Below are 72,089 nucleotides of genomic sequence, written 5' to 3'. Positions count from 1 at the left end.
CAAGTGCTGAGGACAGGACTTCTCTTTTTTTGCTAATATGACAGCTTATTTTTGTAGCATTGCCTAGATTATGCTATTTCTCATAACATTAAGGTGTTTCGTATGTAAAGCAACTGCTTTATGCAACTATTACACAAATGTAGGGCATGTTTGTTGTCCTACACTCTTGGGACATATATATTGTTTTAGCTGTTTTCACAGGATACACCTGGCCAAACATGGACTGCAATCTGCACAGTGGGATTGGTTGTGGCCCTAACACATTCACACTGCTGCAAGGGGATATATGGACATGGACACACACACACACACACACACACACACACACACACACACACACACACACACACACACACACACACACTCATGCACTGCCTTTTTTGAAAGTAGAACTCCCACCTGTCTAGTTGTACATACTATAGCACTACATACATGCATACTGCATGCGCCATAGAGCTTATATATTTTTGCACTGTCTGCCATTACTATTCAGGTGGATGACATCTGCAGGTGCTGTAAAGGTTGCCACTGAGGGGGTTAACAGCTTTGCACAGACCCTTAAAATGGTATAACTATTACACACACACACACACACACACACACACACACACACACACACACACACACACACACACACACACACACACACACACACACACACACTTGCCAGTTTTGAGATTAAAACCCCTACTTATCTAGTTATCTAAATTACAGTACTATTAACTGAAAACAGTTCAAAACTAAGAAATAAATCCACAGAGCTGAGTAGAAACCACTGAACTGTTTATTAATTGAGCACTTTTGTCAGGCATTCGCCTCAAGATTTATTTCACACCATAGTACTATGTATTTATCACATGAGCTATGGATTTATTATTTTTAAAGGATGTCAAACTGTGCTTGTAAGATTCATGACATCAGTTGACCCTGAATAAGTTGCCAATTTGGGGTTAACATGTTTGCACAGTCCCTTAAAATGGTATAACCATCGCGCATGTGCACACACACACACACACACACACACACACACACACACACACACACACACACACACACACACACACACACACAGACATACACACACACACACACACACACACACACACACACACACACACACACACACACACACAAACACACACACACATACATACTCTCACTGAGTTGACAGTTTTGAGACTGGAACCCCTACCTATCTAGTTGCATATACTATAGTGCTACAAACTTATTGCATGGTCCATGGAGCTTATGTGTTTAGAGAATGTCTAACTGTGCTTCTAACATGGATGACATCAGCAGGCCCTGTAAAGTTAGCCATTGGGGGGGGTTAATGGGTAGGCACAGGCCTTAAAATGCATTGGCATTGTATACACATAGGCAAGACATTCACACTGCTGCAAGGGGGCATACTTTTGAAGAGTGTCTGCCACTGCTGATGGAGTGGATGACATTAGCAGTTGTTGACAGAGAGGCCACTTTTGTGGAGAACACTAGTCATAGGACGATAAAATGAGTGACCATTGCACAATAAACTGCTGTACATGGAGTCTCTACACAAACACAAGGTGGCTGATGTGAGATTAGAACCCCTACCTATTTACTATTACACACTGCAGCTCACCATACTTATGGCTTGCACCACTGATTACAATTGGTATACAAGTAGATGCAGCAATACACGCTATGTCTTTCTGTCTCTCTCTCTCTCTTTCTCTCTCCTCCCCCTCTCTCTGTCTCTGTATATATATATATATATATATATATATATATATATATATGAGATTACGATATATATAATGTATGTTGGTTTACTATTAACATGTCATCATACAGATGAATGCATATCACAATATCTAATAACAGTTGTCTGAGCTATTAAAATCCTGAGTGGTTATAATGTCGAACAGTAAAATATTGAACTGAAGGTGCTTTCACACAAGTAAATTATGCATAAACGCATTTGATGTGAGTTAATACGAAGATACATCTATACACACTTTCAAATGATGCACAAACACAATCATAATTTAAATGCATATAAAACGTGCGTAATGACTTAAGAGCTGAGGAATAGGGGTCTATATTACGAGATCAAAAACCCTTTTCAGCGAATCGGAATTGAGTGACACCTATAGCACGAACTACAGTAACGGTGAACATCCAAAACAGTGAAATGCGAAATGTCAAACTGTCATGGTTGGCCCATTTGCGGTATAGCTCCGTAAGGTAAGTGTGCGATAGTTATGGTTAGGGTGCGGGTTAAGGTAAGTGCATAGATAGGTAATGAATGTAAGGTTTAGTGCAGGGTTAGAAGTAGGGTTTGTTAAGTGTATGTGTGTGGATTATTTGTTTTGTTTGGGTATATGTCTGTACTGTAAGTGTGCGATAGTTACGGACTTTAGGGTTAGGTTGCGGGTTAAGGTAAGTGCATAGATAGTAATGTATGTAAGGTTTAGTGTAGGGTTAGAAGAAGGGTTTGGTTAGAGTATGTATGTGTTTTATTTATTATGTTTGGGTACGTAGTATGTAGCACGTGGTGGTGTTGGCCAACTATGATGATTCGAGATTTTAAATTTTGCGGTTTAGGGGGTTTGGAGTATTTCCACTTTGGGCTGTCTGTGTCGGTGTTGTGATATTTGCTGAAACGGGTCTTCGATTTCATAATATAGACCCGAGGAATAGATGTGAATTAACTGCTACATTGGAATAACTGAGTGGATTGTTGACATAGTATGTGGAATACTTGAATATTGGATTCGTTCGCAGTTATAAAATAAGTGTGTTAGAATGCAATGGCAATAATCAGATGTTTTAATGATGCCATATGTGTGTTTTGAAATTAAACACTGTTGATATTAAGACCACAATGTTGAGTTATATTTGTGCTGAAGCCATGATTGAGACATAAGTATGCAACATTAAACTTTGCAGATACATAAGACAACATAGATATTAGTTGAAATATGCCCACATAAAGTGACAGAATGACTTGTAAGACTGGAACTATTTGACAACTTGATATTGTGTGAAAAAGTATGACTGTCAAAGTTTATGTGGCTATATATTGTAGTAATTCTTACAGTTCATTTAATTATGGATTCTGTTAAGTAGCATATATTGTGAAGATGCTGATAATGTTGTATACATTCTATTCAGGAATGTATGAATAAAGCTGCAGTAATTAAGTAATCTTTCAGTATTTATATCAAGTAATTATTGTTGTATTATACCAGAAAATGTGATCTGCTAGACATAGTAAAATATTATGTAATTTGACTAATGCTAGTAGAATATAAGTTTCCCTAATATATATGGTTTAATTGTTGGTTAATGTAATATTATGGCAGAGCAACATACAGGCACTTATCCTGGAGTGGTCGGAAATACTTATTCAACTATCATGCCATAAAAAGAATGTTCTATACTGTGTATTGATGGCTACCAGTATTATTTGGAGAGAAGAACATTAGATAGAAAATAGTGGTGTTGTACTATGAAAAGTAAAATTTACATGTACTATGCAAATCTGAACTTATGTTGGTTAACGGTACTTTTCCTATTAGTACTCGAGAATGTAAGCAAGTGTATTCAGTGCATTGCAGTTTGGAACGTAGTGGACACAGTAAAGTTGTACCTGTTGTTTATGGTATTCTCCCTTCAAAGTGTGAAGAGTGTTATGATCACTTTCGGAGTACATTACAGTCTCTTTGTGAAGAGTTTGAATTGGAGTTAAATCCTAAAATGGTCCTCAGTGATTTTGAAAGAGGAGCCATAAACAGTATAATGAAGCGTCTTCCTAATAGTACGTCTAAGGGTTGCTGGTTCAATTTTTGCCAGATTTTGTGGAGACAAATTCAGAAGCTTAATCTTACAACAGTGTATGGTAATGACACTCAGTTTGCTTTGCTATGTAAGCAGATCCCTGCATTGGCATTCATACGTACAGAGCATGTTATGGAAACTTTAAGTTCTATACAGGAGGCTTTGGATGAAAGAGGTACACTGTTATGTGAATTTTTTTAAGAATAACTACAGTTTAGGTCATCCTCATCACTACGGCATGTGTGGTAATACTTCTGAGAGGCAACCACCACTTTTTGGCATGTGTTTTTGAAATCAGGCAGATACTTGCACTTTGTGGTACACTAGGAGTCAGAATGCAATTGAGGGCTGGCATCGCCTTTTAAGGAGTTTACTCAGTAAAAGCAATTGTACATTACGGACGTACTGCATGCTATCTGTTTCAAACAGAATCACCTGGAAGACCTTAAAAATAAACTGTAATGCTGTGTCCCATCCTCTCCTAAAAAGCGTAGACTCACTAATAAAGAACATATGGTACAGCATTTACTAGCTAAAAGGGATGAATTCACACCATTAGGATTTGTTCAATTAATGGCACAGCATTACATCATTGCTCCTTTTAATACAGTCACATGGACTTCCAATTGTTCAAAATGTTTAATTCTAGATTTAGCATGTCTGTGTGTATATTATGTAGATATTTAAATACAGGATTTCAGGGACGTCATCATTTCACATTTTATTGGATTTCTATAATTTCTCAACATATATTACTTAATTTATGGGTTTGAAACATTAATAGGTGTTAACATTTATGGTGGGCAGCATCACTCTTAACATTGTGAATGTCATGGAAATAAAATTCACTATGGACATCACGCAATGGATAGCATTTATGAAAGTTGCCGTAAAATATCGAATTCAACATTTTCGACAAAAACAAGCAGTTTTCGACATTATACACAACTAGTAATACTGCTTTTCAACTATATCCTTTGACTTTTTATTACAAAATTATTTTTATTTTCGAAATTATAATAGTAAACCATATAAGTTACCTATGTATATATGTATGTATATAAAACTCTACAGATCCATATATATCTTATATGTGCCACATACTGATAGATAAGGGCCATCATGTCGGATGGAGATAGGGAGAGACGTTAGATATACATGGCCGTCTGTATGCACAGTGATATATGGTCATCTCAGTTCTATAGTCAGATGTGGCTTCAGACATGGGCTGACATTAGCTAAGTGTAGGAGCATGCCCAGTGTGACCATCGGTACTTACAAGGAGACTCCAGGTCAGACCTAGCTGTACTTCAGTCTGGGAATTTGTTGGCTACAGCCAATAGGCTGCTGCACCTGAATACACAGTCTAGCACCACCCTGATATGATGCCCAAGGGATTTCCTGGCTGTGTGCTGTCCGTAATATCTGACTCATATCTAGGGTGTGTACTGAGTGTATTAGACTGAACAAGGTTTTGCATCATATGTCTGGTACATTTTACATAGCAATGTGATTTCCTAGTACATCAGTGGCAGATCATTATAGAGTGACGTGAGGAACCACTGACAGACATTTGGGTTACTGACTCCATACACTGCTGGGTGCCCATGCTACTGTACAAACTGTTCTATTCTGCACTTTCTACGTTTGTCTGGCCAGTAGTTCCTCCTCCTCCTTATACGTGGGCCTTTGTCCTGCCTGCTCCAGTTCCTGGCTTTGTCTACAGTTGCTGCTCTATGTAGTTATAGGTATGCTGTGGCTGGGTATGTGATGTAACATCACACACATGGTTACAGACTTCACACCTCTGACTTTCCCTGTTTTGCAGGATGTCCAGCCTTGAGCCCCATATGTCTGCTCTGGTTCTCAAAGGGTTTGTGTTATACTGTTATTATAAGGCTACATGGTGCCCATACCTCTCGACCTCTTATAGCCAGAAATATGGACAAAGCTAAATAGAAACGTGAGACACAGACACCCGCACATAGTGACAAGTTTTTAATATTGCACTTACAACCTTAGACAGTTGGCAGAATAACAGGTTTTGTATTAGCATGAATGTTCTGATGGGTGCGAAGTCTGCATCCCAACTGTCTGTCATTATTTTCTCATGTCAGCCTTTATTGATTTGCCACTAGTTTGCCAGAAACTTGCAATGTTATGAAAAATGGACAGTAAATAAGTGGCAAAAATGTGGACATTCTGCAACACTCTGTACATTTGAATGGTATGATGGTCCCCACTGCATTGTTGTAAGTATTGACACTCTGTACATTTGAGAGGTATGATGGTGCCCACTGACTTGTAAGTACTGACACAGATATGTGATGGCCTTGACATCCTGCTGCTACTCTGACTTGTTACAACAGGCTGTTCTACTAGCTACCATGTAGTTCACTCAGAGATATCTGTGGCCCCCTGTCCCTCCATTATTTTTAGCTTTGATCAGCTTTCTTGTAGTAACAAATAGTGACATATGAACAGTCTGTAGAACTCCTACCATAGGTGTAGCTCAGATGCAAAAATAGTAGGTGCAGCCAGTATCAAACCATGAGCACCATCAGCCATGGTAATGGACTTAGCCCACTAAGCCATGCCAGCCACCAGGCAGTGCAGTTTAATTCCTGACACTATCAGCCAAACACATACATAATACATCGACCCCTGCATATTGTGGAAATGGAACATGTAACCAGGTTGATTGGAACAGCCCTGGGATTGTGTGGTCTGCTGCTATTACCCTGCAAACATAATTTACTGCAGTTGTATGGGAACATGGGTGTGTTGGGGGAAGGTGACTCTAGCATTGACAGTCAAGCATCTGTCTTATGACCCCAGTATTTGCAATCCCCTCACGTATTACAGTGGGGTTTGCTGGCTTGGGGCCTACTGCATATTATGGGACAGCCAGTATGGGGCAGAGAGTTGCTGTTGTCCCACATAGCTGTCAGTTGTCTGCAGCTATTCTGGTAGCCCACTCTATTCCCTTGCATACATGCAGCAGGTCCATACTTATGCTACCATAGTGTAGTACCCCATACATTTGTTGTAGTGAGCAGTGACTTACCTTGTGCCTGCAGCATTTAATTTAATAGTGATTCAGGGCTGACTCTTGATGCATGCAGTACACAGCCAATGCATGTTAAGGTACAGGTTGTGTGCTGTGGCTGATATCCATTTTAGTATGTATGTGAGTCAGAGTGAGGTGTCAGTCCCTAGGTCTGTAGGGTGTCAGTGCATGTGGATTGCTTCTTTGCCAAGGTCAGGGCATAATGGGCATGCCTACATCTGTCTACCAGGATAGACTCAGGGGCTTCCTCCTCTGAGTCCCAGTGTGACTGTGGGGACCTTGGCACTGTTGGGGGCTGTGTGACCCTTCTCTGTGATGTTCCTGCTACAGCTGTTTCAGCAGGATTATATTGTGTACCATGGCATATACTGTGAACATGTGTGCACATGTGGCTGAAGAGTACTGCAGGGCTCCACCAGATATACCATTACAGTAGAACCGTGACTTAAGCAGCCCAAGCACATGCTCTATGATGTTCCTAGTTTGTATGTGTACCTCATTTTGGTGTTCTTCAGTAGGTGTGCATGCATTTCTAATGGGTGTCATCATCTACGGTTCCAGTGCGTAATCAGGATCCCCCAGTAGAAGCCCGTATGGGATTCCCCCCTGGCAAATGTCTGGTACAGATGTGATGAGCACCAGATGTGGGAGACGTGATAACTGTCATGGATGCCAGCACACACATTCATGATAATGCCCTGGGCATTTCGCACGACCTGGCAATTGATGGAGTGATACCCCTTGCGGTTGACATAAACTCTACCCTCTTCACCAGGTGGTGCTTTGATGTGCACATGAGTGCAGTCTATGGCACCCAGTAGCTCAGGGTAATGTGCTACATTGTGGAAGAGATGCATATTGCTGTCCCTCTCTTCAAGGGTGCGAGGTAAATAAATGTGCTCACTGGCATGTGCTTACATGGCATCTAGGAAATGGTGGAGTACCCTGGCTGCAGATCCCTGGAGACCCACAATATGTCCGCAGTTTGTTTTTGAAAAGTGCCTGTAGCTAATATTCTAAGTGCTACACATACCTTTATTTCCACTAGGATGAGTCCCCCCCTGTTGGCTCTAGGTCTGAGTTGAGAGCGACAGAGCTTGGTGAGGTCTTGTAGTATGTTGCAATCCACCTTGTAGTGCTCTACAATCTCCAGCTAATGTAGCACCTGGATGATTACCCTGGACCTGAGCACTCTTCTCCTTCTCAGTCATGGCCTATTGTTAGCATCAGCACCTGCATTGACCTCGGCCTCTAGCACATACAGATGTAACAGAGCAGCAGCAGCCCCTATCATTTTGTCAGTTAAAATTCCTAAGTGTGTACTCCAATGGTGCAGAGTGTGTGGGAAAAGTCAGATTGAAGGGTTTATGCATACCTTTATACGGGTGTGCTACAGATACAGTCTATGTGATTGGCTTACTATGATGCATTCCACCTGAAGCTTATATCATTGGGGGGGGGGGGGTTGAATGGGCCAGTATCTGTTGAGCAGGGCTTATCAGTCATTTCTACTTTATTGGCTTCCCTTAGCTATTTCCTTTTTTTAATTCATTTATTTTTTCTAATTCTTTCACTGCTAAGTACTGCGGCATGGTGCACAAACCCATGACACTAGTACAAACAATTTTCAGCAGTTTGGACACTCCCCCTATACAGGGGCATGCTTTTCTTAAAGCAGCTAAAACACATGCTGCGGGATCAAACACAGCTCAGCAGCATCGGACGCACCCCCCTGCTTAGCTCTCCTTAGCTGTGTACAAACAGGCTCTGCTGAGCTTCAATCCACTTAAACATAGAGTTACACACCCCCTTTTGATGTCAGCTACCTATTCTAATACTACCTATATGGTTCTAGCCCTGGCATGGGTTGTATCTGCAGACACAGTGGCTCTTTTTCCTATTCAGCAACCCCAACTCATTTGCATAAACCTATTTGAATATACCCTGGATGCTTCACTACTCCAGGGCCTGCCACATTAGCAACCACGGCAACCTACAATTGTACCCTCTGCATACAGGGCACCATAGTGCATTATTTTTGAAAATGTCTTATTTTTGTTTTTTCAACTATTTATTATTATTTTATTTATTTATTTATTTTTTGCATAATGGCATGTTTGCTCATTGCTGCACACCATGCAAGCATAATATATGTATTAAAAATGTAATATTTTTTATTTATGTGCATTGCTTTTTGAACTCACTGGCCATAGTTTTGGACATTTGCATGCCACAGTGCAGGATCCAACCTTCTTTTTGGGCTTTTACAGCCCATATATAAAATTTACATTTTGGTACACAATTTCTTTCTGTGTACATTTCTGGCAAAAACACGGCACCTACATGGGTGCCTTTCTACTTACTGGATTGCAAATCACCCTCATTTGCATGGGTTTTGCTAGCATATGAGGTGATTTGCATTCCACAGACACTTCCGTGTCCACATGCTTGTGCATGCCCCTCTACTCTCTGTATTGGATCGCTCACCAGCTGGTTTACATGTTGGGGCAATGCTACTATACTTACATGGGAAATCACTGCATGTAGGCTTTATTGAATTACCTCCACAATTTTTAGAAACATTTAAACCAGCAGCTTGCTTAGTTGCATAATCTGCTAACAGATTACTTTTTACAATAACAGTATATCCTCTTGTGTGAGCTTGTACTTTAATGATTTCTAAAGCCTTTGGTAATGACAAAGCATTTTATATGTCCTTTACAAACTTTTCATTTTTTATTTTAGTACCTGCTGATGTTAAAATTTGTCTTTGTCTCCACAATTTTCCAAAGTCATGAGCTACCCTGAAGCTATAACGGCCATTAGTATAGATATTTGCAACCTTATTCTTAGGTCTTTTACATGCTTTTGTACACACAATCAATTTAGCACCTTGTGCAGAAGTAACCCCTTGTATCTTTTCTGACAAAGAATTTAAGTCTCTGTACAAAGAGCTATGCCTGCTGTAAGGTTTTCATTTCTGTCTCTTTTGCATCCACAGTTTCATTTTTGTTTTCTGTATTGAAGTATATTTTAAATCAAGTCAAGGAGAAAGCACATAGTTAGTCACAATTATACAATCATGAGGTTCCTCATCTCCTGTTATGGGTAAGAGAGATGCTGGGTTCAATACCTGAGAATGCTCAATGGTGATCAAAGGAATTTAAATCAGCAGCAGCTCATACTTTGTCAGCCTAGCAGCTAAGAGATGATGCATTTTAGATTTCAGTAAAAGTGCAGATACCACATGGGAAGTACAAGCTTGTGTCCTGGGACTAATGCTGCAGAATGTTCTACTACCAGTGCAGATCTACTTTTGTGTACTGGGACTAATGCTACAGATTGTTCTACTACCAGTGCATCTATATGTTTGTGTCCTGGGACTAATGCTACAGATTGTTCTACCATCAGTGCAGCTGTGCGTTTGTGTCATAGGACTAATGCTACAGATTGTTATACCAGTGCAGCTGTACGTTTGTGTCATAGGACTAATGCTACAGATTGTTCTACTACCAGTGCATCTGTATGTTTGTGCCCTGGGACTAATGCTACAGATTGTTCTACCATCAGTGCAGCTGTACGTTTGTGTCATAGGACTAATGCTACAGATTGTTATACCAGAGCAGCTGTACATTTGTGTCATAGGACTAACGCTACAGATTGTTCTACTACTAGTGCATCTGTATGTTTGTGTCCTGGGACTAATGCTACAAATTGTTCTACCATCAGTGCAGCTGTATGTTTGTGTCATAGGACTAATGCTACAGATTGTTATACCAGTGCAGCTGTATGTTTGTGTCATATGACCAATGCTACAGATTGTTCTACTACCAGTGCATCTGTATGTTTGTGTCCTGGGACTGATGCTACATATTGTTCTACCATCAGTGCAGCTGTACGTTTGTGGCATAGGACTAATGCTACAGATTGTTATACCAGTGCAGCTGTACATTTGTGTCATAGGACTAATGCTACAGATTGTTCTACGATCAGTGCAGCTGTACGTTTGTGTCATAGGACTAATGCTACAGACTGTTATACCAGTGCAGCTGTATGTTTGTGTCATAGGACTAATGCTACAGATTGTTCTACCATCAGTGCAGCTGTACGTTTGTGTCATAGGACTAATGCTACAGATTGTTATACCAGTGCAGCCGTACGTTTGTGTCATAGGACTAATGCTACAGATTGTTCTACCATCAGTGCAGCTGTACTTTTGTGTCATAGGACTAATGCTGCAGATTGTTATACCTGTGCAGCTGTACATTTGTGTCATAGGACTAATGCTACAGATTGTTCTACTACCAGTGCATCTGTATGTTTGTGCCCTGGGACTAATGCTACAGATTGTTCTACCATCAGTGCAGCTGTACGTTTGTGTCACAGGACTAATGCTACAGATTGTTATACCAGTGCAGCTGTACGTTTGTGTCATAGGACTAATGCTACAGATTGTTCTACTACCAGTGCATCTGTATGTTTGTGCCCTGGGACTAATGCTACAGATTGTTCTACCATCAGTGCAGCTGTACGTTTGTGTCATAGGACTAATGCTACAGATTGTTATACCAGTGCAGCTGTACGTTTGTGTCATAGGACTAATGCTACAGATTGTTCTACCATCAGTGCATCTGTATGTTTGTGTCCTGGGCCTAATGCTACAGATTGTTCTACCATCAGTGCAGCTGTACGTTTGTGTCATAGGACTAATGATACAGATTGTTCTACCATCAGTGCATCTGTATGTTTGTGTCCTGGGACTAATGCTAGAGATTGTTCTACCATCAGTGCAGCTGTACGTTTGTGTCATAGGACTAAGTCTACAGATTGTTCTACCATCAGTGCAGCTGTACGTTTGTGTCATAGGACTAATGCTACAGATTGTTATACCAGTGCAGCTGTACATTTGTGTCATAGGACTAATGCTACAGATTGTTCTACTACCAGTGCATCTGTATGTTTGTGCCCTGGGACTAATGCTACAGATTGTTCTACCATCAGTGCAGCTGTACGTTTGTGTCATAGGACTAATGCTACAGATTGTTACACCAGTGCAGCTGTACGTTTGTGTCATAGGACTAATGCTACAGATTGTTCTACCATCAGTGCATCTGTATGTTTGTGTCCTGGGACTAATGCTACAAATTGTTCTACCATCAGTGCAGCTGTATGTTTGTGTCATAGGACTAATGCTACAGATTGTTATACCAGTGCAGCTGTACGTTTGTGTCATAGGACTAATGCTATAGATTGTTCTACCATCAGTGCATCTGTATGTTTGTGTCCTGGGACTAATGCTACAGATTGTTCTACCATCATTGCAGCTGTACGTTTGTGTCATAGGACAAATGCTACAGATTGTTCTACCATCAGTGCAGCTGTACGTTTGTGTCATAGGACTAATGCTACAGATTGTTATACCAGTCTAGCTGTGCTTTTGTGTCAAAGGACTAATGCTACAGATTGTTCTACTACTAGTGCATCTGTATGTTTGTGCCCTGGGACTAATGCTACAGATTGTTCTGATCGGTGCAGCTGTACGTTTGTGTCATAGGACTAATGCTACAGATTGTTCTACTACCAGTGCATCTGTATGTTTGTGTCCTCGGACTAATGCTACAGATTGTTCTACCATCAGTGCAGCTGTACGTTTGTGTCATAGGACTAATGCTACAGATTGTTCTACTACCAGTGCATCTGTAAATTTGTGTCCTGGGAATAATGCTACAGATTGTTCTACCATCGGTGCAGCTGTACGTTTGTGTCATAGGACTAATGCTACAGATTGTTCTACTACCAGTGCATCTGTATGTTTGTGTCATAGGACTAATGCTACAGATTGATCTACTACCAGTGCATCTGTATATTTGTGTCCTGGGACTAATGCTACAGATTGTTCTAGCATCGGTGCAGCTGTACATTTGTGTCATAGGACTAGTGCTACAGATTGTTATAACAGTGCCGCTGTATGTTTGTGTCATAGGACTAATGCTAGAGATTGTTCTACTACCAGTGCATCTGTATATTTGTGTCCTGGGACTAATGCTACAGATTGTTTTACCATCAGTGCAGCTGTATGTTTGTGTCATAGGACTAATGCTATAGATTGTTCTACTACCAGTGTATCTGTATATTTGTTTCCTGGGACTAATGCTACAGATTGTTCTACCATCAGTGCAGCTGTACGTTTGTGTCATAGGACTAATGCTACAGATTGTTATACCAGTGCAGCTGTACATTTGTGTCATAGGACTAATGCTACAGATTGTTCTACCATCGGTGCAGCTGTACATTTGTGTCATAGGACTAATGCTACAGATTGTTATACCAGTGCAGCTGTACGTTTGTGTCATAGGACTAATGCTACAGATTGTTCTACTACCAGTGCATCTGTATATTTGTGTCCTGGGACTAATCCTACAGATTGTTCTACCATCAGTGCAGCTGTACGTTTGTGTCATAGGACTAATGCTACAGATTGTTATACCAGTGCAGCTGTACATTTGTGTCATAGGACTAATACTACAGATTGTTCTACTACCAGTGCATCTGTATGTTTGTGTCCTGGGACTGATGCTACATATTGTTCTACCATCAGTGCAGCTGTACGTTTGTGTCATAGGACTAATGCTACAGATTGTTATACCAGTGCTGCTGTACGTTTGTGTCATAGGACTAATGCTACAGATTGTTCTACCATCAGTGCAGCTGTACGTTTGTGTCATAGGACTAATGCTACAGATTGTTATACCAGTGCAGCTGTATGTTTGTGTCATAGGACTAATGCTACAGATTGTTCTACCATCAGTGCAGCTGTACGTTTGTGTCATAGGACTAATGCTACAGATTGTTATACCAGTGCAGCTGTATGTTTGTGTCATAGGACTAATGCTACAGATTGTTCTACCATCAGTGCATCTGTATGTTTGTGTCCTGGGACTAATGCTACAGATTGTTCTACCATCAGTGCAGCTGTACGTTTGTGTCATAGGACTAATGCTACAGATTGTTATACCAGTCTAGCTGTGCGTTTGTGTCAAAGGACTAATGCTACAGATTGTTCTACTACTAGTGCATCTGTATGTTTGTGCCCTGGGACTAATGCTACAGATTGTTCTACGATCGGTGCAGCTGTACGTTTGTGTCATAGGACTAATGCTACAGATTGTTCTACTACCAGTGCATCTGTATGTTTGTGTCCTCGGACTAATGCTACAGATTGTTCTACCATCAGTGCAGCTGTACGTTTGTGTCATAGGACTAATGCTACAGATTGTTCTACTACCAGTGCATCTGTAAATTTGTGTCCTGGGAATAATGCTACAGATTGTTCTACCATCAGTGCAGCTGTACGTTTGTGTCATAGGACTAATGCTACAGATTGTTACACCAGTGCAGCTGTACGTTTGTGTCATAGGACTAATGCTACAGATTGTTCTACCATCAGTGCATTTGTATGTTTGTGTCCTGGGACTAATGCTACAAATTGTTCTACCATCAGTGCAGCTGTATGTTTGTGTCATAGGACTAATGCTACAGATTGTTATACCAGTGCAGCTGTACGTTTGTGTCATAGGACTAATGCTATAGATTGTTCTACCATCAGTGCATCTGTATGTTTGTGTCCTGGGACTAATGCTACAGATTGTTCTACCATCATTGCAGCTGTACGTTTGTGTCATAGGACAAATGCTACAGATTGTTCTACCATCAGTGCAGCTGTACGTTTGTGTCATAGGACTAATGCTACAGATTGTTATACCAGTCTAGCTGTGCTTTTGTGTCAAAGGACTAATGCTACAGATTGTTCTACTACTAGTGCATCTGTATGTTTGTGCCCTGGGACTAATGCTACAGATTGTTCTACGATCGGTGCAGCTGTACGTTTGTGTCATAGGACTAATGCTACAGATTGTTCTACTACCAGTGCATCTGTATGTTTGTGTCCTCGGACTAATGCTACAGATTGTTCTACCATCAGTGCAGCTGTACGTTTGTGTCATAGGACTAATGCTACAGATTGTTCTACTACCAGTGCATCTGTAAATTTGTGTCCTGGGAATAATGCTACAGATTGTTCTACCATCGGTGCAGCTGTACGTTTGTGTCATAGGACTAATGCTACAGATTGTTCTACTACCAGTGCATCTGTATGTTTGTGTCATAGGACTAATGCTACAGATTGATCTACTACCAGTGCATCTGTATATTTGTGTCCTGGGACTAATGCTACAGATTGTTCTAGCATCGGTGCAGCTGTACATTTGTGTCATAGGACTAGTGCTACAGATTGTTATAACAGTGCCGCTGTATGTTTGTGTCATAGGACTAATGCTAGAGATTGTTCTACTACCAGTGCATCTGTATATTTGTGTCCTGGGACTAATGCTACAGATTGTTTTACCATCAGTGCAGCTGTATGTTTGTGTCATAGGACTAATGCTATAGATTGTTCTACTACCAGTGTATCTGTATATTTGTTTCCTGGGACTAATGCTACAGATTGTTCTACCATCAGTGCAGCTGTACGTTTGTGTCATAGGACTAATGCTACAGATTGTTATACCAGTGCAGCTGTACATTTGTGTCATAGGACTAATGCTACAGATTGTTCTACCATCGGTGCAGCTGTACATTTGTGTCATAGGACTAATGCTACAGATTGTTATACCAGTGCAGCTGTACGTTTGTGTCATAGGACTAATGCTACAGATTGTTCTACTACCAGTGCATCTGTATATTTGTGTCCTGGGACTAATCCTACAGATTGTTCTACCATCAGTGCAGCTGTACATTTGTGTCATAGGACTAATGCTACAGATTGTTATACCAGTGCAGCTGTACATTTGTGTCATAGGACTAATACTACAGATTGTTCTACTACCAGTGCATCTGTATGTTTGTGTCCTGGGACTGATGCTACATATTGTTCTACCATCAGTGCAGCTGTACGTTTGTGTCATAGGACTAATGCTACAGATTGTTATACCAGTGCTGCTGTACGTTTGTGTCATAGGACTAATGCTACAGATTGTTCTACCATCAGTGCAGCTGTACGTTTGTGTCATAGGACTAATGCTACAGATTGTTATACCAGTGCAGCTGTATGTTTGTGTCATAGGACTAATGCTACAGATTGTTCTACCATCAGTGCAGCTGTACGTTTGTGTCATAGGACTAATGCTACAGATTGTTATACCAGTGCAGCTGTATGTTTGTGTCATAGGACTAATACTACAGATTGCTCTACCATCAGTGCATCTGTATGTTTGTGTCCTGGGACTAATGCTACAGATTGTTCTACCATCAGTGCAGCTGTACTTTTGTGTCATAGGACTAATGCTACAGATTGTTATACCAGTGCAGCTGTACGTTTGTGTCATAGGACTAATGCAACAGATTGTTATACTACCAGTGCATCTGTATGTTTGTGCCCTGGGACTAATGCTACAGATTGTTCTACCATCAGTGCAGCTGTACGTTTGTGTCATAGGACTAATGCTACAGATTGTTATACCAGTGCAGCTGTACATTTGTGTCATAGGACTAATGCTACAGATTGTTATACCAGTGCAGCTGTACGTTTGTGTCATAGGACTAATGCTACAGATTGTTCTACCATCAGTGCATCTGTATGTTTGTGTCCTGGGACTAATGCTACAGATTGTTCTACCATCATTGCAGCTGTACGTTTGTGTCATAGGACTAATGCTACAGATTGTTCTACCATCAGTGCAGCTGTACGTTTGTGTCATAGGACTAATGCTACAGATTGTTATACCAGTCTAGCTGTGCGTTTGTGTCATAGGACTAATGCTACAGATTGTTCTACTACCAGTGCATCTGTATGTTTGTGCCCTGGGACTAATGCTACAGATTGTTCTACGATCGGTGCAGCTGTACGTTTGTGTCATAGGACTAATGCTACAGATTGTTCTACTACCAGTGCATCTGTATGTTTGTGTCCTGGGACTAATGCTACAGATTGTTCTACCATCAGTGCAGCTGTACGTTTGTGTCATAGGACTAATGCTACAGATTGTTCTACTACCAGTGCATCTGTAAATTTGTGTCCTGGGAATAATGCTACAGATTGTTCTACCATCAGTGCAGCTGTATGTTTGTGTCATAGGACTAATGCTACAGATTGTTCTACTACCAGTGCATCTGTATGTTTGTGTCATAGGACTAATGCTACAGATTGATCTACTACCAGTGCATCTGTATATTTGTGTCCTGGGACTAATGCTACAGATTGTTCTAGCATCGGTGCAGCTGTACATTTGTGTCATAGGACTAGTGCTACAGATTGTTATAACAGTGCCGCTGTACGTTTGTGTCATAGGACTAATGCTAGAGATTGTTCTACTACCAGTGCATCTGTATATTTGTGTCCTGGGACTAATGCTACAGATTGTTTTACCATCAGTGCAGCTGTATGTTTTTGTCATAGGACTAATGCTATAGATTGTTCTACTACCAGTGTATCTGTATATTTGTTTCCTGGGACTAATGCTACAGATTGTTCTACCATCAGTGCAGCTGTACGTTTGTGTCATAGGACTAATGCTACAGATTGTTATACCAGTGCAGCTGTACATTTGTGTCATAGGACTAATGCTACAGATTGATCTACCATCGGTGCAGCTGTACATTTGTGTCATAGGACTAATGCTACAGATTGTTATACCAGTGCAGCTGTACGTTTGTGTCATAGGACTAATGCTACAGATTGTTCTACTACCAGTGCATCTGTATATTTGTGTCCTGGGACTAATCCTACAGATTGTTCTACCATCAGTGCAGCTGTACGTTTGTGTCATAGGACTAATGCTACAGATTGTTATACCAGTGCAGCTGTACATTTGTGTCATAGGACTAATACTACAGATTGTTCTACTACCAGTGCATCTGTATGTTTGTGTCCTGGGACTGATGCTACATATTGTTCTACCATCAGTGCAGCTGTACGTTTGTGTCATAGGACTAATGCTACAGATTGTTATACCAGTGCTGCTGTACATTTGTGTCATAGGACTAATGCTACAGATTGTTCTACCATCAGTGCAGCTGTACGTTTGTGTCATAGGACTAATGCTACAGATTGTTATACCAGTGCAGCTGTATGTTTGTGTCATAGGACTAATGCTACAGATTGTTCTACCATCAGTGCAGCTGTACGTTTGTGTCATAGGACTAATGCTACAGATTATTATACCAGTGCAGCTGTATGTTTGTGTCATAGGACTAATACTACAGATTGCTCTACCATCAGTGCATCTGTATGTTTGTGTCCTGGGACTAATGCTACAGATTGTTCTACCATCAGTGCAGCTGTACTTTTGTGTCATAGGACTAATGCTACAGATTGTTATACCAGTGCAGCTGTACGTTTGTGTCATAGGACTAATGCAACAGATTGTTATACTACCAGTGCATCTGTATGTTTGTGCCCTGGGGCTAATGCTACAGATTGTTCTACCATCAGTGCAGCTGTACGTTTGTGTCATAGGACTAATGCTACAGATTGTTATACCAGTGCAGCTGTACGTTTGTGTCATAGGACTAATGCTACATATTGTTCTACTACCAGTGCATCTGTATGTTTGTGCCCTGGGACTAATGCTACAGATTGTTCTACCATCAGTGCAGCTGTACATTTGTGTCATAGGACTAATGCTACAGATTGTAATACCAGTGCAGCTGTACGTTTGTGTCATAGGACTAATGCTACAGATTGTTCTACCATCAGTGCATCTGTATGTTTGTGTCCTGGGACTAATGCTACAGATTGTTCTACCATCATTGCAGCTGTACGTTTGTGTCATAGGACTAATGCTACAGATTGTTCTACCATCAGTGCAGCTGTACGTTTGTGTCATAGGACTAATGCTACAGATTGTTATACCAGTCTAGCTGTGCGTTTGTGTCATAGGACTAATGCTACAGATTGTTCTACTACCAGTGCATCTGTATGTTTGTGCCCTGGGACTAATGCTACAGATTGTTCTATGATCGGTGCAGCTGTACGTTTGTGTCATAGGACTAACGCTACAGATTGTTCTACTACCAGTGCATCTGTATGTTTGTGTCCTGGGACTAATGCTACAGATTGTTCTACCATCAGTGCAGCTGTACGTTTGTGTCATAGTACTAATGCTATAGATTGTTCTACTACCAGTGTATCTGTATATTTGTTTCCTGGGACTAATGCTACAGATTGTTCTACCATCAGTGCAGCTGTACGTTTGTGTCATAGGACTAATGCTACAGATTGTTATACCAGTGCAGCTGTACATTTGTGTCATAGGACTAATGCTACAGATTGTTCTACCATCGGTGCAGCTGTACATTTGTGTCATAGGACTAATGCTACAGATTGTTATACCAGTGCAGCTGTACATTTGTGTCATAGGACTAATGCTACAGATTGTTCTACTACCAGTGCATCTGTATATTTGTGTCCTGGGACTAATGCTACAGATTGTTCTACCATCAGTGCAGCTGTACGTTTGTGTCATAGGACTAATGCTACAGATTGTTATACCAGTGCAGCTGTACATTTGTGTCATAGGACTAATACTACAGATTGTTCTACTACCAGTGCATCTGTATGTTTGTGTCCTGGGACTGATGCTACATATTGTTCTACCATCAGTGCAGCTGTACGTTTGTGTCATAGGACTAATGCTGCAGATTGTTATACCAGTGCAGCTGTATGTTTGTGTCATAGGACTAATGCTACAGATTGTTCTACCATCAGTGCAGCTGTACGTTTGTGTCATAGGACTAATGCTACAGATTGTTATACCAGTGCAGCTGTATGTTTGTGTCATAGGACTAATGCTACAGATTGTTATACCAGTGCTGCTGTACGTTTGTGTCATAGGACTAATGCTACAGATTGTTCTACCATCAGTGCAGCTGTACGTTTGTGTCATAGGACTAATGCTACAGATTGTTATACCAGTGCAGCTGTATGTTTGTGTCATAGGACTAATGCTACAGATTGTTCTACCATCAGTGCAGCTGTACGCTTGTGTCATAGGACTAATGCTACAGATTGTTATACCAGTGCAGCTGTACGTTTGTGTCATAGGACTAATGCTACAGATTGTTCTACTACCAGTGCATCTGTATGTTTGTAGCCTGGGACTAATGCTTCAGATTGTTCTACCATCAGTGCAGCTGTACGTTTGTGTCATAGGACTAATGCTACATATTGTTATACCAGTGCAGCTGTACGTTTCTGTCATAGGACTAATGCTACAGATTGTTATACCAGTGCAGCTGTACGTTTGTGTCATAGGACTAATGCTACAGATTGTTCTACCATCAGTGCATCTGTATGTTTGTGTCCTGGGACTAATGCTACAGATTGTTCTACCATCAGTGCAGCTATGCTTGTGTCATAGGACTAATGCTACAGATTGTTATACCAGTGCAGCTGTACGTTTGTGTCATAGGACTAATGCTACAGATTGTTCTGCCATCAGTGCATCTGTATGTTTGTGTCCTGGGACTAATGCTACAGATTGTTCTACCATCATTGCAGCTGTACGTTTGTGTCATAGGACTAATGCTACAGATTGTTCTACCATCAGTGCAGCTGTGCTTGTGTCATAGGACTAATGCTACAGATTGTTATACCAGTCTAGCTGTGCGTTTGTGTCATAGGACTAATGCTACAGATTGTTCTACTACCAGTGCATCTGTATGTTTGTGCCCTGGGACTAATGCTACAGATTGTTCTACGATCGGTGCAGCTGTACGTTTGTGTCATAGGACTAGTGCTACAGATTGTTTTACTACCAGTGCATCTGTATGTTTGTGTCCTGGGACTAATGCTACAGATTGTTCTACCATCAGTGCAGCTGTACGTTTGTGTCATAGGACTAATGCTACAGATTGTTCTACTACCAGTGCATCTGTATATTTGTGTCCTGGGAATAATGCTACAGATTGTTCTACCATCGGTGCAGCTGTACGTTTGTGTCATAGGACTAATGCTACAGATTGTTCTACTACCAGTGCATCTGTATGTTTGTGTCATAGGACTAATGCTACAGATTGATCTACTACCAGTGCATCTGTATATTTGTGTCCTGGGACTAATGCTACAGATTGTTCTACCATCGGTGCAGCTGTACGTTTGTGTCATAGGACTAATGCTACAGATTGTTATACCAGTGCAGCTGTATGTTTGTGTCATAGGACTAATGCTACAGATTGTTCTACTACCAGTGCATCTGTATATTTGTGTCCTGGGACTAATGCTACAGATTGTTCTACCATCGGTGCAGCTGTATGTTTGTGTCATAGGACTAATGCTATAGATTGTTCTACTACCAGTGTATCTGTATATTTGTTTCCTGGGACTAATGCTACAGATTGTTCTACCATCAGTGCAGCTGTACGTTTGTGTCATAGGACTAATGCTACAGATTGTTATACCAGTGCAGCTGTACATTTGTGTCATAGGATTAATGCTACAGATTGTTCTACCATCAGTGCAGCTGTACGTTTGTGTCATAGGACTAATGCTACAGATTGTTATACCAGTGCAGCTGTACATTTGTGTCATATGACTAATGCTACAGATTGTTCTACTACCAGTGCATCTGTATGTTTGTGTCCTGGGACTAATGCTACAGATTGTTTTACCATCAGTGCAGCTGTACGTTTGTGTCATAGGACTAATGCTACAGATTATTACACCAGTGCAGCTGTACGTTTGTGTCATAGGACTAATGCTACAGATTGTTATACCAGTGCAGCTGTACGTTTGTGTCATAGGACTAATGCTACAGATTGTTTTACCATCAGTGCATCTGTATGTTTGTGTCCTGGGACTAATGCTACAGATTGTTCTACCATCATTGCAGCTGTACGTTTGTGTCATAGGACTAATGCTACAGATTGTTCTACCATCAGTGCAGCTGTACGTTTGTGTCATAGGACTAATGCTACAGATTGTTATACCAGTCTAGCTGTGCGTTTGTGTCATAGGACTAATGCTACAGATTGTTCTACTACCAGTGCATCTGTATGTTTGTGCCCTGGGACTAATGCTACAGATTGTTCTACGATCGGTGCAGCTGTACGTTTCTGTCATAGGACTAATGCTACAGATTGTTCTACTACCAGTGCATCTGTATGTTTGTGTCCTGGGACTAATGCTACAGATTGTTCTACCATCAGTGCAGCTGTACATTTGTGTCATAGGACTAATGCTACAGATTGTTCTACTACTAGTGCATCTGTATATTTGTGTCCTGGGAATAATGCTACAGATTGTTCTACCATCGGTGCAGCTGTACGTTTGTGTCATAGGACTAATGCTACAGATTGTTCTACTACCAGTGCATCTGTATGTTTGTGTCATAGGACTAATGCTACAGATTGATCTACTACCAGTGCATCTGTATATTTGTGTCCTGGGACTAATGCTACAGATTGTTCTACTATCGGTGCAGCTGTACGTTTGTGTCATAGGACTAATGCTACAGATTGTTATACCAGTGCAGCTGTATGTTTGTGTCATAGGACTAATGCTACAGATTGTTCTACTACCAGTGCATCTGTATATTTGTGTCCTGGGACTAATGCTACAGATTGTTCTACCATCGGTGCAGCTGTATGTTTGTGTCATAGGACTAATGCTATAGATTGTTCTACTACCAGTGTATCTGTATATTTGTTTCCTGGGACTAATGCTACAGATTGTTCTACCATCAGTGCAGCTATGCGTTTGTGTCATAGGACTAATGCTACAGATTGTTATACCAGTGCAGCTGTACATTTGTGTCATAGGATTAATGCTACAGTTTGTTCTACCATCAGTGCAGCTGTACATTTGTGTCATAGGACTAATGCTACAGATTGTTATACCAGTGCAGCTGTACATTTGTGTCATTTGACTAATGCTACAGATTGTTCTACTACCAGTGCATCTGTATGTTTGTGTCCTGGGACTAATGCTACAGATTGTTCTACCATCAGTGCAGCTGTATGTTTGTGTCATAGGACTAATGCTACAGATTGTTATACCAGTGCAGCCGTATGTTTGTGTCATAGGACTAATGCTACAGATTGTTCTACCATCAGTGCAGCTGTACGTTTGTGTCATAGGACTAATGCTACAGATTGTTATACCAGTGCAGCTGTACATTTGTGTCATAGGACTAATGCTACAGATTGTTCTACCATCAGTGCAGCTGTACGTTTGTGTCATAGGACTAATGCTACAGATTGTTCTACTACCAGTGCATCTGTATATTTGTGTCCTGGGAATAATGCTACAGATTGTTCTACCATCGGTGCAGCTGTACGTTTGTGTCATAGGACTAATGCTACAGATTGTTCTACTACCAGTGCATCTGTATGTTTGTGTCATAGGACTAATGCTACAGATTGATCTACTACCAGTGCATCTGTATATTTGTGTCCTGGGACTAATGCTACAGATTGTTCTACTATCGGTGCAGCTGTGCTTGTGTCATAGGACTAATGCTACAGATTGTTATACCAGTGCAGCTGTATGTTTGTGTCATAGGACTAATGCTACAGATTGTTCTACTACCAGTGCATCTGTATATTTGTGTCCTGGGACTAATGCTACAGATTGTTCTACCATCGGTGCAGCTGTATGTTTGTGTCATAGGACTAATGCTATAGATTGTTCTACTACCAGTGTATCTGTATATTTGTTTCCTGGGACTAATGCTACAGATTGTTCTACCATCAGTGCAGCTGTACGTTTGTGTCATAGGACTAATGCTACAGATTGTTATACCAGTGCAGCTGTACATTTGTGTCATAGGATTAATGCTACAGTTTGTTCTACCATCAGTGCAGCTGTACATTTGTGTCATAGGACTAATGCTACAGATTGTTATACCAGTGCAGCTGTACATTTGTGTCATATGACTAATGCTACAGATTGTTCTACTACCAGTGCATCTGTATGTTTGTGTCCTGGGACTAATGCTACAGATTGTTCTACCGTCAGTGCAGCTGTATGTTTGTGTCATAGGACTAATGCTACAGATTGTTATACCAGTGCAGCCGTATGTTTGTGTCATAGGACTAATGCTACAGATTGTTCTACCATCAGTGCAGCTGTACGTTTGTGTCATAGGACTAATGCTACAGATTGTTATACCAGTGCAGCTGTACATTTGTGTCATAGGACTAATGCTACAGATTGTTCTACCATCAGTGCAGCTGCTGCTACTGCCTGTAGACAGCCCAGTAAAAACGAACTGTAATATGCAATATATGTCACCATTGTTTTAAATTGGCTCCCTGCTGCATACCCTCCCTTTCATGACAGAACAAAATAAAAGTTTTCTTATACTCTGGCAGTCCTAAGGCAGGGACTGTGCAAGGGCTTGTTTTAACAAAGTAAATGCACTTTCTTTCTTTTCTTTCCAGGACAACGCTTCTGGTTGCAGGAACCTGTGTTCTGAGAGACTGCCTTACATATTTTCTGCAATTATACAGAGCTGAGTATATATTTTTTTGGCTATAGAGTTTAATTGTTGCTTAGATCTTTGTTGAAGCTGTTGTCTCACTGTTCTGAGAGACTGATTGGCAAATATCCAGAGCTAAGAATATTTGTTTTTGGTTTTAAAGTTTGTACTGTTAGTATTTGCTTAGATCTCTGTTGAAACTGTTTAGATCTCTGTTGAAACTGATTTGTCCAACCACCCTCCCTATTTTTGGTTTGTAGTTTAAATTTGGTGGCTTTTGCAGTTGCCCACCCCACTGTAGGTTTGATCTGGGACACTCCCCCGTCCCATTTCTTTACCATATTCTACCTAATAAACTCTTTCTGCACTTGCTTTTAGTCCTTTTTAATTTAATTGCATTTTTAAACTGTGTTTGGTCTAATATTGCTGCATACTCAAGTGTGCTAGCTTGCACTGCATGTGAATTGCTTTTACTACTGTTTTTGCTACTTTTCTGTAAAAAAGAAAAAAACTGTAAGCCTGTTTCCTACCTTTCCTGTAACTAGTGTTCCAGATACAGATTTGTTGTATCCAGGACTGTATGTAAGCTTCTGGGTCCCCCAAGCCTTTCTGTGTTGGAGGGAAGCCTCTTAGCTTATCAGTGGGACTGGTAAGCACTAGGTAACCTGTCTACCACATTAGTAGTGGTTCTGGCCCAGAATTTGTAGTTATTGGCTGTTTGGGCAATCTCTTCCATCTCTCCCAACTTTCTGATTTGAAAGCCTGTATTTGCACCTGTTTCTGTCCTGTAACTCATCTAGTGCAGATACAGATTCTTAGTTTTAGCACTTAAATTTGCTTGTTCATGCTCAGCACTTATTCAGAACTTGTAAGCACTAAATAAGCTACTAATTGCTATAGCACTAAACCTTCCTCATTACCTAGAGGAAAACAGTTTTTGTACTTGCTTAGAGAAAAACAGCTCTTGCACTCACTTTCCTCACTTATCTAGAGGAAAAACCCTGCAACTCTCTTTTTGCACGATCTTGCACACAGAGCAGCATCAGGCAGCACCAGTTAGCTGGGGTATACTGTTCTCGGCCCCACAAAGTCTGCACTGTAAATTTTCCCTTAGAACTAGGCAAGCCTCAACTCAAGTGCTTCAGATCAGCTGCTCTTATTGCAGCACTTGCAAAACAGAAATCAGCACTTGTCCTAATCTCCTAGACAGCACTATTATTCTCCAAATTTCCTAGACAGCACTATTATTATATAGCATAAGACCCTCGATCGTCCGCAGGACTTAAGCTCAATTTACTCTTCAAAGCATGTCCAGAGGTCAGCTTCAGGTGTACTCTCCAGTTCATCTGGTGGAACTGGGCATCTTGAGGCAATGTCACAACTGCCTCATGTATACAGACAACCCCCTCCTCTTTCATCTAGACACAAACACTTGTGAGAGATGCAAATACACAGCCAGACTGGAGGCTAAGCGCTCTCAACCCATGACTGTAACAGACAGTCAAGGGTATAAGGGACACACTTGCATCACACCACCTGTCACATGTGAATCTACAAAACAAGCACCGGCAAAACATACGCATAAATACACAAAAACATATTCGGAGGCACTAGGTACCAATCTGAAAAAGAAACAGTGCCCTCCAAAGCAGACAAGCAAGCAACCTGCACCCCCAAACACAAGCCAGAAAACACAATTCACCTCAGCAGTGTGCCTCACAACAGCCTTTAAGGCAAAACACCATACCTAACACGCTAGTAATAGGAGACTCTATAGTAAGACTCACGGATGTTCCACTCACCAGGCTGAACAAGGAGAATGTTACTGTCAGCTGCCTGTCAGGTGCTCGGATCCACCACATAACACAGGCACTTAGGTCACTCCAGAACAAGTACAAGTATGACGCTGTCATTGTACAAGTTGGTGTGAATGATCTAAGACATACCTCCCTGGACTACATGAAAAGAGACATTGAGGAGCTCTCTGATCATGTAGCCCAATCTGGTATGACCCTGACCTTGAGTAGCATATTACATTCACCTGGAATGATACCACAATACAAAGACAAAATGATCAATTTCAACAACTGGCTAAGCTTCTGGTGTCATTCTAAGGGGATCCAGTGTCTATCTGCCTGGGATGACATGATAGGCAAGCCTCGCTGTTTTGCCAGAGATGGGTTGCACCTGTCACCCCTAGGTTTTCGAATACTGGCCAAGGCTCTTGCCGTCCCCATAGTGCCTTTTTTAGGCAAGGCTCAAAGGACAAACCAACCACCGTAACCAGCACAGTTAACCAAAAACTAAGGGTAATGCTACTCAACGCCAGAAGTCTCAACCTCAAAATGCACACACTCGAGGCTCTCCTCGGCATGGAGAAAATCGATGTTTGTGCAGTGACAGAAACCTGGTTCAATGCTCAAAAGAGCACCCCAGCACTGCCAGGTTACAATTCATATCATACCTTCTGGCCTCAGTTAACGGATTGCAGTACAAAGGGCGGAGGTGTATCGATATTCATCAAGGATATCCATATCTCCAGGTTAGTAGCGCAGCATGATGCCCCAGAGATAATCCATGCACAACTATCAGCAGGCAGAACCACATTTCAAGTCGTAGCCGGTTATAGATCACCCAGCATGTCCCAAGATGCTCACTCTGCATTCTTTGAGACATTGGAAAATATAAAGGTCCTACCCAACACCATAATCTTGGGTGATTTCAACTACCCTGGTATAGACTGGGCGAACTACCAATGTTCCAACTCCTATGCTCAGCGATTCATAGAATTTATAAATTCAAATGCCCTTGAACAACTAGTATGTTACCCCACTAGAGGGGACAACATATTGGATTTAGTCATCACAAATATGGGCGCCCATTGTACCACACCCGTTATCACTCCCTTCTTGGTCAGATCCGACCACAAGCTGATAACCCTGGACATCCTCACCCCTCCGCCTACCCCAGTCAAAGAAACCATAGTCAAAAACCTTTCCAAAGCAAACTTCAAACTACTTGCATTCGAAGTGGAAAGCTTCACTATTCCTTTGCAGAAGGATAATGATATCCAGGATGCGGAATCCTACACCAAGGCACTCTATATGCATCTTCAGGATTGCATGGACCATGCTATCCCAAATAAAACCAAGACTCCTTCCTCAAGCAAAAAGAAACCAGTCTGGTGGACCCCAACCATAAGCAAACTTTACAATAAAAGGAGGAGACTTATACAAAAAAGGCCAAATTTCAAGTAGAAAAATCATCCCTGATCAGCATTAGTAAGAAATTGAGGGCCCTCATCAAGTCAACTAAAGCTAATTTTGAAAAGAAAGTTGCCAAGGATGCCAAGGATAACCATAAGGCCTTCTATGGCTACGCCAAAAACCTAAATGGCAACGCTCAGGTCTGTTCTGAGCTAGTATAAAATGGAAAAAAAGACACTGACCCTTCTGACATTGCCAACATCTTGGCTGACAGGTTCAGTGCAAACCCCCCCACCACCACCTACAGGGCCTATTACCATTCCAGCGGATTGTGTATGTCCAATTATTACTGATACGTTGGTTAACAAGTCTCTCTCTAAAGCTAAAAACACTGCCTCCATGGGACCAGATGGTGTCCCAGGCTGTGTCATACGCGAGCTCCAAAAGGAATTAATCCTGCATCTTAATACCCTGTTCAGTCTCAGCCTCTCCACAGGATATGTGCCCATAGAATGGCGCATAGCAATGGTGGTCCCGCTACACAAGGGTGGGGCCACAACTGACCCTGGGAACTACCGACCAATAAGCCTGACCAGTCTGATCTGTAAGGCTATGGAGCGAATCATTATGGAACTCATAAATGGAGAGATTGGGAGCCTCCAGTTGCTGGACCCCACACATTTCGGCTTCATCAAGGGCAGATCATGCCTGCTGAGCCTGGTGGACTTCTTTGAGACAGTTACACAGGCTATAGATAAGGGAAAGGAGGTACACACAGCTTACCTTGACCTTGCTAAAGCATTTGACACCATTCCCCATTCAGGTATTATTGATAAGCTCACCAGCCTGGGCATAAACCCTTACGTCACAAGATGGATCGCAAACTGGCTCTCAGACAGATCCCATAAAGTAAGAGTAGCGGGATCTATGTCCGAATCCAGACCAGTAGTGAGTGGTGTGTCTCAGGGCTCTGTCCTGGGGCCCCTCCTGTTTGGCATATACTTCTCAGAAGTACAAGCAAGCACGGAAGGGCTGTGGCTGTCTAAGTTTGTGGACGACTGCAAACTGGGTGCTATAATAGAGTCTCCGGCCGACATGGAGATCCTCCAGAAGGGCCTAAATGAGACTGATGCATGGTGTCAAAGCCATGGACTCAAGCTAAATGCAAAAAAATGCATAGTAATCCCCTTTGGAAAAAACAGAGTACCCGCAAACTACAACATAGGAGGTATAAGGGATCTAGGGACCCAAGTAGATAGTCAGCTTTCTTTGATAACCATGTTGCCAAAGTGGTTAGAAAATCCTTCTATGTGACCCATCTGATCACGAAAGGGTTCGCATCAAGATCTAAGGATGTAATGGTGCCCCTCTACTCTTCCCTCATTAGACCCATTATTGAGTACAACGCACCAATCGGAATGTACCTGGCTAGACATCTCCAGCAGCTGGAGAGACCACAGAGGTACCTAACCAAGAGGATTACTGGCCTCAAACAGTTGCCATATGCAGCATGATTGAAAAAGCTAAGACTGTTCTCTGTTGCATACCGCTTTCTCAGAGGCGATCTCTGTCTAACATACAGAGCCATGTCCAACCCAGAATTGTTGAACATGCTCCATCTTAGCAAAACCAAATCTACTCGAGCTACACGCTCTAGGGATATAAACCTCAACACAACAATGAATAGAATATGCTGGAGGGATAGATTCCCTTTGCAGAGACTTCCCTTACTATGGAACAGGGTCCCGATCTACATAAGACAGAGCCCCTCACTATCACTCTTCAAGAGGAACCTTGATGAGTGTATGGGTAACAGAAAGTTCACACCAGGGATCACACCAACAGCACTACTAGATAGGGGCCAAGGGTACTAGCTGCTAGTACAAGGGTTTAGGGAACTACTAAAGGGGTGGTGAATACCGCACAATGTGGTTGTGCTAATATATGCCTTCAGGCAGATAGCCCAGTACCAACCTATGAACCTATGAACCTATGGTGTGTCTTGTTTGAGCATGTTAGTTAAAGATCTAGCAATTTCTGTCTAATTTGGTATCCACTGCCTACAGTATCTAGTCAAAACTTGAAAAGCTTGTAGCTGCTTTTGTGTGACAGGACAAGGTACTTTTACAATAGCTTCAACATGTGAAGGCAGGAGATGTCTCTCCCCATACAAAATCAAATGCCCTAAGTGCTTTACTTTAGGTGACCATAACTGAAGTTTTTCTTTTGATACTTTATGTCCCTTCTTTGCTAATTTATTTCACAAATATATGGTATCCTGCTGACAATGTGTTAAAGTATCTGAAGCTATACGTAAATCATCTTCATACTGTACCAATACAGTTATGCATGGGAAGTGGATTCCTTTAAGATCCTGTTTTAAGATTTGTGAAATGATTGAATGACTGTCAACAAATCCTTGTGGCACTTGCTGTCATGTATATTGAATTCATCCATTTGTAAAGGCAAATAAATACTGGCTATCTGGATGAATAGGAATAGTAAAGGATCTGAACATAAATCTACTACATAAAAATAAGTAGCCCAAGGTAGTTTACAACTTAATATAGTTGTTGGATTTGACATCGCAGGATACAGGAAGAAAACTACTTGATTCACTACTCTTAAGTCCTGAGTAAACCTATATTTGTCTCTGCCTGGCTTTTTGACTGGGAGAATTGGAGTATTATAACAACTATGTGTCTTTACTATATCTTTTGTTGGGGTAAAGATTCAATCACGTTTGATTCCCTGTCCTGCTTCAGGTTTTAAAGGATAGTGTGCTATATGAGTGAGGGGCTTTGTAGAATCTACACATATGTCACAGGCATAGCAGATTTTAATAGCTCTTCATTGTTAGGATGTTGTGTCCACAATGTATCAGGAACCCACTGTAGCAGTTGATCATCTGCTTTTGAGCACAGGTTTTTTTTTGTCTTTTCTTTTCAGACATTGAATACAACAATCACCATACCTCTCAACCATACAGATTTTCACAGAATGTCCAGATTTTTGCCTCATATTTTTGGTCTGTTCCTCATAACAGTTGTGGTTTTCTGGCAAATCACTGGGATGATCTGAGGACTGAAGTCACTAAATAATGACATACATTTAATTTTCAGACTTCAAATCCTTCAGGAAATATATGTTAAAATAAATCCTGTTACTCTAACAACTTTCTAAGTTTGTAACAGCAATATTTAGAATATGTCCCTATTTTGGCGCCTTTGCCCCCCCCCATTTTGTCAGGCTGTGTCCAGATTTCTTGCACTAAGAGGTTGAGAAGTATGGAATCACTTTTTCTTTGGATTCAGTTGGTGCATCTAAATAAACACCATCTGCATTGCAAAAGATAGCACATCCTAACTTACAAACAAATTCCTGTCCGATACATTTGCTGGAGCTGAAGTGCTTAATAAAAAGGCATGCTTATTTTTACTTGGTCCTAAAGAAACTGGAATAGGTTTAGATACAGGAAAAACTGTAGCTGCATTACTAACACCTTCAGCTGATACATTTTTAGAAGATACTGGAATTTTGTCCTGGACACTTATTTTTAATAAAGATCAAGTTGCACTAGTGTCGATCAAAAACAGAGCATCTTTTTTGTCCCATTTTTAACTTAACAAAAGGTTCTTCTTGATCAGCTTGCATTAACACTCTTATATGCATCTCATCCTTCCCCCTGAGTGTTGTTAGTACATTCCTCCTGACATTTGTGAAAGTGGGGGAGGTAGATAACATTGGAAGGATTTTGATGTTGCCACTACTGCATTTGCTCCTGCTGCGGATTAGGGCATTCTCCTTTCCAGTGTCCCATTTGTCCACACTTGTGACAAGCCCCCTGCCTAGCTTGATTTGGTTGAACATTTATTGCTTTTCCTCTACCCTGCCTACCTTGGCTACCTCTGCCCCTGCCTCTTCCTTTATCCCTTCTTTCAAAACTCTGTATTTGCAGTTGCATGAGGTTACCTTCCTGCTCCCTTTTGTGCTCTGTGAATTTTGTTAACTTACCTATTTCTTCCTCCTTATAACCCACCTGAGTTTGTTTTACCAATGCCTGCACATTAGGTAAAAGTCTATTTATAAAAGCAGAATTAAAAGCTGCTTTAGCAGGTACCATTCAATCTGCAATACCAGAATGTGCTGTAAAGACTTCCCTAAGTCTGCTACAATAATCAGCTGGTGGTTTTCTCTTTGCTTAGCTTACATGCAGTAATTTTATCCCCATTTGGTTTGACAGGGCAAACACTCAGAATTTCTTGTTAGAGCTTTTCTCTAACTTCTGTTAATGCCTTTTTGCCTTCAGCAGTTGAATGGTATAGACACATATATGTAGATATATATATGTATACAAACACTTGCCAGGAATGAGATTCAAACACCTACCTATGTAGTTACTGCTACTACATTGTTACACATTTATCAGATGCACCACAGAGCTTACGAATCATTTAGGTCCAGTACTGGAGTCATGCCAGCTTTGTCTTTTAAGTTGTCATATACATCAGGTGGAACTACAGTTTTTAACGACTGTCTTAGGTCTGCCAGAGGAAGCTCGTATATCTAAATAGCAATGTTTAATTCATCTTTAAACTTCTGTGGATCCTATCTAATTTTAGGAAAAGTTTTAACTATAGAATGCAAGTCAGTAAGTGTTCAAGGTCTGTGGACTAATGTCATGGTACTATCTGGATGTGGTACACCTTTTTTTTTCAACTTTTATTTAAAATTTTAGCAGCAACACAACAAAACATTAACATATGATAACAGAAATATTATAACACAAATATACATATCCAAAAGAACAATAATAAACAATTAAAATAATCATTTACAATGGTGTCTACTACAAAACAAAGCTTTTTAAACAGAAAAAGAAATGTGATAAGAGTAGTTGTTAGTTAATTATTAAAGTCAGTTTATCCAGCAGTTCTTTGAATTTCAACCACATATTACATGAAGAGGTGATTCTAGATGTTCTTGTCTTGATTGTGATAAGTTGAAGAAATTCCTTTATAGTAGAGGAGTCTGATTCTACCAGTTCTTGGTGATGACACAAGTGGAAATAGGGGAATTAAATAGAATAAGAGATATAGTCAACATAAATTTAGCATTAAAAACAGACTGTAAGAAAGAATTCATATTATCCCAATATATGTTTCATACAATCTTAAAACATGCTTTAACATTTAGTTTACATCTCCAGCATCCTATGGCTGTATTAGACATCAGTTCAATTTTATACAGTGTGATAAAGGTTCTATGTAAGAACTTCCAATAGAATATCCTCCCTCTTAGTGATTAAGTAGTTTGTTTTGAAGACTGGACTATTAGGTTTTTATCATCTTCACTTGAGGAGTTTTTATTAACAAGTCTAAAATAATCCCAATAGTTTTCTCTGTAACATACTGTTGATTTCTTAAGTACTTTATATAGTTTAGATAGAAGTCCCTTTCTAATTATATTCTGGTGCATTAGAATAATAGTAAATCAATGAATGTGGGGAAATAATTTCTAAATATTGATTGGATTCGATTGATCTTATGTTCAACTAATTGTCTACAGTTTTGAATTTCTAACTGCATATCTTTGCTTAACTCAAACTTACTACCCAAAATAAGTCCAACATAGGCAGCTTTGATCACACTGCCATCCTGCTTCTGCCTACCTATAAGATGGCTTTGATCAGAGAAAAAATAACAACTAAAGAGATCAGAGTCTGGCAGAAGGGTACCATGGATTTCCTTCAGGATTGTTTTAATCTCACCTGCTGGGAGGTCTTCAAAGAAGTGGCTATGCACAAACTCCAGTTAAACATAGACATCTATACTGCATCAGTTTTTGCTTACATAAATAAATGTGTGGAGGATGTAACTATCATGAAAGTCATCACTGTATGAGCTAATCAGAAGTCCTGGCTCACCAGGAATGTCTATGAGCTACTGAAGGAAAGAAACACAGCCTTCAAGGCAAATGACAAAGAAAGGTTAAAGGTGGTGAGGTCAAATCTGAAAAAGGCCATCAAAAATGGAAAGAGGGAGTATGGGAGGATAAATCAGATCTGCTTCCAAGACATGAGGAACATGAGATGCCTGTGGCAGAGGATACAGCAGCTCACAGACTATAAGTCCAAATCACCCCAATGTGATGACAACCTGGGATTCCTAAATGAACTGAACTCCTTCTTTGGCAGATTTGAGGAGAAGAACACCAATGTACCATCTAAAACAAACACTAGCAAAGAGGAGACAGTGGTTACCTTAAACTCTGAGGAGGTGAGACTTCAGCTTAAGAAGGTGAATCCTAGGAAGACTGCTGGACCAGACAACATACCTGGCAAGGTGTTGAAGGGGTGTGCTGATCAGTTATGTCTGGTTCTGCAGACATCTTTTACGCATCCCTTGCTATGAAGAAATTTCCCTCATGTTTTAAGGAAACTAGTATTGTCCCACTTCCAAAGAACCCAACCCTACTTGCCTCAATGACTTCGGACCAGTTGCCTTAACCTCAAATGTCATGAAGTGCTTTGAGAGGATTGTGAAGAAACATCTATCTGCAAGTCTACCTAAGTTCTTTGATCCACTCCAGTTTGCATACCAGGCAAATAGATTGACTGCGGATGCTATATCAGTCACACTACACCTTGCATTAAAACACCTAGAAGGGAGGAACAGCTACATAAGGATGTTGTACATCGACTTCAGTTCTGGGTTCAGCACTGTGATACTGATGCAACTGGTGGATAAGCTTGTGAAACTTGGGATAAACAAGCACCTATGTAACTGGACTCTTCACTTTCTGACTAGTAGACCTCAATGGACATGTGCTGTAAACAACACCTCTCAACTCATAGTCCTGAATACTGGTATTCCCCAAGGTTGTGTGCTCAGCCCCTTGCTATTCACCATCCTCACCCATGACTGCACTGCAAAATACAAATCAAACCTTATTATAAAATTTGCTGAAGATACCACAGTCGTGGGTCTATTATTGCTGGGAATGAACATAACTACAGGGATGAGGTGAACACTTTGATTGCTTGGTGTGACAGGAGCAATCTGGACCTGAATGTTAATAAGACCAAAGAAATGATTATAGCCTTCAAGAGAAAGGCAACAGTTCAGCAACCACTCACTATCAAAGGGGAGGTAGTAGAGAAAGTCAAAACAACCAAGTCCCTGAGCCATCACATCTCTGATGACCTCTCCTGGGCTGCTAGCACAAACCATATAGTCAAGAAGGCTCAACAGAGGCTTCACCTCCTGAGAAAACTCAAAAAGGCCAGGCTCCCACTATCTGCTCTTACCGCTTTTTACAGAGAAGCTATCGATAGCATCCTCACTAGCAACTTCATAGCATGGTTCAGCAACTGCACAGCTGATGAGAAGAAGAAACTACAGAAGGTGGTAAGGGGGGCTGAGAAAATCGTGAGCACAAACCTCCCTTCTCTTTAGGAGATTTTCTTTTCAAGAGCAAGAAAGAGAACATATAAAATACTTGCAGATTTGTACCATCCGGCCCACAACTGGGTCTCACAACTTGTGTCTGGAAGGAGGCACCGCAGCTTCTACTGTCTGACTACGTGATTCAGGAACAGTTTGTATCCTACAGCTGTGAGACTTATTAATGTGGACACCAACCATAATACCTGATACAGTGAAGCCTCTTTTTTTCATTTACTCCTGCTGCTCTGAGCAATTACCGCCAGCATTACTATTATGCAATATGATGGCTATACTAAGTCACGTCTAAGGTTAACAAGTGCAATACAGTAAGTAAACAGCTGTTATTCACTAGTCTCTATTTATTCTCTATCTTAACAATGTAGAGATATGGTATTTATTTATTATTTATCCCTGGATGATGGGTATTGAGTGTGTTTATGTAATGTGAACTACCTCTTGTATGTCATACATGTTGTTATTTTCTTTCTCATGTTATTATTAGGTTCATAGGTTCATAGGTAGGTACTTGGCTATCTGCCCGAAGGCATATATTAGCCCAGCCACATTGTGCAGTATTCACCGCCCCTTTAGTAGTTCCCAAGACCCTTGTACTAGCAGCTAGTACCCTTGGCCCCTATCTAGTAGAGCTGTTGGTATGATCCCTGGTGTGAACGTTCTGTTACCCATCCACTCATCAAGGTTCCTCTTGAAGAGTGATAGTGAGGGGATCTGTCTTATGTAGATCAGGACCTTGTTCCATAGCAAGGGAAGTCTTTGCGAAGGGAATCTATCCCTACAGCATGTTCTATTCATTGTTGTGCTGAGGTTTATATCCCTAGAGCGTGTAGCTCGAGTAGATTTGGTTTTACTAAGATGGAGCATGTTCAGCAGTTCTGGGTTGGACATGGCTCTGTATGTTAGACAGAGATCGCCTCTGAGAAGGCGGTATGCAACAGAGAAAAGCCTTAGTTTTTTCAATCGTGCTGCATAGGACAACTGTTTGAGTCCAGTAATCCTCTTAGTGAGGTACCTCTGTGGTCTCTGCAGTTGCTGGAGATGCCTGGCCAGGTACATTCCAATTGGTGCATTGTACTCATTAATGGGTCTGATGAGGGAAGAGTAGAGGGGCACCACTACATCCTTATATCTTGATGTGAACCCTTTCTTAATCAGATGGGTCACATAGAAGGATTTTCTAACCACCTTGCCAACATGGTTATCAAAGGAAAGCTGACTATCTACTTGGTTCCCTAGATCCCTTATTACTTCTTCAGAATTCAGGGGGTTACCTCCTATGTGGTAGTTCGTGGGTACTCTGTTTTTTCCAAAGGGGATTACTACGCATTTTGTTGCATTTAGCTTGAGACCATGGCTTTGACATCATGCATCGGTCTCATTAAGGCCCTTCTGGAGGATATCCATGTCAGCCGGAGACTCTATTATAGCACCCAGTTTGCAGTCGTCCGCAAACATGGTCAGCCACAGCCCTTCAGTGCTTGCCTGTACTTCTGAGAAGTATATGCCAAACAGGAGGGGCCCCATAACAGAGCCCTGAGGCACACCACTCATTACTGGTCTGGATTTGGACATAGATCCCACTACTCTTACTTTGTGGGATCTGTCTGAGAGCCAGTATGTGATCGATCTTGTGATGTAAGGGTTTATGCCCAGGTTGGTGAGTTTATCAATAATACCCGAATGGGGAATGGTATCAAATGCTTTAGCAAGGTCAAGGTAAGGTGTGTGTACCTCCTTTCCCTTATCTATAGCCTGGGTAACTGTCTCAAAGAAGTCCACCAGGTTCAGGAGGCCCTGCCCTTGAAGCCGAACTGTGTGGGGTCAAGTGTTTGGAGGTTCCCAATCTCTCCATTTATGAGTTCCATAATGATTCGCACCATTGCCTTACAGATCAAACTGGTCAGGCTTATTGGTCGGTAGTTCTCAGGGTCAGTTGTGGGCCCACCCTTGTGCAGCAGAACCACCATTGCTGTGCGCCATTCTATGGGCACATATCCTGTCGAGAGGCTGAGACTGAACAGGGTATTCAGATGCGGGGTTAATTCATTTTGGAGCTCGCGTATCACACAGCCCAGGATACCATCTGGTCCCATGGAGGGAGTGTTTTTAGCTTTAGATAGAGCCTTGTTAACCAATGTATCAGTAATAATTGGAGTTACACAATCCCCTGGAATAGTAATAGGCTCTGCAGGTGGTGGTGGGGGATGGGGATTTGCTCTGAACCTGTCAGCCAAGATGTTGGCAATGTTAGAAGGGTCAGTATATTTTGTTCCATTTTATACTAGCTCAGAACAGACCTGAGCGTTGCCATTTAGGTTTCTGACGTAGCCATAGAAGGCCTTATGGTTATCCGTGGCATCCTTGGCAACTTTCTTTTCGAAATTGGCTTTAGCTGACTTGATGAGGGCCCTCAATTTCTTACTAATGCTGATCAGGGATGATTTTTCTACTTGAGATTTGGCCTTTTTTTGTTTAAGTCGCCTTCATTTATTGTATAGTTTGCTTATGGCCGGGGTCCACCAGACTGGTTTCTTCTTGCTTGAGGAAGGAGTCTTGGTTTTATTTGGGATAGCATGGTCCATGCAATCCTGAAGATGCATATAGAGTGCCTTGGTGTAGGATTCCGCATCTTGGATATCATTATCTTTCTGCAAGGGAATAGTGAAGCTTTCCACTTGGGATGCAAGTAGTTTGAAGTTTGCTTTGGAAAGGTTTTTTACGATGGTTTCTTTGACTGGGGGAGGTGGAGGGGTGAGGATGTCCAGGGTTATCAGTTTGTGGTCAGATCTGACCAGAGAGGGAGTGATAACGGGTGTGGTACAATGGGCGCCCATATTTGTGATGACTAGATCCAATATGTTGTCCCCTCTAGTGGGAAAACATACCAGTTGTTCAAGGGAGTTTGAATTTATAAAGTCTATGAACCACTGGGTATAGGACTTAGAAACTTGGTAGTTCGCCCAGTCTATACCAGGTAGTTGAAATCACCGAAAATTATGGTGTTGGCTAGGACCTTTATATTTCCCAATGCCTCAAGGAATGCTGAGTGAGCATCTTGGGACATGGTGGGCGATCTATAACAGGCTATGACTTGAAATGTGTTTTTTCCTGCTGATAGTCGCACATGGATGATCTCTGGGGCATCATGCTGTGCCACTAACCTGGAGATGTGGGTATCCTTGATGAATATGGATAAACCTTCACCCTTTGTACTGTGATCCGGTAACTGAGGCCAGAAGGTGTGATATGAATTGTAACCTGGTAGTGCTGGGGTGCTCTCTGGAGCCTTGAACCAGGTTTCCGTCACTGCACAAAGATCGATTTTCTCCATACTGAGGACTGCCTTGAGCGCGTACATTTTTAGGTTGAGACTTCTGGCTGTGTCTGTGTTATTTGCAGTGTATTTCTGTCATGAACTGACATTTGTAATTTCGTTTAGGCTGCACTTGTGTGGTCCTAAATGACAATAAAGTTTCTTTGATTTATTGACGATATGGTCAAAATTTTGTAGCTTCACATTGTCTAATAATTGATACCAGTATAAGAGGTTTTTGTCTTTAAATGCAGGTATTGCTGTTAAATTAAATGCATTTATACTATTTTGAGTATAGACAATTGGAAATACAAAGAAAATCCATGTTTTATATTCAGGGTTCCTGAAATGAACATTTTAAAGGAGGATATTATCATATTAATATAATAAGATTTAGCTGGTTTGTTTTTTTCTATAAAATTTTCTTTTATTAGACAATGAACTTTATTAGTAACTATTTTAGTATAATATGATTTTTGTTAAATTATTGGATTTGCACCAAATACCTCCCTGAAAATCTTTCCATTTGGCATTATAATTATCTAACCAGGGAACTATTGTCTTAATAATATAGGATAAGACATATAACTCTAAACCTGAAACCATTATCACCTGATGTACAATCTCTAGTGTAATGTTTTAAAACTAATCTAGGCTTACTAAAAAAAACATAAAAATTTCAGAAACAAATAATTATACTGTTTTTTTTTTTTAAGGGGTGGAGTGGGACTGATATCGGTTGTATTATATATAGAATTTTAGTATGGATAATCATTTTAATTAAGGAAGAGTCTGTCTTCCATAGTGAAAACATTCCTTCATTTATTAAGAGTTTGTTTTATGAAATTTAATTTATTATTCTAATTAAGAGTTATTTTATCTTTAATACTATCAGACAAGATTATCCCTAAGTAAGAGATGTTAACATCTGATGTGATACTTCTCCGAGGGATATAAAGGTCATGAAGTCATTCTTCTGCTCTTTCTGTCTGTCATCCTGTTTTGTTTTTTGGTGAGTATACTATACCTTTCTACTTAAATATTCTACCTCAGCATGGTCTGACTGAAAGGACAAAGTAGTGGGCTAGACAGTGATAGAAAGTTCTGGTTGAGCTAAAGCTAATCATTCCTTCATTGTGTGAAAAAAGGAAGCTGATCATCTTTCCCTGAGGACACCCCATGCTCATTTGAAATGGCTGGATATAGAGGTGCAGCTGGAATTGTATTACATGCTGTAATGTATTTGTAAGTTTTTCACTTTGTTGCAACAATTTATCATTGGTGTCTTTTAACCTCTTTACAGTAGATTCTTTATGTCTCTTAAAAGTATATACCAACCATTATAGAGATTCCATTCATCAAATTTAAATTTATTACCTTTTTTTCTAACTTAGTTCATAAGATCATAGGATCACAGGTTCATAAGAGGTTACCAGGCTAATGGCCCTTGGGCTCCTACAAGCCTAGCCAAGAGTTTATCCCCAAAAAAAGAAACCTCAGTCACCACATGTCACTCCTGTCAGTGAGGGACACAGGTGGAACCCCGGGGACAAATTTGTGGTTTCCCATCCAATCATCAAGACTGCACTTGCAGAGGGTCAGCAACATGCTACTCTGTTTGACGTGTATGAGAAGTCTATTACAGAGATGAGGCAGCCTCTGGGAGACAAACCTGTCCCTCCAGCAGGTTTTGTTGGGACTATATCATAAACATGAAATGGGTGAAAAGCGAACACATAATGAGCGCCACATATTTATCGAAATGCATTTAAGCAATTCGATGAATATGTCATAAGGCAAGGAGGTAGTTGGCCAACTACACAGTGTTGCCATTTCCTTCACTGTAATGTGATCTCAGAGTTGGTATATTTAGTTAGGGGGGTGTGGGGGCAGAGTCCCCACATTGGAGGGTATGGGGGGCAAAGCCACCCACCTGATTTGGGTTTCTAACTTTTTTTTGTGAATGGCCGCATGAATTTTTTCACTAGAAAAAATTCAAAGACATGGCCGTTAGCTGTTTACAGCATTCGCATTTTATGTGTCGATGTACATGTTGTTGCACATATGATCTTTCGTGCTTATGATATTTTCCCAGTTTTATTAATGTCACATATTAGATTTAGGCCTTTCGAGTGGGTAATGCATGAGGAGTTAGACTTAAAGATATGGAACAGCTCTAGTAGGGCAGAGTCCGATATTGCCTTGTAGGCAAGACATAGATCTTCTCTAAGCAAGCTGTACGAAACTGAGTAGAGTGATAGTGATTTGAGCCTGTCCACATAGGACAGGTGTTGGAGGCCATGGATTCTCTTTGTGAGATATTTCTGTGGCCTTTCCACATGGTACAGGTGTTTGTAGATGTACATAGCAAATGGGGCATTGTACTCAATTATTGACCTAATGAGGGAGGAGTACAGAGTGGTAATAACATCCTTTTTTCTGGATGCAATCCCTTTACTTATGAGATGAACCAAGTAAAAGGCTTTCCTGACCACTGCCGCTACATTATGGTTGAATGTGAAATTGTCATTGACCTATGTACCCAGTTCTCTTACCACAGGTTGTGTACTTACGGGGTTGCCACTGATGTGGTAATCAGCAGAGGCCATGTTTTTGCAGAATGATATGATAATACATTTTTTTGCATTTAACTTGAGGCCATGACTTTGGCACCAGTCATTTGTTGCTGTGAGACCCTCTTGTAGTATGTTAACATCATTTGGGGAGTCAATGACAGCACCCGATTTATAGATGTATTATTTTAGTTCTATCAAAAGTGCCATTATCAGGAAAACATAAACCTAACTTTGATTTAGTTAGTTTACACCAATATGCTATGTACTGACAAGAATTTTACCCATATGTATGGCACATATAATGAGCTGGGGAACCAAAAGAAAGTTCAATAATTTTATTGCCTGACTTAACCATAATAATACAGAATGTTAGTAGTTAACTTCTCTCTACTCCCCCCACCCTTTTTTAAGGTTAAAACAAAACACACTCAATCATACATGCTAATACATACAACCTATTGACCACATAGATCCACTGTCTGCGCAACCCTTCCCTGCTATGCATTTATGACTGAAATCCAGTTCAGTTTGACAACTGGGCCCCTCCTGTTTAATGTATGCAGCATATACTTAAAAAATACTTTCCAGTTCTGCACAGAAATCTAAAGATAAAATGCAGTCTGGAGATTAATAAAATGTGTGAGCAATCCAAGCTGCATTTACATCACTGAACACTAAAGGAACTAACTCTAAGACAAAAATGCAAGTTAAAAGCACTTACTGGAATGAATGCCTGAGATTTGTTGTAGAGATCCCTGCTGCAATCTTCTGTGATGCAAAACAATTACAAATAAACCCAGGCAAGAGGTGAGTACAGCACCAGATGTAAAGGTTAACTTGTTAGCAAACAATATAATGTAGCTTTTTAAACCCAGATACAGACAGTCAGTTATTCTAGATGTGAACACATTTTAATATAACATATTCATACTGGAAAGTCTCTACATATGGAGAAATTCAACTGTATTCTCAGATGCAACTTCTTTTATATTTTAAATTTAGAAAAAAAAAGAAAAGATTACTTCATACAAAGTTCAAAGATTCTTCAACTTTTGATTACACATAAACAGGGGCAGCTTGTGCTATTGGACTGCAGGACTGCATCCCCCCACCCCTCCCCCCAGCTTGAAAAAGAAAAAAAAAACAAAATAAAAACAAAATAACACAGAAGAAAAGGATAAAAAATAAAACAAAATGAATAGCAAGTCCCGTAACCACATAGACTGGAAGAGGACCAGACTGTAGCATCTGCAGGCTGGAGCCTGCTCTCACAGGAAAGACAGATGGGACTCGGGACAGGACTTGCAGGCTGGCAAACTAGGGGGCTAGGACTTTGAGGCAATCAGAGGATAGATAGACTTGAAAGCAGACTGCAACATCTATAGGCTGGGCTGGGACTTTAAAGCAAGCAGCTGCAGGAATTTCAACTGGGATGGACTCCAAACCGAGGTAGAGGTGTGTGTGTGTGTGTGTGTGTGTGTGTGTGTGTGTGTGTGTGTGTGTGTGTGTGTGTGTGTGTGTGAAATGTTCCACTTAAATATACCTAGTGGCTAGAGAATAACTCAGGCTCAAACTCTGTACCTTGGGTGCAGGTAGCAAGAGCCTGAATTCCCTACTCACCACCACTTGTGATAGCTATTCAGATTTTTGCCTCATATTTTTGCTCTGTTCTGTTCCTCATAAAATCTGTGGTTTTCTGGATTTTGAATTCACTAAACAATGACAGGCATTTGAATTTCAGACATCATATTATAAGATCAATATTTGAAATGTGCCCCTATTTTTGGGGCTGTATTCCCCCATTATTGGCTTCGTCCAGGTTTTTTGTGCTAAGAGGTTGAAAGCTATGGAAAGAACAGAATTCACTGAATATGTTTGAGGGCTGTATTCACCCATTATTGGCTTTGTCCAGGTGTTTTGTGCTAAGAGGTTGAGAGCTATGGTAAAAACTGAATTTGCTAAATGATAATCATTTAAGTTTCAGTCTTCCTGCATTTTAAGAAGAAGCTGGTTTGGCATAGTGTTTTGTTGCTCTAACTATAGTGCACAAAGTCCTGGCCTCAAGACTGGGCAGTGAAATGTGTGGTGGTAACACAACATTTTTTCTAGCAACTTTCCAAGATTATACAAGCAATGTTTAAATGTGCCCCTATTTTTTGGACTTTTGCCCCCCCCCCCCAATAAATGTTGCCTTTTTCCAGATTTCTTGTGCTGCAAAGTTGAGAGATACAGTTGAGTGCTGAGTGGATTTTACAAGGAGCTGAGAGCTTCAGGGGAAGAGAAATGTAGTGCTGCTTATGTTGAAGCTGCTCACATTCTTAATAGCATAACAGGTAGTGTACTTGCTTTTAATGCAGAAGGCTGTGGGTTCTCCCAGAGTATGTAGATACATTGTTGATACGGTACTGTGTTGCACTTTTAAAGGGGGTGTATGTTGCAGTCCAGAGAATGTCCACTTTGATGGAGATACCTAGTAACTATGAACCTGTTATTAGTTTTCCATCCATTTCCTATTGCAATATTACTACCTTATCATTTGTTTTAATATAACATAGACAATTTATTCCTCAATGGCAACGTAGACTTTATTTGTAGATGAAACAATGAAATATAAAGTTCTTTGCTAGCAGCAACCTCTTCATTAGTTACAGATCTCTTTAATTTGGAATTATTTATATGACTTTTACTTCTGCAGAGATTGTGCATATTTACTGATACTGGTGGATTGTAGATGTCTGAGTAGACTTTTATGATGGAAATGTTCTGAAGTGGGCAGTTTTTGTCATTATTGGTGGATGCATTTTGTTTCATTGTTTACTGGAAAAATGTCCAAAACAATAAATTTAAAACACCCTGTAACAACTGTACTGTATTATACAAGGAATATAATTTAATACAGTCAGGAAGGTGTATCAAAAACACATGGATGTTTTATGTGCAAGGGTCCTATGATTTGAAAACAGCCCAGAGTTAATCTTTATCTGCCACTGGCCAGATGTATTTTCTTTGAATGTGGGTTTCAATGCTGTTCCAATGAATGTGAGTTTGAAGGGTGGGGAAGTTTTAATGCTAAGTCTATTTTCATTGTGAGACTACATTGCTTTGTTTAGCAGATGTCTATTAGTGTTTGTGCTGTAAAATGTAAAATAAAACTTTTAAATGAAACCCAAATCATTGTAGAAATAAAGCAGTATGCACATTACAGTTTTTATGGTAAATGGGTGAAATAGCCAAGCAATGGGGCATTGGAATGGCTGCAGGGGTAGGCCCCATTTGACCATGATTTTGTGAGGGGGGAAGGGCAGCAAACTCAAAGACAGCCCCGGCAAAACTATACCTCTCCACTGTCCAGATTTTTGCAGAATGAATAGATTTTTGCTTCTTTTTTGGTGTGTTCCTCATAAAATTAGTGATTCTTTTGGAATGAAGTCACTAAATAATGACAGACATTGAGTGTCAGACTTCATACCCTTCAAAAATGCATGCTAAAGCAAGACCTGTTATTCTATAAACTGTCTAAGTTTATACAAGAGCAATTTGTAGTACTGTTTGTATGTTCCCCCAATATATTTGGCCTTGTCCAGATTTTCTGCATTAAGAGGTTGAGAAGCACGTGCAAATAAATCAATTTATAGAATTAGGAATATCCAAACCTCTCAACTGTCAACAATTTTGTCTCAAAATGTTGCTCTCCCCCTAATAATCCCTCTGCAAAATGGAAATTTTGGTAGAAAACATAGAGAGTTTGCAATTAATAAATAATTGTAATTATCAGAGTTACAGATTACTTTTATTTCAGAAATGCATGTAGATTTTCTTATTTTGTCAGCTGCTAAACTTAACAGTACTAATATTTTAAAAAATGTCCCTTCTTTGACTGGTTCCCAGCTGTATCATGTGGCTATTTTATATTTTTGCATCACATTTTTGGTCCGTTTTTTCATAAAATTGTGGTTTTCTGGCAATTAAGTGGCAAATCATTAGACACAAGTACTACACTGGCTTTTCATCTGTCCTTGATTTTGCAGAATTTTCTGGTTTTCTGTCATATTTTTATACTGTTGATTTATGCTTATTATTATTCAGAAAATGCATGATGTTGTAGTGCCAGTTGATCTGTGTTTAAGTAACAATGCTTTAATGACCATCAGGTAAGCTTATCTGAGATTGTAAGATGCAAGTAAGCTTTAATAAGCATACTGTTAAAGAATTACCAACATTGAAAGCCTTTTGTTGTTGCCATGCAGAGAAGATATACATAACTAGATAACATATAAGCCTTAGGTTTTGAAAGGCATATGACAGTTTTTGTAATAAAGGACAGGATTGCAGTATTTTCAGAAGCTCATTACATTTTTGGAGACTTGCAGTCATCTTTGCAGGCTTTACCCATAAACTAAACAGAATGCCAATTTATCATGTGTGGTCCATAACCTGTGCGATAATCCTTTAAGCAATTTATACTGAGCTTATTTCTTGTTTGCTATTCATTTTTTACTTTGATAATTTTCCCCCATAAAACAAGTAGATAGCTGTTGTCAGGCAGCAGGTCTTTTTTGGATAAGAAACATTTTTACAAGTGTGGGCATAACAGAGGTTGCTACATTCAGCATGTTACTTGGTACTTTTATAAAGCTGAATACAATTTATAATTAGAAGTGCAGTGCAAGGAGAAGTGGTTTGAGTTGAGCACTCCTTGTCTTTTTATACATAATTTTGACTGGCATTCCAATAATGTATTTAAAAAGTAATTTATTTTTTCATGCCTCACAACCTTTTTGTTTCCATCTAGATGTTAAGCTGTGATGTAGCTGAAGCATTGAAATATTTTTTCTTCTACATTTCATTTTGTTTTGATTGGACTGTCATAATGACAGTTTGGCACCCAGGCTAGCGTTTTAGAAAAAGTCCCAGTTTTTGTGGTTTTGAACATAGCTCCACTCCTTTCTGGTTAGCCACACCCATTCATGTTGGCCCCACCCATTTAGCTGTCTCCTGCAACCCCCCCTTTGATTTGAAGTCGCCAGCCACCACTGCACATAAACACACATTTCCAAGGCTGTAAGTAATAACCAGATAAAAATATATGCATATGGGAGGAAAATTTTATGTTTTACTGACTTGCTAATATGTTTCATTTCAACAGATGTATCTCCTACAGAATAACTAACTTTCTCTCAAGGCTAAATGATTACAAGAAACATTTACCATCTGTTTGCTAAGCTCTAATGAACTCTAACAATGTCAAACTGTTTTTCTTGCCTAATAAGTGAAATACATGTAGGAAAATGTTGCAGTACTTAAAGCTAACTGTGTATAACAATATAAGCATTAATAGACATAGAAAATAGCATATATATCATATGCTTGGATAGATGGATGCAAAGATGGATGGATGGATGTGTGGATGGAAGGATGGATGGATGGATGGATGGACGGATGGATGGATGGGTGGATGGATGGATGCATGGATGGATGGATGAGTGGATGGATGGATGGGTGGATGGATGGGTGGATGGATGGAAGGATGGTTGAATGTATGGATGAATGGATGAGTGGAGGAGTGGATAGATTAATGGTACTTCTGTTTAAAAAGTTACATTTTGTGGCTCATTGCTGTGATAAACATTTCTGTAGTGTTTACTGTCTAAACGTGTGTAGGCTACTAGCTTTAGTATTGGTCCCCACCCTCCGTACCTGGTGGTGTCTTGCTGTTATACTTGATGGCTTTGTAGTTCCTTCCCCTACTGTAAATTTCATCTGGGACACTCCTCCCAGTCTAGGGTCATTAGCTCATTCTACCTAATACAGAGAGAACATCTGAGAAGGCCAACCCACTTAGTTTCTTTCCTTCTTTTCCTCCTTTCTCCCTTTCTTACAACACAAAAAAATTGCCTCAACGTCCTTGTATTCTGACTGTGCTTCTCAAACATTTTGGAAATATAGAGTATATTTTAGTGCATTTATTAAAACTGTATTTGCCATAATATTGCTACAACTCAAGTGCTGTAGGTTGCACTGCATCTGAATTGTTTTAGTGTGTTTTAGCTGCTTTTCTGTATATATAGACTTTTCTGAATATGTAGACTAGCTACTTATTCAACTGTATTACTGCCTCTTACATCGTTTTTCAGTTGTGCACTTGCCTTGCTTCATTCAAAAAGTTTTAAATTGCTAATTTTGTGGAGTTTTAATTGGATTTACTGTTTAGGGCTACACACTCAAGTGTGTTAGCCTTTTCTGTGTTTATTTACTGTATTATTGCATTGTTTAGCCTGTTTTAACAAAAAAATAAAAAATAAAAAAATACTATCTTGTTTGCTTGTTTCCCACCTTTCCTAGCTAGTATAGTCCAGATCCCAGGCTTTGCTGGTTTCAGGACTTTATTTTCTATGATCAGAGCTATCCAGACCTTGCTGTGGTAGAGGGAAGACCTCCTGCTTACCAGTGGGAGTGGTGAGCATTGTACTGCCTATCTAACACTAGAGGAGTGGTTTCCAGCTCTGAAATTGTAATTTTATTAGCCATTTTGGGCTGATTTCTATCACTTTCATCTTTCTGGCTTACAAACGGGTGTGTTTGTGCATTTTTCACATCGTGCAGCATTGTGGGGCTACTGTTAAACTATTCCAGGTGCCAGAAAGTCTGCTCTTCAAAATTTCTCTTAGAACTAGCTGGTAGTAGTAGCACTAAAATCAAAACCCCTGTGACTAGCACTTGCTCTAGAACCTGCTGGAAAGCACTAGGAAGCCTTAAGCTGATACGAGCACTCAACTCTCCTTGTTAATTGTAGGCACTAAACAGCCTATAATTGCAAAGTACCTTGCAAAGGAAAGGGAAAACAGCTCTTGTACTTTACAAAAAACACCTAAACAGGCATGTCCAAGGGTCAGCTTCCAGTGATTTCTTCTGTCCACCTGGTGAATCTGGGCATACTGGGGCAATGCAGCAACTGCCTCTTGTACACAGACAACCCTCTCCTCCTACCACCCAACACTATAACCTGTGAGAAATGCACTTACATCGCCAAACTGGAAGCAAAGCCCTCTCTAGCCAAGATTGTGCTAGACAGTCAAGAGGAGAAGGTTAACACTTGCACTACACCTCAAGCAACACATAGCCCTTCAAAACCCACACCATTAACACCCACACATTGTAACACTAAACCCACATATGTGGAGGGCCTTAACATTAACCTGCCCAAGCAACAAGGACCTCCAAAGCTGAAATGCAAACACCAGTCACAAAGTGACACATAGCTCACAACACCAGTGTGCCACCCAACAACAGCCCCTAAGGCAAGACAATGTAACCAACACTTTAATCACAAGTGAATCTATAATTAGGCACACTGATGTCCCACTCACCAGGCTGAGCAAGGAGAAAATTGCAGTCAGCTGACTGTTGGGTGCCAGGATCTGCCACATAATGCATTCACTCAAGTCCCTCCACAACAAGTACAAATACAACTCTGTCATTGTCCATGTTGGAGTGAATGACTTGAGACATACCTCCCTGGACTACATGAAAAGAAACATGGAATGTCTCAGATCATGTGGCCCAGGCAAGTATGACTCTAGCCCTCAGTAGCATCCTGCCTTTGCCCAGAATTATACCACAGTATAAGGACAAAATGATTGACTTAAACAATTGGCTAAGCTTCTGGTGTCATTCAAAGGGGATCCAATATCTGTCTGCCTGGGACGACATGATTGACAGACCACTATGCTTTGCCAGAGATGGTCTGCACATGTCACCCCTGGGATTCAGGTTACTGGCTAAAGCTCTTACCACCCCTATAGTGCCTTTTTTAGGCAATGTTCAAAGGTCAAAACCACCACCATAACAGATACAAGCATGCAAAATCTGAAGGTAATGCTACTCAATGCTAGAAGTCTAAACCTCAAAATGCACTCTCTTGAGGCACTCCTAAAACTGGAGAACATCGATATCTGTGCAGTAACTGAGACCTGGTTCAAGCCTCCAGAGAGCACCCTGCAATACCAAGCTACAACTCTTACCACACTTTTCAGCCACTAAACCAAGACCGAAACACTAAAGGTGAAGGAGTGTCCATATTCACCAAGGATATTCACACCTCCAGGCTAGTTGCACAACACAATGCATCTGAAATTATCCAGGTGCAACTAACACTAGGCGACTCCAATCCAAATTGTAGCTTGCTACAGATCCCCCACCATGCCCCAAGATTCTCATTACACCTTTCTAAACATACTGGAAAATATTACGATACAACCAAACACCCTAAACTGGGTGATTGCAACTACCCTGCCATTAACTGGGAAAACCATTTGGGTACCAACACCTTTTCCCAATGGTTCTTGGAATTGATAAATTCCAGTGCCCTGGATCAACTAATCCATTGTCCCACCATGGGCTCCAATATCCTAGACCTGGTCATTACCAACATGCGAGATAGATGCTCCACACCAGTGGTCACTCCCTCATTGGTCAGGTCTGGCCATAAGCAAATCACCCTTGACATCCACATCCCCCCCCCCCCCCCAGTAAGGAAACCTCCGTAAAAAAATTCTCCAAAGCCAACTTCATGGTACTTAAGTGAGAAGGGACAAACTTCATGGCACACATGCAGATGGGAGCTGAAAGTTTGACTTCTGAATCCTACACTAAGGTACTGTATGAGCATATCTACTCGTACATGAATCGTGACATCTCAAATTGAATGAAGACGCTCTCCTCCAAAAAATTGAAGCCAATCTGGTGGTCCCCTGCTATAAACAAACTATACAACAGAAGGAAGAAACTGTTGCAGAAAAGAGGAAAATCACAGGATGCAAAAAACTCCCTCACCAGCCTCAGTAAGAAGCTGAGATCCCTCATAAAATCCTCCAAAGCTAGTTGTGAAAATAAAATGGCCAAAGATTCCAAAGACAACCAAAAGGCATTCTATGGTTATGTCAAGAATCTAAATGGCAATGTTCAGATCTGCTCTGAGCTACAACAGAATGGCATTAAATGTACTGATCCTAAGGATATTGCCAATATCCTGGCAGATCAATTTCATGCCAACTTCACCCCCCTCTCACCCCCTAAAGGGCACATCTCAATACCAAAAGATTGCCAAATTCCGGTAATCACAGCCACACAGGTAGAAACCGCACTCTCCAAAGCTAAGAATACAGCATCCATGGGACCAGATGACAACACGGGCTGTGTACTACATGAACTACAAAATGAACTGGCACCTCAACTAAGTGTTATGTTTAATCACAACCTCACCTCAGGCTTCATGCCCACTAAGTGGCGCACAGCTACAGTTATCCCACTCCATAAGTGGGATCCACCTTGGATCCTGGGAACTATCGTCCCATCAGTCTGATGAGCCTGATCTGCAAGGGCATGGAACACATTATCATGGAACTTATAAACAAAGACATTGGCAACCTTCAAACATTGGACCCCATTCAGTTTGGGTTTGCAAAGGGCCGATCTTGTCTCCTGAACATGATTGACTTCTTCAAATCAGTCTCCAGAGCTGTGGACAAGGGTAAGGTGGTCCACACAGACTATCTGGACCTCGCCAAGGACTTTGACACCATCCCCCACTCTGGAATCATAGAAAAACTTAGTAAGCTGGGCATAAATTTCTACGTCACTCGATGGGTTGCCAACTGGCTTACTGACAGAACCCAGACTGTAAAAGTAGCCGACTCCAAATCCATTTCCAGACAAGTGAAAGTGGAGTACCTCAGGGTTCAGTCCTGGGATCACTCTTGTTTGGCATCTACTTTTCTGAAGTACAGGCCAACACTAAGGGACTCTGGATAACAAAGTTCACAGATGACTGCAAACTGGGAGCCATTATTGAATCCCCAAATTATGTAGATATTCTACAAAAGGGCCTTACAGAAACAGATGCTTGGGACAAGAGCCATGGGCTCAAGCTTAGTGCCAAGAAATGTATAGTTATCCCCTTTGGGAAAAAACATGTACCCATGAATTACCAAATAGGGGGCAGTACGCTAAACACCAAAAGTGTGATGAGACTTAGGGACACAGGTGGACAGTGGTCTCACTTTCGATAACCACATTGCCACAACAGCCAGGAAATCCTTTTATGTGGCACACCTCATCACTAAGGGCTTCTCATCCAGAAAAAAGGAGGTCATTATCCCACTGTACCCATCCCTCATTAGATCCATTATAGAGTACAATGCCCCATTTGGTATGTACCTCTCAAGACATCTGCAACAGCTGGAAAGGCCGCAGAAATTCCTCACTAAAAGAATCACAGACCTAAAGCAGATGCCCTATGCTGACTGTCTAAAAAAATTCCAGCTATATTCTGTGCCATATCGTCTACTCAGAGGCGATCTCTGCTTAACATACAAGGCCATGTCACACCCTGAGCTGCTGGACATGCTCCACTTAAACAAATCATAATCCCTCAGAGCCACATGCTCCAGGGATCTAAACCTTGTCATCACAATGAACAAAACATGCTTGAGGGATAAGTTCCTGACCCAGAGACTCCCCATACTCTGGAATAGACTGCCCATACATGTCAAGCAGAGCACCTCCTTGGCCCTCTTCAAAAGGAACCTTGACGATTGGATGGGAGATAGGAAATTCACCCCGGGGATCACGTCAGTCATCCTGCTAGACAGGGGTCCAGGGAAATAAATATTGTGGGAAGAAATATCCGGGGAATTGTTTGGTTAGGCTTGTATAGGCCCTAGGGCCAACCAATAGCCTAGTACCAACCTATGAACCTATAAAGATTAGATTCTCTGATAACTGTGTTCCCAGACATTCCTAACAGGAATTAATACCATCACTTGCTGTCCAACAGAATAATCCTTGACCCTGGCTTTCATGTCATATCAGACAGTTTGCTGCTGTTGTGCTTGTGATATGTGATATTCTGCCATCCCATGAGGTCCCTAAGTTTTACATAGTCCACAATAAATTCCTTCTGGAAATGGTAGTCACACTATCACACATCACAAATTAACTTCAATAACCCTCTCACCCAGTGACTATACAGCAATCCTGTGGATTCTTGAGGCATTTCTCTGTATGCAAAGATATGCAGCAGGTACTTGCCACACTCCACTTGAACTGTGCACTGAATGTTCCCAACATGGTCATTAGTGTAGCTCTAAACATCTCAATCAGACAGATGGTCTATGAATCATAGGGAGATAGTCTTTAAATGTTTACCCTATAATACTTCCATATACAGACTAGCTGTTATGATATAAAACTGGCACCTCCTTTTTCAGTATTTCTATTTGGGGAACCTAGCCTACTAAACATTTCCAAGAGAATATTTGCCACCTTCCACTACCTCAGGAAATCTAGTAGTATAGCCTATCATCTGTAAGGTATATCTCTTATTTGTTGAGCTTGGGGTACTATGAAGTCTCACAATATCAATTGCTACTCTCTGCAATGGTTTCTCTATAATATGCAGAGACATCAAAGCACATTTAGCTTTATGTCCTGCATTTCCAGTCTCCTGACACTACTTGCATGTCTTGCAGTTTACCCTCACATCTTTTGCAGTACCTGGCCATTAGAAATTCTGTTTAAGCCATCTTTTTCTACACTTTATTCCCATAATGCATGAAAAGGGAATGACATTTGCCATAGTAAGACATTTGTATCAGTAGGCCCTTGGTACTACCAGCTCTTGTGTCATTTCTCCTTCTAGCCATACTTCAGGAGTCCATTCTTTGTACAATGACTCATATGGCAGTGTCATAGTTATTCTCAGACATCACAGAATCCATACACTCAGGCATCACTATCTGTTTCAGAGAACAAGGCTGGAATACTTTTGTCATCTTGTAGGAAGCTAGGTGCTACCATTTCTTTGATTTTTAGGGTGTAACACCAATTTTACTCCAGCTAATTAGACTATCCTTATGGATCTGCTTCCATATAAATGATTTGAAATGGAAAAGACACCCTTTGTGGGAGGAGTAGTCTGCTGTATTGGATTGCTCAAGGTCTTGGCAAATGCATCACAGTAAAGCAAGATGAAAGTAAAACATATGTGCCTTTGGTCAACTCAGAAGGTGTATGGGGTACCTGGCTGTATAACGTCTCAGTTTTATGGCTCATTAGGAAAAATAAAATAGAGTTTAATTTGTTTGGTTCATCACAGTCATAAATGATGTATTATTGCCTAAAAGTTTATCCCTTGTTAGAAAATACCACATCCATTACCCACATCTCCAAAGCAAAATGATAACACTTTTCTGTCTTTTCACCAACAGAAGTCCAGTTGTTTGCAGGGTCTTCATAGATGTCAGGTTGTCAGGAACTAACTATGATTAAGAGGGGGAAAAGTCATGCGATAAACTCCCTGATGCTAGTAAGTCATTTATTTAAATAGGCTTATTTAGATTGACATACTCTTTCGACTGGACTGCTTAGGGCATGAGTGGAGGTTGTAGACTGGAAGACGTAACAGACTTTTGGTCTCATATTCTAAGTGGACTAGACAACTTGTTGAGGAGTGGTTGAGAAGAAGACAAGTCTAAATGAGGAGGTCAGAACTAGAATCAGACGGGCTTCAGCCAAATGGCATAAAGTGTCAAGTGTAGTATATGACAGAAGAATGTCAAAGAAACTGAAATGTAAGGTGTACAAAACAGCAGTGTGACCACTACTTGTATATGCTACAGAAACCTGAGCAGTAAAGGCCGAGAAGATAAGAAAGCTGGAGGTGATGGAAATGAAGTACCTGAGATGGGTGATAGAAGGCAAACTATAGAACCGACAAAGAAATAATGACATCAGAGCAAAAGCCAAAGTAGCTCCCAATTTCAGAGAATGTCAAATAGAACAGATTATGGTGATTCAAGCACCTGTGCAGGAAAGCAGAAGACAATCTGGTGAAAACATTTGGGACAGGCAGGAAGAACGCATAACAAAACAAGGGCATCTAGCAAAGAAACGAATGGATTGTGTGCGATAGATAAGGCATGATTATCAAAGAATGTAGGAGAGTAGCAATGAATTAGGAGAGATGATGATAGTTGACATTATACAACGACCCCCCATTAATATTCAAAAATGTGCACGCTGATTGGTCAGCGTGCACATTGTAAATCAGAGTTATAGTAATGGAAAACGGTCCGGTCGCCCGGACTTTTTCCATTACTATAACTCTTTTTTTACAGCAACGATGAACGCAAGATCTCCATTGCTTCACACTGTCTCGCTATGTTAAATGAGTTTAACATAGCAACTCAGCTTTAAAAAAAGCAAAAGAGATTCTCCGTTGCTTTTTTTAAATCTGTCTCACTATGTTAAACCCATTTAACATAGCAAAACAGTTTGTAAAAAGCAACAGAGATCTTGCTTTCACCGTTGCTTTTGCCCACAGCTCTGATAAACTGCATAGGCATATGCATGCGCAGTACATCAGAACTGCCGCAGAATACCAGACAGCTGAGGAAGGGCAGCAAGGAGGCATTATACAATGCCATTATTTAAGAAAAGTAATTATTTTTTTTCTTAAATAATGTCATTGAATAATAGCAATGACCCTCTTCTGGTTGTGGGTAATGCTGGATTTACTCACGCTTAGCTTTGTTTGGCCACTCGGGCTTCACCCTCGTGAACAAACCACACCAACCGTGGGTAAATCCAGCATTACCCCCACCCAGGCGTGGGTTATTGCTATATTACACACTGACCCCATGTAGAAGATGGGGAAAACTGGGCTGACGATGGTGATGATGACTATTCAAGAGTCTCATACTTGTACTTATTTATGCCTGCTGAACCCTTTGGCGCAACTTTTCTTCTCACACTGATGGCACCTATTTTTTCCTGCTAGCAAATGTGGTAGGTCTGATAGGCTGATTGCTCTTTAGTGTGTTCAAGGGAATGTCAGAGGATCGAGCTTCATAATGAACTATTTTAAAATTATTTTCAGCTGGTGGGAAAGGGCAACACTGACAGCAGCAGACATGTAAACCTGTTTATCTACAGGCAAACTAGTTCAGCATGTTTAAGCGGTATTCCTGAAAGATTACAAGTGTTACGAATAAAGCAATATATATAGTTCCAACACATTATATGAAAGTGCATATAGGGAAGACTATTGTGGAAACCTGTGTCAGTCATTCTGAACAAAAGTTGTGTAAATGATCCATAACGGTACATAGATTGCCATAAAAATAAACAGTCAGGGGAGGTGTGTCTATTGAATAGGGACACACAAATAAATTGTAGGAGTGAACACAGGGAAAGAGGATAGGTGAAACATGTCAATGTACAGCAGATGAGGGCATATCAATGAAGACATTTGTAACAGGAACTCTAATCACGTATTGACATGATACAGTATGGACTGTACAGTTAATGTATAGTAAGACTGTCACACAAGCTGACATAATGGACAAGATTTCTTTGTGATATAAACATCTTGACATGAACAAAAAGAGAGGACCTATATCAGGGATGTTATATACAACAGGGGTTAGGTGCGTATTGTGAAGCTGAGCAAAATGAGTTGCCTGAATATGACTGTAATGCCAGAAGTATCAACTAAGTGCACATAGTTACAGGCTCATGGGCAACAGTAAATAGAACCACGCTCAGTCATGGACTATATCTGAATAATACCACCAGTAATCCCATGTCTCTGACATAACATATGTGATTGTGAGCAATCATAGATGGTTCAGCATGAATGCAATTGTACAACTACTATGAGTTGTCAGCAATATCTGAGGGGAATCAAGCACACCTTCCTGAAACTTTAAAATCTGCTGCAGGCGTTAGGAGAGACACTGCTATACCGGTATGTGAGATTATGATCAATCTAAGCTAGCTGACAGGTGTGCATGGCATATATAAATATATATATAAATCCAAAAAAGAAAAAGACGAAGACCAACTGGAGAGTGCTGCGTGTAAATAAAACGCAAAAGCCAACAGAAAGCAGCACATAAACTATGGCCAGGGCGAACAAATTCTTCACTCAACAACAACGATAATCCAAAAATACTCATTTGCAGTTGTCTGTTGATTCTCAGACAGTCAAATAGTACCCCACTATCCTATTCAGGCTTCTTTTTTACATACATGCATCTTGAATAACACCTTGATGGGGGTTCTGCACCATCAGACAGTAATGTTTATGCAACAAAAAGAATACTTAGGTATAGCCAATAAGATGTATGGGAGCTCACTGTGGCAATGTGGTACACTCCAGTTATGAATCCCTGGAAGATGTTTAGGGAAGTACATGAAAAAGGATGCATTGTACTCAGTTATTGGTGTGATGAAGGCTGTGAACTAAGGAACTATAATGGCCTTTGATGTGGATGTCTTTCACATATTCAGGAGTTGTGTTACGTACAAGGGAGTGATCACCACTGTGGGCACATGCTGGTGGACATTCTGCTTGTGATCTACCACAGTAAACAGGTTACATATTACTTGGTCTGCTCATAGGGGTGTACTGTCTACATTATTATTAGGTTGTGCATTTGGTTTTATAACAATAACAAATCTCCTCATGGTTTTGGTTCATCTCATGTGTCTTCAAGGCTGTGACACCAATCTTTTGTGTGCATTGATCCTGTCTGGATTCAATGATTATCCACAATCTGCAGTCCTCCAGACTGCTGTTTGTGCACAGGATGTATATGCTATTCTTGATGTTTGTGACTTAAATAATGGGCAGGAAAGGGTCTAACACACAGTCCTGAGGTATGAACCTGATCAATGGACTCTAGATATAGGCCACTTCACATGCTTCAACATATTTATATGTCATATATGTGATCCAGTGGTCTACCTACTTGGTGATATAGATGTTTATGGCCACTTGTGACAGTGTTGCAGTAATACCTCAGTATGGATTTGTGTCAACTCCCTTAGCCAGGTGAAGTTCCATGCAATGTTAGTGTTGTCACCATACATGCCTCTGCTGACCTTCTTGAGGACATACAAAAGATGTAATAGACATGGATGCAGCATGAACAAATCACATGTCTTTCACAAACAGCTGGGATATTACTAGTGTAACCAAACACTGCAACTGGGTACTCTCACCCTGTACAAACGAATCCAATACAAAACAAAACTCTAGCTGTAGGTTACAATAAAGGCTGTCCTCCACTATACTAGAAAAAACTAACTGGCCACATAGAATGTCCAAAAGACGATCACTTTAATGTCCACACCAACACTGTAACAAATATATAGTAGATAAAGATTGAGCGCGCTTTCGTCTCCTATCGTGAGACTTCTTCAGAATGTTAAAAATATTACCAGTGTACATTTAGAAAAGGTCCATGATGGCATGTTGGTCTACCTCACAGATGAGGAGAGTCAGGATGTGTCTATATATGCATGCATCAGGTGCTGCCCCCACAAGTTGGATGGATACATGTTGATGTGCACTTTTCTACAGGAACACATTCCATATGGAGGTTGTGTTGAAGTACAGATCCAACTGTGTCTAGTAGGCCCATTTTCTGAGACACGATATAGGCAATCTGTGATGTTGTCACGGTCCATTGATCTGTGTTATTAGATGTACAGAGCACACAAATGCGTTGCCCTCCTTAGCATAGAAACTGAGTAAGGTTTGCATGTATACTTTGGCTGATGGACAGGGGTAATAGGGGGTGATATGTGAGACAAACAGTCAGCTAACAGATTGTCTATTCACTCTGATTGGGTATGTCTGGTGGCATCCACATGCACATCTGTGATTAATTGTGTATTCCACTTAACATTTAGATTGTATTGGAATACATGATTTGTGAAACGACCTACACATACAACCATGGTCATTCATCACATTCAGCATACTGGTACCATGCACATATTCATACAACTGTAACAATGACATGTACTTACATCAATTGCACAGCATATGCCTATGAGTTTCATGGACAAGCTGTGTTTGAGCAGCCTGATGCCATATCAGGATACATTACAGATCAGTTGTTTGTGTCTCATGCAGAATATTTCCTGACACAAATGCTAATAATCATGCAATGGTGCTGCTGACCCCTCAATAATCCTTGGTTATTGTACCACAGCTGCACATACAATGAATTCCACACAGTTGCAATTGTATCAAAACATGTGATACATTGTTGTGTATATCACAGCATAACAACATGTGTATGAGACAAGACTTATGTGAGCATGTAATCAATATGAATTTATATTGATGTGCTTCACAGAGCATTTAATGATGGTTTGTAGACAAATGCACACCTATGCCATGCCGCAATTGTCACTGTGATGATGGAATATGAACAGTGCTGACAGTTAATCTGCTCCATAACAACACACATCCTAATATGCCAACAATATACGCACAAGTGTATCAAACCATGTCACTCATGACACTCAACAAGTGTCTGTCATAGTTCATGTTGGGGTGAATTACTTGAGATGTACCTCTCTGGACTACATGAGGAGACACATAACTGAACTCTCACATAATGTGTCCCAGGCAAGTATACCCCTAGCCCTAAGCAGCATTCTACCTTCAACCAGGATGATGCCACAATATAAACAACACATGATGAACTTCAGCAATTGGCTTAGTTTCTGGTGTCATTGCAGGGGGATCCAGTATCTCTCAGCCTGGGATGACATGGTCAACAGGCCACACTACTTTTCCAGAGAAAGTCTGCACCTGTGTCCTCTAGGCTGTTAGATAGTGGCAAAGGTGTCTGCCTCCCCATATTGCCTTTTTTAGGCAATATCAAAGCATCAAAAGTTCCAAAGTAACAACATCTACTGGAGACATACTCAAAGGTATGCTGCTTAATGCTAGGAGTCTAAAAATGAAGCTGCACTGGAGGAAATTGCCAACCTGCTAGCTGACAGATTTGGCTCAAACATCAACCCCCTGCCCCACCAGCCAAACTCCAAAGCATACCTGACACTAGTCCCCTGCCTATTATCTCTAGACATCAGGTCATATATGTGCTCTCCAAAGCTAAATCCACAGCCTCAAGGATACCATATAGCATCCCAGGTTGCCTACAAAGCAATCTAAAACAGAACCTAGTGGACCTAATTAGCCCGAGAACTGGCTTTGTTCCAGTGGCATGGGAAACAGCAGCAGTGTTCTCGTTGCACAAAGGGGGGGGGCATCTACTGACCCTGGGTACTATATACCTATAAGTCTAACTGGTCTCATCTGCAAGGCCATGGAAAGAATCTCCATCAACCTTATAAACAAGGGTATAGGTGATTTTCAAACTCTAGACCCAAACCAATTTGGCTTTGTTAAGAGTAGATCATGCTTATTAAACCTAGTAGACTGCTTCACCAAAGTCATCAAAGCCCTGGATGAAGGTAAGACAGTGCATACTGCCTATCTTGATCTGGCCAAGGGTTTTGACACAATCCCCAACTCAAGTATCATTGAGAAACTCTCCCAGCTGAGAATTAACCCTTACATCATGAGATGGTTATCCAATTGCCTCACCGAAAGAACACATACTGTCAAAGTTGGTGACTCAACCTCTACCAGTAAAGATATCAACAGTGGTGTAGCACAAGGATCTGTGCTGGGCTCTTCACTGTTTGAAAGCTATTTCTTGGAAGTCCAGGTTAAAGTAGACCACCTTTAGCCTACCAAGTTTGCTGATGATTGCAAATTGGGTGCAAACATTGATTTCCCTAATGATGCTAACATATTACAGGAGGGGTTAACACAGACAAATGATTGGTGGCAAAGCCACATGGTCTAAAACTAAATTCAAAAAATGTGCTATTATTATTGCCTTTTGAAAAGTGGAATTTCCTGCTAATTACAGTATTGATAACACCCACTAAGCTCAAACTCATTGGTGCGAGACCTGGGAACACAGATAGAAAGCAATCTGAACTTCGACCACCAAGTTTCCACAGTGGTAGGGAAAGCATTCTACCTCATGCACCTCATAAGTTAGGGATCGCATCCAGGTTTGAAGAGGTTATAACACCACTGTACTCAACCTTCATCAGACCACTAATAGAATACAATGCTCATTTTGCACATATCTCACCAAACACCTGCAGCAGCTGGATAGATGATGTGTTTCTCAACAAGAAAATACAGAGCCTAAAACCATGCCATGACGTATGTTGACAGACTGAAAGCTCTGTCACTGTACACTGTATTGTATAGGCTGCTGAAAGGTGACTTGTGCTTGACTTACAGGCCAGTCTCTGACCCTGCTCTGATAGAAATGCTACATATCTGCAAATCAAATGGCACAAGAGTCACTCACTCTTGGAATCTTAACCTAGCCTGTGACATTAACAGCACATGCTTGAGAGACAGCTATGGCTGATGACATCAGCAAAGACTGTTGCGAGGAAGATGGTAATAGTAGTATCCCACATGCTGGTGTAAAATGCTCTCTCTAGTGTAAACTAAGTGAACACACACACACACAACACACACACACACACACACACACACACACACACACACACACACACACACACACACACACACACACACACACACACCAATTGACTGCAGTGAGAACAGAATCCCTACCTAAGTACACTGACTAGAGACCTCTGTATTTAATGCAAGTGCCACAGCACAAGTCTAACTTGGATAGTGTTGGCCAACACTTTATAAGTTGATAACACCAGCCAAGTTTGGTGAAAGGAAGATGGTAATAGAGGTGTCCCACATGCTTGTTATAATATGCTCTCTCATGTCAACCAAGTGAACACACACACTAGTTGACTGCAGTGAGATTTGAACCCCTACTTATCTAAATACACGAACTAGAGAACTCAATACTAAACAAAAGTACCACAGCACAAAGTCTAAGTTTTATGAGGCTGAATGACAATTTATAGTAGATGAGATCATTATTGGATGTTTGAGGGAAGATGTTGTGAGGCCTGCATGAATTGGTCTAACTGTCAAAATATTGTTATTCCATGGGATTGTAATGATGACTGCAGGGTACACAATTATGGTCTTCTGACTAGACAGACACACAGTTAACTGCAGTGAGATTATAACCCCTACCTAAGTATACAGACTAGAGAACTCAGTACTTAATGCAAGTGCCACGGTACAAGTTTGACTTTTACTAGGCTGCAGGATAATTCATAGTGGATGATATCATCATTTGATGTTTGAGAAAAGATATTGTGAGGCTGCATGAAATTGACATGTAGGCATGTCCAACTGTCAAAGTATTGGTACTCCATGGGATTTTACTGATGACTGCAGCATACACAGTTATGCTTTTCTGACTAGATGGACACAGACACATCTGTTGACTACAGTGAGATTAGGACCCCTACCTAAGTACATAGACTACAGAACTCAGCAATTAACACAAACACCACTGCACATGTCTGACTTTTACAAGGCTGCAGGACAATTTATTGAGGATGACATCAGCATTGGATGTTTGAGACAAGATGTTGGGAGGCCTGTCTGAAAGGATAGCTAGCCATGTACATCTGTCAAGATATTAAAGATCTGCATGTTACCACATTGATGAGTGTGCAAAGTGTAGCATTTGCTGTTGTGTTTCCAATGTGCAGGTATACTTGAAAAAGATAGTTTGCAAACTATTTGCAAACAGCGATCCACATTACTACAAATACTGGAAAATCTGAATGTACATTGTCATTGTAGATATGTGCAAGGTATATAAGAAAGCATCTGTTATTTATTTCTGTAGTGTAGTTGATATATTTATGAATAAGTGCTGAGAGACCAAGACTGAAGTGCATGAGTGAAGGTAAAAGATGGCTGCAATGTAATATGTGTTCTTTCTTTAAAAAGTGTCTTCTCTTTGTTTGAGTTTTTACATGTACTTTTATGCCATAAAAACTAAATGGACAGGAAACATAAGTAATACATCCTAATGTAAATTTTCAATAGCACACTGCCAAGCAGGTGGTTTGCAGAATCAAAGGCAAAGTGTTTGCACATGCAAGATAGTTTAAATATGCATTGATAATGACATGAAATAATTACTTATTCTGCATTCACTGTGTGTTACCTTAGTGCAGCATGTTAAACCAGCATTGTGCAGAGACAACCTTACCATTGAAGAAACATTCACTGTCAGAATTGGTGCACTGTGCCAAACTCTGTGCAAACACAGAGAATGAAAAGTGAATGGCTTAATTGGGTTTTTCACTTATGTATGTGGTGTGAGATTCTATATTTTGACCAGATTAAAGGTGTTAAAGTGGGGTAGATGGGAAAGTGGTGAAGTGGGGGGCAAGCAACGGGGAGAACAAAGGGAAAGCAATACAGGAATGTGCAGGAGGTATTTAGGAAAAAAAAAACATAGCTATCCACTTCTTCAACAGTGTAAAAAAATATATGTACTGAATGTTGCTGAATTTGGACTGTCACCTCAACAAAGAGGGGTGACAACAACACAATCATGTTGTATAGCCAGTTAGACTGAATCACGTGTCAAGAACACGTGTGCAAAGTGGAGAGCTATGTATGGGATGATATTTTTTTTTTGGTGGGAGAGATGCCCATTTTTTACTTCAGTAAGAGAGGAATGTTGGGTAAGGGATGTAGGTATTTCTGGGTCAGGTAAGTAGGGCAGGTGAGAAAGCAGATGCAAACAGGACAAACAAGATGTAGGGATGGTGAGAGACATGACAATTTTGGGACATCATGATTGGGGTTAGGGAAGAGACATCTGATGCCCATGCCCATCAAAACACAGGGACAATGTGAATTTAACTCTTCACCCACAGGACTGTCATCACCATCCCCTTATTCTGCTGGCTGTTGGAGTGCTTGATATCTTCTCCTACTGACTGTTAGTGAGAACAGCCTCTCCATCCAGCATAGGCATTCATAAATGGCTGTGCATGCCACTATGCACCAACCCTGGCATCTCCTGGCAGGTGATAAACTCCCCACTTGTGCCAGTACTCCAGGAGGGTACCACAGCACTAGCTGCTGAGGTAGTGCTACCTGATGTGGAGGGCCCAGGTAGTGCAGGGGCAGCAGAGGCAGTACTGCCAGTTTGGGTCCCAGATGTGCTGGGTATCAGCGCAGCAATTGGTGGAGCAGGGGCAAGCTGAGCAATGGGGATTGGCCTACCTCCCTGTGCTGTAAAGCATTTTGCTTGTCAGAAATGGTAGACATGTTAGCATTTTGATGACACAAAGAAATATAAAAAAGAGATAAGATTTGGGTAAGAGAAAAAAAGAGAAAACTAGTATCATAATATGTGACATATAATGCATTATTACAATAATAAAGTATTTTATCTCTACCTTTACATTTAAGTATACTTCTTACCAACTACAAACTATAAATAAGGATTGCTCAAAGTAATCCTTGCTATGTGCATATACTGCACATATGCTAGGTCCAGTTATGCATAATAAGTTAACAACAGGGCATTTTTGCCAGTTTTGTTGAAATTAAATTATGTAATATGCTTAAAGGATATTTTTCTATGTATTTGTTAGTTGTGATATTTGAACACACAACATCTGACTACAGCATTAGACTTGACTCCTATAGATGGATTGTGCTATAGACTGAAGCATGCGTGCCTGCTTTTACAGTTAGACTATGCCACTTAATTTGCTACAACTGTATAGTAGAGCAATACTTTAGCTAAAATAATAGTTTTGTTGTATTGCAGACATACACCTTCCTTCCCTCAGTTTCTCTAGATGCTTAGTGTTGGCATCTTTATTTGCCATAATCTCATGGCTGGCTGTGGAATAAAGAAAAGAGAACAACAAAAGAGCATTATGCATACCAGTCTTGCTTATATGCTGCTTTTCCTCTACTATAAATTCTCTTTATCAGTATACTTATGCAGCTGTGGGGTGTCAACAAACCTGAACTCATCCAGACACTGGTTGAGTGTATTCATCTTGTTCTTTTTCAGATTATTAAAGTGATGCCTACACTGTTCTCCATTGTGTGGAATGGCAGTTGCACTGGAGACAGCCTTGGCCAGACTAGTCCAAGCTTCAGAATTGTACTGGGAGCCGCTAGTCATCCTGCAAGAGCCTTCAGCTGTGACACTTTACAAGGAGTCCAATAAAGATTCTAGACTCCTGAACACCCCTTCTCTGTACTCTAAATTGGGTACCTTCCCTTCTACCATGAGACCTGTCCAACCGGGAAAATAGCAATAGTTAAGAATGATTTCCCACCAATGCCTGTTTACTGGTAGTGCATAAACCCAAACAATGATGCCAGATGCATTTGCATGATGTTAAATAGAGAGCAACATGCCAAATGGGGTGAAAGCCGTTTTTGAAACTGGAAGCTTAATCTGACACTTGGCATTAGTTTGAGGGTTGTTTGCTGCTGTAACTGTTAGGTGATTTAACTTTGCAGACATCTACTGGGGCATTAATTTTATGAACCACCACATTTTTCTGTGGCTTTACACACTGATAAAATTAATTTTTACAATGTGGGTTTCAAGCCTATGCATAAAGGACAAAACATTTTCTTCCACAGCAGTGATTTTTCATTCTTGCCACAGAAGAAGTGCTGCTCAGACATAGTCATTATTTAGATATAAATAAACATGACACACTGAGGGGTTAACCATATATGTGTATGCCCTGACAAGGTCCTGGTTTATGCATCCCTGTGTGTATGAGTTTTATTCATGTCTGAAGACCATCCAAGGCCAGAGAACACAATTATTATTACAAAAACATATTAGCCAGTATACCCTCACTCACACAAATAATTAATATGAATTTATTAAAACTGAGTGTACAACCCTTAAAAAAACTGGGAATGTGTAATAATTTTTTTCATGTGAATTTTAATATAAAGTAAGATGTAACAACAGTAACAATATTTAGAATTTGCTGTACTAGAACCCAGGCTAATCTGTATTGTAGCCCTATGCTTACACCTGCTTTCACAGGAAAAATTAAAAAGCAGCTGGATATTTTCATATTCATTATTAACTTCTGTGTGTTAACTGCTGCACAACACTGCTTAGCTTGTTTGCATGGTGTCCAACATACTTGATAGAGTGTATCCATTTTCAAATTGTCTACTGTCTGCTTCTTCTCTGCAGGTGTTCTAGACCTGCAGGTGTTGGGGAAGACTGCTAACCACCTCGTAACACTGCTTATTGAGTTTGCACGCTAGAAAGAAAAAATGCAACAATTTATCCTTTCTGAAATTGAGAATGTCTGCATCCTGTCTGCAGGTGTTCTGTCTGTTTTTTGTGTGTGGGCCATTTGTCCAAGTTTGTGCAATGATAACTAATGCATAAATTTGAGAAGCAAAGCTAAACTTGTTTTATCTATGTGAGCAGTGTTTCTTAAGTTTCATCTTTAGAAGAAAAATGTGGGGCTTGAACCGTCAGCAACAGATAGCATATACTGTGTGGATCTCTGTGTTTAGCAGATGTGCTAAACACACGTGTGGTTCACATGTGTAGTTTATGTACTGGTCATCATAAAAGTACATTACATGACATTTATTGTATTTAGCCATTTCCCCATGTTTGAGCTAAAACATGCACCATGCAAATATTGGTATTTAAAAAAAATATTAAATAAACAACATTACAAAATAAATATTAGTACACATGAAATATTTCTATACAAGTCTGGATTTAAAAACTCACATCAATGAACCTACAAAACACAATAATGGTGCCTTATCCCATTGCAAAAGGAATGAAAATCATTGTGCATTCAAGTAAGGCTCAAATCACCCCCAGTATTAACAAGACATATGACACTTGCACACTTCTGAGTTGTTTGTTATTGTTTTTCTTTCGGCTTTTCCCAGTTAGGGGTTGCCACAGCAGAACTCCGGTCCGCTAATGATTGGCAGTAGATTTTTACAGTGCCGAGGTGCCAGCTCGATGCCCAACCTTCAACAAAGGCACGCCCATTCACACATGTCTTTCGAACGCTACTCGACTGTGGGGAGGACATGCAGACTCCACACAGAAGGTACTCCAGCCGAGAATCGAACAGGTACTTGTGATAATTTCAGATGTAGTACAATGAGTGATCACATAACCATTTATAACTATTGTTTGCAGAAATGCATCTCTGTCTTATATTTGTATGGTGTTCATTCTTCCCTTATCTGAGCAGTAATCTGAGACATGCAGTAAGGAAGGCATTTTTTATCATTGTCCTTTAAGTGTATGAGAATATTAAATAGCAATAATATACAGTTTTCTACAAAGGCAGGGCAGTTTGAGTATTAATGAATAGAAACTGAGAAATGTGTGCTGCTCACTTACACTTTGTAGGTGTAACCTGGGTTAACTATCAAATGCAGGTAAAGTAGTCTGAATTGTTGTATTCCTTCTCCCTCCTACAAACCATTCACAGTTGCAATCCATTAGCAAAAAACACTGAGGGAGTGCTTATATTATGTATACATCTGATACACACATCCACAAATTTGGGATTCTGTGATTCTGAGTTCATACCTTATATGCATCTTCACTGTGCTCAGGGTCATGGGTCTACACCATAACAAGGTAACCATGCAGTTAGGGAACTTGAAGATAAGAGGACTTGTGTATTTGTAGAACACAGATGATTGACTTTTCTTTAGATTTATCTGCAGAGAAGGCTCTTAATGTTGCTAAAGTATGCTTGCATTTTTAAGGTACATGCTAGATTTATTCACATGTTATGAAGAATACTGTTATATGTATATGTATTAGGGGATTAAACTGCTATCTGTATGCACTTCTTATACTTCACTGTTGGCATAGGCATTTTTGTCATGCATTAACAGCCTTATTAACTGACATTGCAAGTGTTATTTTTAAAACTAGTTACGTGACAGTCTTTTCTATCTTATTCTATGACAATGTAAAGTACTATATTGTCAATGACACAGGGGTGTAATGCTTTTTAAGATGGCCCATAAGCACCACCAGGGGAGTGTTGGGCACAGTGAGAGGCACTTAACAATTGTATACAATTTACATTTGTGTTGTATATGTGTGCACATTTTGTGAAAGTTGTGTGGAAAACATTCCTTTCAGGTGAATTGTGTTATTCTTTGCATTATACATAGATTCATAGCTTCATAGGATGTTACTAGGCTATTGACCCAAGGGTATTTACAAGCCTAACTGTTAAATCCAAACATAATACTAGATGAGAGATATTGTCTATGCCCAAGATTTTCTAGCAAGGACTACCCATGTCAAGGAGAGAAGCAGGGACAATCCCCAGTTGAAATTTACTGTTTCCCTTCCAGTCATCCAGGTTGCATTTAAACAGGGTCATGGATATCTTCTGCCTGATATATATTGGAAGCCTATTTTCCTGTTGTTTTGTGTGCTTCCACATCATAAGTTGGGTTTAAAGAGTTTTGCTTGTGTGATTGTATAATCATCCTGGTATTTCCATGTGTGTATGGGGAAAATTGTATGTAATCAGTGGCATATTGTAGCATAGCATTTTGGAACTGATACAGGATCCTGGATGCCAATGTCTGTGATATATCCAGCACATGCCCTTTTGGCATCTGAAAGGTTCCTGTATATAAAACTATAACTGCTACACATACCTTAGTCTCCACAAGTATCGGTCCCCCTCAGTTTTCCTTTGCTGTTGGTTGTAGACAACAGACATTGAAGAATTCCTGTACTGTGTCTCTATCCACACTGTAGCACTCTACAATTTCCACATCATCATGACTGTGGTGAGTTAACAGGGGTCTAAATACACTTCTTCTTCTTCTTGGCTTTGGTCATTTGCAGCAGCAGGAGCACAGACTTGTGCCTGTTGCACATACACATGTATAACAGCAACTGTAGCTCCTAACAGTGTTTCTGTGTAGAGTACCTTCTATGGCTATATTCCAGTAGGATTTGCAATTCGTAGGGAAAACCTGCACTGAGTCTACACAGCTGTATTATAGTTCCACCATCTTGAATTGGTTGATCAGCATACAGTTCAGCTGTTTATGGTATAATTAGCATGCCATGATGTTTACCATAGCTGCATAGCTCTGCACATCAAGTAGTCTGCTTACTGAATTCAAAACAGTACACTACTGTGTGTGCATCGTACCACGATGCACACATAGTTTTAGCAGACCATGTAGGGTTTATAGAATCTGCACCAGTGTGTTCACAGTTTTTGACATAATATTATATATTTTGTTGGTTGGACGCACTGTTTGTTCATAGTTTTTGATATAATAACATATAGTTTGGCAGTTGAAAGCACTGTGTGTTTATAGTTTTTGACATGATATTGTATAGTTTTGCGGTCGAACGCATTGTGTATTTATAGCTTTTGACATGATATTGTGTGTTTTGGCAGTTGAAAGCACTGTGTGTTCATCATTTTTGACAAAATATTTTATAGTTTGGCAGCTGAACACACCTGTGTGTTCATAGTTTTTGAGATAATATTTTATAATTCAGCAGTTGAACGCAGTGTGTTCATAGTTTTTGACATAATATTATATAGTTTAGTAGTTGAATCCACTGTATGTTCATAGTTTTTGACACAATATCATATAGTTTGGTAGTTGAATGTGATTAAGTAGCTGCCTGAGACTGACATTTTACTTAGTTGCTTCTACTTGGAGGTAATTGTAAATATGTTGTATGAATGTTCTGACTGTCATTACGTGCCGAGTTGCTCACATTGTTTTCATCTCATACTGTTTTTATTATTTAACATCTGTTGACCAGGAAAGTCTAACTAGGACAGAGTCTATTTTTAGTGGTGGCCCAGGGAGAAACTCTCTATATGCATGTTTTTGGAATATGGGTGGAAACCAGAGTACTCAGAGGAAATCCATGTGAACACAGGGAGGACATGCAGACGCTGCACAGAAGGCAACCCAGGCAAGAATCAAACTGGAGAACTTCTTGCTGTGAGGTGACACCATTAACTGCTGCACCACTGCACACCCAATTACATATGTAATAGTCTGCTGCTTGGTTTGTGGTGTTATGTTTTCTCTCTTTAAGTTTTACAATGAATATTATAGGATTGAAGGGGTATATTTATCTCCTACTATAGTCTTATTTGATAATGATACACACCTTTTCCATACCAATGCGATATGTCTAGCTAATAACCGTGGCCTCATTGATTGGGCTTAATTCAGGAATTGAGGGTGAAACTGTGTCTTAGAAGTCACTATATGTTTGCATTGACTGTCAAGCTACTTATCTCAAATACAGAGTTATAAAGATAGTCATTATTTTGCTTGTCCATGCTAGAACACATACTGATTCTTGGGGATTTTTCCAAGGTTTGGTTGCGGACCCCTTAATACAATTTTGTTCGAGCCTTACATTCTAATTATCCGTTGCTTTGGGAGTTTGGAAAGCTGATTGCACTTGTGGTCCTGGCATAATCTCAGACATTCCATTTTTTTTGGTTGCTGACAGCTATGGACATCCAAAATCTTCTTTTCAATGTTTGCTTGTGTTTTGATTTTAATCATTGCTGTTATCTAGATATATGTTTTTCATGTTTGCATTTTGTAAATGTTTACTTCAGGACATGTTACCAAATCTTATATTTTGAATAAAGTCAGTGACAGCAGTAGATTATTCTATGCCAGGTGTCATTACATGTCTCTACAGGTGAGCACATGTAAAATAAAAAAAGATTATGTTTCATAACAAAAAAAAAAAAAAAATATATATATATATCTTATAGGCACATAGGTTGTTACTAGGCTAATGACCACTAGGACCCTTACAAGCCTAGCTGTGCACTCCAAACCATTTGAGCTTTGTGTATCATGGGCATCTATATGGGGGGGTGGGGAGAGCTCATGTTAGTAGGGAGGTAACTAAGGATTTGTAAGGGGGTGTTAGGATAAAACTTTTAACAACTTGCAAACAGCCTGAAGGCAGAAAAACAAACAGAAGAACCAAAAAAACTTTAGCTGACTGCACCAGTGCCAATAAAGGGTACCCAAACTGTTATTTTTTTTTTACTCAAACAATTTTTATTAATTTCAAAAAATAACAATAAATATAATACATTCATCTAATGAATAACCTATTATATCAAACTATATACAGTATGTACATTTGGCCAAAATAAGAGGAAGAACAATTTAAAGGAGAAAGATATGCATTAATAACCATTTCTATTTCTTTCTCTTCTAGGTCAAAGAGATTGTGGTAGATTTAGTGTTTCATTAAGAGTAAGGATTTTCTTCCAAGGGTTACTAGTCCATTTTTTAGGAAAAATTATTGTTTCCCTAACATTTATTTCTAGTAGCACTGTTTCTTTCAGTAAAATCAAATGTTTTTCAATATTTGGTTATGAGGAGGATTTCCATTTTCTTGTAATACATTTTCTAGCAACTGCTAATATAGTCCAGAAGAGATATAAGCTATTTTTATGCATTTCATTTGTTTCAATAACATTCAAGAAAATCAAAGACTTTGTTAATACCAATGATTCTGTGAATATAGCTTGAATAAAATTTCTAATCTCCTCCCAATATTTTTTTATTTTGTTACAATCATAAATTATGTGGTTCCAATCAGCTTGCAACTTAAAGAGCATCTCCAGCATGTAGCATTTCTGGAAGAATTTATTTTAGCTATCTTATTAGGAGTATAAAAACCTCTATGCAGGAATTTCCAAGTGAAAATCTTCCATACTTGTAAATTAGAAGTTAATTTAATAGAGTACAACAATTTAGTTTTACTTTCAATTGATAGATTAATTGTATGTCCCTTAGTGATAAAATTTCAGAATTTTTATTTAGGGTTAACTTTATAAGTTATTGAAATTTTGTGTAATTTTGATGTTAAATTTGTCCTGTTAAAATTGTTATATATCATTTCCAGTATACAGAATAGTAGTTTAGGTTCAAATATAAAGGAAGAAGAGTTAATTATTCTGCATAGTTCTTGAGCATAAGATAAAATACTTTGAAGCATAAGCCAATCTGTCTTTGGAATAGCAACTGTGTTTTTTATTTCTTGAATATCTAGAACTAACCAACTCTTTATACAGTGTTGCCAGAAAATTAGATTTTTTGACTCCCAGTTGTTAAATATACTTCTATACATTTTGTTAGGGAAGTTTTTTTGTAATTCTGAAGGGTATTAGTAATTCCCACCATAATATTATATCTATATTAAAATTGATGAAAGACCTAAATAAATTGTAAATTTAGTTTATATAATTTAAATTAGTAGGTTTCGCCATATTGTATTCTAGGCTGACACATAATATATGCCAGAATTTGTTAGTCTGATTGTTTAATAGGAGATTTTTTGCTAATTTGTTTTCATTTCGAAAAAATTATAGCATGGAGTGATTTCCATGCAGAAGAAAAATTAGGGTCTATCCAATTAATAATCATTTTAAAAATTGAAGCTTTGATGTATGTTTCTAAATCTGGAAAGTTGAATCCTCCCAGTTCCCATGGTCTAATATGATGAGAGAAGGCTATCCCATTCCTTTTTGGACACCAAAAAAAGTTTAATAAGATTTTATTGATGTCATTTAATATCTTTTTATTTGGTATCATAGGGATAGCTTGTGCCATGTAATTTATTTTTGGAAGTAGTATCATCTTTATTAATTGTAATCTAGCCTCAAATTTTCATATAATCTGTTCCATTTTTCTGTTAATGATTTTAAGGTAGTTAATATATTTTTATAGTTTGTAGTTAGTTATATTAATATTTTCACATAGGGAAATCCCTAAATAATTTATAGTGGGAACCTGTTCCCATATTATATGGTTTGGATTTAAATGAGTGTTGAGTTTTTTATTCAAAAATACATAATTAGATATTGTATCACTTATATGTAAACCTGAATAATTTAAGAATGTTTTGGCTTGCAAATCTAATTCCTGTAGTGATTCTTCAGAGAAACTCAAAGTGAAAAGAATATCATCTGCAAAAACCATAATTTTGGAATTAAATTGACCATGTATGTCAAGTCATTTTATTTTTGAATCTTGACAAATTACAGATGCAAATAATTCAATTGGTAGGACAAATAAAATGGGGGACATAGGACAACCTTGTTTAGCACCTTTGGAGATTTTAATAGCTTCTGAGGTAAAAGGACCAAGTTTCACATAAGAACCACAAAAAAGAGCAGCAGCAAACAATCCCAAAGCAAAACAAGTTTAATGCATAACGTAAGCAAAAAACGCTTTCGGAGAGCCCAGTGTCTCTCCTTCCTC

This window comes from Protopterus annectens, chromosome 15.part0 (assembly GCF_019279795.1).
Source record: "Protopterus annectens isolate FY-2018-M chromosome 15.part0, PAN1.0, whole genome shotgun sequence".
NCBI classification, from domain to species: domain Eukaryota; kingdom Metazoa; phylum Chordata; order Ceratodontiformes; family Protopteridae; genus Protopterus; species Protopterus annectens.
Note: the sequence above shows the minus strand (reverse complement) of the source record.